At 44.1% G+C, this 72,089-nt stretch overlaps 1 protein-coding gene across 1 annotated transcript; it reads right to left on the reverse strand.

Moving 5' to 3' along the window:
• Window positions 1-564: 564 nt before the first annotated feature.
• LOC115464808 (spectrin beta chain-like) lies at window positions 565-44,745 on the reverse strand. The gene is made up of 5 exons (XM_030195169.1): window positions 44,636-44,745; window positions 38,846-38,907; window positions 11,159-11,248; window positions 4,070-4,168; window positions 565-633 (listed from the first exon to the last, which is right to left on the reverse strand). Exons 1-5 carry the CDS (start codon window positions 44,703-44,705, stop codon window positions 565-567), a joined length of 390 nt encoding a protein of 129 aa, XP_030051029.1. The 5' UTR covers window positions 44,706-44,745.
• Between the last annotated feature and the right edge of the window lie 27,344 nt (window positions 44,746-72,089).

Here is a 72,089-nt window from a genome sequence, read left to right on the forward strand (position 1 = left end):
TCCGCAGGCCCAATGCCGCAAACAGAGCCAACAAAATCTCACTGCCAGCAAAACTTCCTTGGCCGATGCCCTGAGGAGGTCATAAAAAAAGATCGGACAGGTAAGCCAAGCCAGTCTCCAAGGAGAATGAGCTCTTCAGTAGAGGCCGCCTTCTTTAACCAAGAAAGGCATGCTACCTTGAAGGACATCTTATAGAATGACTCCAATTTCCGATCCTGTGGATCCTTAAGAGCCGTGCCACCTTCCACGGGCAATGTGTCTTCATGACCACTATTATTAAGCAGTCCACCTTCGGGAACCGCAAAGAGTCCAGTTCTCACACAGGTAGTGGGTAGAGGCATGAAATAGCCCCTCACCACCCACAGGCTAGCATCCAGAGTCTCCCACTGGGCTGAAATAAGGACCTACATGGCCTCATGAATATGAAAGGTTCGAGGAGGCTGCTTCATCTCGGACATAATAGAAGGAGCAGACGACTCTGCTGCCCTGGAGTCCGGCAATGAAATGTCCAGAACCTCCAGTGCCCGGACAATAAAAGGACGGGAGTTCCTCCTCATGAAAAAGTCATGCCACCATGGGGTCATCACCCTCATCCGGCAGCAGCTCTCCCTCCTTCAAGGGATCAGACATGCCCTGCAAAGAATCAGAGGATAGGTGGCCGTCATCCAAATCTGATGCCACTGAAGCCTCTTCAAGGTCCCCCAGAATATCCAGGCGCACCCACTTAGGCAATAAGGACTAAGGACCCCCCAGAACCCCCCCACCCCAGGAAGGGGAGAAGGGGCCTGTGACCCCCCCCCCCCCCCAGGCTGCTTCAGCAAAAACATCTTGAAAACGGGGTGGCATTACCCCCAGAGGCCGAGGGAACCACCGAACTCAGCTGATCACCCACTTACTGAGCAGCAGAATTGCCACGTGGAGGGAGAGAAAATATGGCTCCCATCGGCACACAAGCAGAGGAGAGGCCCAACGAGCCCACCAAAACCACAACCGGCCGTCTCTGCAAGCTCCCCCCCCGGTTAGAGCGTACCTGAATCTCAGGCTGCTGCGGGTCCCTACACCACAAACAAGCAGGATAGACGCTGGATGCTGCTCCCTCCACCTGCTAGGATAGAGAGAATATTGAGGTTTCTGCTGCTGCACAGGACAAGTATAGCAGACCTCTGAAGTTCTCTCTATCTCCACCTGCTGGGTGAGGGACATAACCCACAAGTCTCTGGATTGATCTGTGGGATGCTATGGAAAGGAGAACTGAAAGAGGTTTCAGCTCCTTTCTCCCAATTTTTTGGTTGGCTCTTAGATTTAATAAAAATTAGAGACCAGCCCTATATGCCCCCCTCCTCCATGCACATCCATCCCCCTCCTGGAAGCCCCCCCCCCCAGAAGAACCCTTCCACCCTGGAGATCATCCACCTCCCTCCCAAAGAACCCCACCACCACTTCCCTGTGGGGGGGGGAGGAAGAAGGTTGGCGGTACCATGGCGAGCGAGTCACACAAGGCACAATTATAGCTTCCCATGGCCCTGGCAATGGTTTTAAGCAATACTATCTGCAGTAGAAGCAGTTAGGGCTGACCTTTACCAGACCCATTGATTCAGGTCTCAAGTAGCTTGAGGCAGACTGCCGAACAGGACTGAGGTCAGATTTATAAAAGGTACTGCCTCCATGGACACACAGTATGGGTCAGGCTCTCAGTAGTTAACAAAATGAATGCCAGAGCCTGAGAATAGCATACTTTGAAAAATTCAAAGGCAAAGCATCTAGGAAATAAAGGAGGTTTAACATGAAAAGAAAAATGCAAAACTATAAATAAATGTCTAAATTAAACAGAAGAACAGTGTGACCAAAGTGAGTGGACTAATTTTGAATCTCTTCTTTCCTAAATACGTTTAGATCAGTATATGCTGTTTGTAGTTCTGCCCAACTTCTCAAAAGGACAAAGAGGTCCTTTTAAAATAACATTTTTTTTGTTATATTTGTACCCCGCGCTTTTCCCACTCATGGCAGGCTCAATGCGGCTTACATGGGGCAATGGAGGGTTAAGTGACTTGCCCAGAGTCACAAGGAGCTGCCTGTGCCTGAAGTGGGAATTGAACTCAGTTCCTCAGTTCCAAAATCCACCACCCAAAGTCCACCACCCTAACCACTAGGCCACTCCTTTTGAACCCACTTGGTAATATGGTCCCCAAAAACTGAGTGTCAGCTTTGTGTCTGAATGGATCTGCCTTTTCCTCAACATGAAAAATAGCACAGAAGAATCAATGTGCATCCAAAAAAGGATTTTTAAATAATATTCTGTTTTGGGGTAATTTTCAAATGCAGCTCTGGGTCCTGCTTTGCGGTTTGCTCTAATTGAGTGGACAGGGTTCATCCAAGTCACTTCCTTATTGGCCTTTAAAACAAACCTGCCACTTTGAGCACATAAATATACACAATACTGGCATTTTTATGGATAAGGGCACAATTACATGCTTAAGTGAGAGCTGGAGACTAAGCAGGTAAGTGGCACAAGCTGCATAAATACAAGGGGAGCATGAGCGGGGCTGCCACTTACCGAATACTGTCAGTTCCACACACCCCTGCAGCATTTAAATGACTACGTTTATGCCAGGTGTGTGGCTGGAGTAACTACGGTCACACACATGTAGGCGTACCAATGCCGGGTTACAACAGTATTCTGGGCGCCAGTTATTCAGCTGGCAGCGCTCAGCATTTTGCTGTCGGCCACCGGCATTATACCCAGAAATTCAACATAGGGCCGTGTCTGGGTTCCAGAATTGAATGTCCAAGTATTTGGACCTGGCCAAACTATAGCCAGTTAAATGCAATATTCACTTCTTAATCGGCTAAAACAACTACATAAAGATAAGACTGCCTTCTATGCGCTCCCATTTATAACCAGTTAAGTGCCAAATATCGTACTTAGGGGTCCTTTTACTAAGGTGTGCTAAGACATTTGGCGCACACTAAATGATAAGACGCCAATAGGAATATAATGGCATCTTATTATTTAGTGCACACTAATCATTAGAGTGCAAAGGGGTCCTGTGCTGGTGTATGCGTGTGTATTGGACGCGAGCAGGGCCATTTTTCAGTACGCCTGCAAAAAAGGCCTTTTGGGGAGGCCAAAAATGGACGTGCGGCAAAATTAAAATTGGTGCACGGCCATTTTGGGCCTGAGACCTTACTGCCACCCACTGACTTAGCGGTAAGGTCTCACGCATTAACCGGGCAGTAATCGTCAGCGCACAGATTACTGCCTGGTTAGCACCATGCGGTAGATAATAAAAAATATTTTCTGACGCGCATATTGCACATGCGTAAAAATTAGAATTAGCGCCCGGGGCACGTGCTAGCTGGGTGGTAGTTCTAATTTTATGCACGTTGTGCGCACGTAGGCGTCTACACGCATTAGTAAAAGGGCCCCTAAATCCATTTTCACACCTTAGTAAAAAAGATCCCTTAACCAGTTAGGTGCTGACTCTACCCCCAGAACGCCTCCCACAGCAGCTAGTTTTGGTGCTAACCAGACATTTTCAGCAGCAAAAATCTGGTTAAGTGCTGCTGAAAATGACTGTTTAGCCCTGGACAGGTGATTTAAATACCCAGGAGTCTCTCCTGGCTTTTTAAAATCAATTTGAATATCGGGCCCTATAATGATATCCACAAGCCCAGTTGGTGTTATAGAACAGGCTGTCACCGCATGGCAGTGGCAACTAAATGGAGGCCCCCCTTGATTCTTTTCAAGAGCACACAATTTCTTTTAAAATAACTTTTTCTATTTTAGTTGGGTGACAGAGAAATATTTCTATATTCATTGCACTATCTCCATTCATTTAGATATGGTGGGAAACCCGAAGAAAGCCATGAGTGCTCACCATTCCTCCCGTGAACACCAGGGATTCCCGGCACAAATGAACAGAAGGCAGGTCTATGATACCTATATCATATTCAACATAATTCTTGACTTGGAAACAAATTCAACTTCTACTAAAATTAAATAACAGTTAAACGTATCAGTCACCAAACACTGCAGAACGTTAGTATGATTACGGGGGTCCACACCTACCCCCTTATCCTCATCCTCCATATCCTCATGCTGTTCATACTCGCATGCTTCTGAGGAACTCACCAACCGTAAGGTCTTCAAAAAATCCCGTTCCCTTGGCTAATGATATACAGACATAAAAGAAAGGACAGCAAAGACACAAGACAGACCACAAATGAAAAGAAGAGCATGAAAAGAACATAATGAAGAGACATACCAAGCAAAGGAAGTCATGCTCACAATAGAGGAAAGATGGCACTTGAGTGTGTTAGATGTATCACGGAGGGGACACAGTTTTTACTTTATTTACAGGAAGGGTGCTTAATGGCATTGCTGATGTTTGTTTTTATTATGATAATGTATTACATATTCTGTTTTTTTGCAAGACAAACAGAGAAAGAGAGCTAAAATGAGAACAGAGCTATTCCAAAATGCACACTAAAATAAGAAAGACAAGACCACATTAGTTGTGTGTGTTTTGCATTTTGGTATGCTATATTAATTTTCAAAAAAAAAAAAAACCCTTGGCCAAAATATTATAAACTGTAACAAAAATGTATATAAAAAATAAAAAGGTATATTTATATTAGCCATATGGGTACTAGTGTGAACACCAATGCTTGGTCAGGTGACTCACCAATTCTAACCATCACACATCAACATTTTTGTATATACAATAATTAGAAAGACTTGTCAACCAGTGGACTTATATTTCAAAAAATACTTGATTGAAAATGGCTGCATCAGGAGAGCTGGACTAATCAAATATTTAAAATTTATAGTACTAAAGTCTATTTATCTTCACTATGGCCTAGAGAACAGCAATATACAAGCCGCTTGAAGTTTGGTGTTTGCCAATTGTACTATTGTGGGTTCAGATGAACAATGTTGCATTGTTATAAGTTTGGATATCTTAAGTTGTCTATTTCAGTATTTAAGGGGTTAAGTCTATAAAGTTGGTGCTAATATTTATGTGCCAATTACATATACATGCCAAAATTCGTGAATACAGGACTATGTTTAATAACGCATATTTGATGGTGGGCATACCCATGGGCGGAGTCTGGGCAGGGCATGGGTGGAACTAACTCTTGCATGCCCATCTTATAAATCACGTTATGTGTGTATTTCCGGAATTTAGGCATGAACACTTGCAACAGCTCTGTGGCTGGTGTACGTGGTGGTTTCTAAATTCTATGGGGTCGATATTCAAAGTGATTTAACCAACCAGAGATGGCTCCTGGCTTGTTAAATCGACTGTTTGGAGCTAACTGCTAAGTTTCAGCGACACTTATCCCATGAGCACCAACATGCAAACCGACTATTTTGGCGGCATTCCAGGGGGCATAATCAGCACTTGGCCGGTTAAATGGTGATATACTGCATAAACAGGACCGCATAAAAGTCAGTTCTATCTTTATACAGTAACCCATAGCCCAATGGTTCCCAAACCTGGTCCTGGAGGCACCCCTGCCAGTCAGGTTTTCAGCATATCCACAATGAATATTCATGACAGAGATCTGCATGCACTCTCTCTACTGTATGCAAATATCCCTCATGAATATTCAGCACCAATAAATGGCTTTTTAGCAAGCAATTATTGGTGCAAATTGAAATCAACTAACATTTATATGTGTAAATTTAGACATATGATCTGCTCCTAAATGTACACAAGTTTACAGAAATGCGAGGGTCATAGGCGTCTCAGGGCAGAGCATGGATTTGAGTTACACACGTAATTATAGAATAAGGGGGGTTCTGTGTGCAAATTTAGGCGGGGGCATTTGCACCACATTTTCGTTGGTGCAAATGGAAGCGCCTAAATTTACGCACGACCCCTATTACTTAAGCGCTATTCTATAAACCATGCCAAACTTTAGACGTGGCTTACAGAACAACTCTTAAGCGGGGGTGGGGGTTGGTGCCATTTACAGCATTTACAGAATTTACCTATGTGTATCTGACCTATTACACTAGTATTCTTTAAAGGAAAGTGGTGTCTACTTGGTGCCACATGGGTGCCCTATTATAGAATCTCTCGCTAAGGAGGCAATTCTATTACTGGGTGCCCCATTTAGGTACCCTGATGCCAAAGAGAGAGAGCCTATTCCATAACAGCATCTGGGTGCCCAGATTCCTTTATAGAACATTAGTGTAGCCAGGCATTGGTACACTTTCCAGCTGATAGTCAGCACAATTTAACTGGCTAGGAACAGCTCCTGGCTGGTTAAATAAAACTTAACTAGCTATCCACGAATATTCAGCAGGAGAGAGCCGGTTATCTCCCACTGAACATTTACAGTAAGCACATACCCCTGGACTTAAGTTGTGTGCACAAATCCATTCGTATTCTGGATTTGTATGTGGAACTTTATTAGTTAACAAACCAATCAGCGCTGACAATTGGATGCTAACAAGACGTTATTGACACTAATTGGCTTTAATTAGAATTTACACACACAACTGTCTAAGCGTATTCTGTAATGTGATGTGTGTAAATTCTAAGTCACATAGTTGAAAAATGGGAATGGCCATGGGCGTGGAATGGGCATGTAGTGGGCGTTCCTACATTCTATGTACATGGTTTTAGAATACACTCAGTCTGTGCCTAATTTAGGCATCGGCATTTACATCAAGTTTTAATTGGTGTAACTGCCTGTGACTAAATTTAGTCGTGCAGACAGGCGCTCAGTGTATTCTATAAACCGTATGGAAATGTAGGCGTTTTCTAAAAAGTACGCCTAAATTTAGGCATACTTTATAGAATACGCCTAGGCGTATTTTTTTTCGGCACCAATTTTTTTAGACGTGATATATTGAACCTAGCCCATAAGCAGCTAACCGGTTATTTTGTGTGATATAACTGGCTATCAGTGAATATTCAGTGCTTCGCCGGCCAAGTTATATGACCAAATTGGGCTGTCAAAATAACATGCCTATCTTTGGCTGCTATTAACTTAACTGGCCAGTGCTGAATACTAACTTAGCTGGTTAAGTTTATAGTGGCCAAAAAAAAACCCTGGATATTGAATGCCAGTCACCAGAAACAGCCCGGCATTGAATATCCCGGCTCAGTGCCGACCGTGGGACTTAGCCGGCCTGCCCCCCTCCTTTGTAGTTAAGACGCCCATCATACTAGCCATAGAGCTAACATAACTGTGTGCACCTAAATACAGCAGGAACATGTGCATAAGTGGGAGACATGCCTATGTCCCATCCATGTGGATGCCCCCCCCTTGCATTCACAAGCCAAGGCCTTGCATATGCCCTTACAGAATAGAGCTTAAGCACTTAATTTGCCATTTACAAATATGGTTGGCTAATGTATAGCTGGTTAAGTAACGATGGACTACATCTTTCTGTGTTGGGAAAAAGGATTCTTGGGGACAAAATCAGAGGCTATGTTTCTAGATATTTAAACAAGACGGTGGGGGTGACAAAAGAAAACAAGGGAATTCACAAAGTCACCCCCAGAATGAACATAATGGCAGAGGGAAAGGTCATCTAAATAAAGAGAAACGACCAAAACTCACTTAGCACACGGAAAGCAATGAGCAGAAATGCTCATTGTGTATTTGAATTGATATACTGATATTGTAAACCATTCTGTTTTGCTACTGCAATAAGTAATGGTATAGTAAATAAATAAACGATAAACGATAGTCTAAGTAAAAAGGTTCAAGATTTGCAAGCCCTGATGTATGAAGAAAACAATAAATATTGTTGCTATTACAGAGATGTGGTTCAATGATTCCCATGAATGGGATATGGCCATATGGGGCCATAATCTTTTTAGGAAGGATAGAGAGGGCTGAAGAGGAGGAAGAAGCTTTATGGATTGTCCTAGAAAGAGACGATGGAACCTGTATCCACACGGGGGTTTATCTACAGGCCTCCGACACAAACGGAGAAGCTGGACAAGGATCTGATAGAAGATATCCGAAAGGTGAGGTGCTACTGTTGGGAGATTTCAACTTGCCTGATGTGGACTGGAACGTTCTGTTGGTAGAATCAGACAGAAGCAGGGAGATCGTGGATGCCTGTCAAAGTGCCTTGCCCCGACAAATGGTGATGGAACCCACTAGGGGAGGGTCGAAGCTGGATCTAGTGCTCACAAATGGAGGAAGTGTTTCCAATATCTGGGTGGGTGCCCACCTACGTAATAGTGATCGTCACATGATATGGTTTGATATAAGGGCAGAGGTGGGGTATGGACGATCAAAACTCAAAGTACTGGGTTTCAGACAAACTGATTTTGGTAAAATGGGAGAGTATCTGAAGAAGGAGCTGATGCCATGGGAAGGTGTAGATGAAGTGGAAAATCAGTGGTCCAAGCTGAAGGGTGCTATAAATATGGCAACTGATCTTTATGTGAGGAAAGTAAACAAAAAAGAGAGAAACAGAAAGCCTATATGGTTCTCCAAACAAGTAGCTGAAAAAATAAGAGCAAAGGAGGCTTCGTACAAAAAATACAGAAGAACGCAACGAGAGGATCACAGAAAATATTATCAGATTAAACTCAAAGAAGCGAAGAAGTAAATAATGCTAGCGAAAGTGCAGGCGGAAGAAAAAATAAATAAAGAGAGGTGATAAGACCTTTTTCAGGTATATTGGAGAAAGGATAAAAGATAGGAATGGAATAGCAAGACTGAAAGATAATGAGAATGGCTTTGTGGAGAGTGATGAGGGTAAAAAGAAAATGCTAAACAATTACTTCTCTTTGGTGTTCATGGAAAAAAATCCTGGAGAAGGACAGTGGTCAGCCTCCAAGGGTATATCTCAGAATGGCATGGATATTGCGCCGTTTACGGAAGAAAGCCTTTATAAACGGCTTGAGAATCTGAATGTGGACAAAGCTATGGGGCCAGATGGGATACATCCCAGGATACTGAGGGAGCTCAAAGAAGTCCTAGCGGGACCTCTTAAAAGATTTATTTAATAAATCTTTAAAGATGGGAGAGGTTTAATGGGATTGGAAACTAGCAGATGTGGCCCCCCTTCACAAAAGCGGAGACAGAGAAGAAGTGGGAAACTACAGACCGGTAAATCTCACGTTGGTGGTAGGAAAAATAATGTAGTTGCTGCTGAAGGAAAGGATAGTTGACTTTCTAGAAGTCAACAGGATCAGAGGCAACATGGCTTTACCAAAGGAAAATCCTGCCAGATGAATCTGATTGACTTCTTTGACTGGGTGACCAAAGAACTGGATGAAGGACATGAGCTAGATATAATCTACTTGGATTTCAGCAAAGCCTTTGATACGGTCCCTCACATAAGATTCGTGAATACACTGAAAGGGATGAACTTAGGACCCAAAGTGGTGAACTGGATAGGAAACTGGTTGACTGACAGGTGGCAGAGAATGGTGGTAAACGGAATCCGATTAGAGGAAAGGAAGGTGAGCAATGCAGTATCTCAGGGGTCGGTGGTGGAGCCGAGTCTGTTTAATATATTTGTGAGAGATATTGCTGAAGGGTTGGAAGGAAAGGTTTGCCAAGAAGTGCAAAGTGATGCACTTGGTGTGCAGAAACCCCATGGAGAATTACCGAATAGGAGGAGAGAGATTAGAAAGCTTAACTCAGGAGAGGGACCTGAGGATCTGATGATGTCTGAGGATCTGAAGGTGAAGAAACAATGCGAAAAGGCAGCGGCCGTGGCCAGAAGGATGATGGGCTGCATTGAGAAGGGCATAACCAGCAGAAAAAAGGAGATGTTTATGACCCTGTACAAGTCACTGTGAGGCCCCACTTGGAGTATTGTGTTCAGTTTTGGAGGCCGTATCTTGTCAAGGATGTAAAAGAGACTTGAGGCGGTGCAAAGGAGAGCTACAAAAATGGTATGGGATTTGCGTTGCAAACTGCACAAGGATACACTTGCCAACCTGAACACATATACCTTGGAGGAAAGGAGAAACAGGGGTAACATGATACAGATGTTCAAATATTTGAATGGTATTAATCCACAAACAAACCTCTTCCGGAGATGAGAAGGTGGTAGAACTAGAGGACATGAATTGAGGTTGAAGGGGGATAGACTCAGGAATAATGTGAGGAAGTATTTTTTCACAGAGAGGGTGGTAGATGCTTGGAATGCCCCCCCCCCCCCCCCCCCCCACGGGAGGTAGTAGAGATGACCATGGTAACGGAATTCAAAAATGCAGGGGACAAGCACAAAGGAATCCTGTTTAGAAGGAATGGATCCACGGAATCTTAATGGAGATTAAGCGGCAACACCGGTAACTTGGAAGCAAACCAAGTGCTGGGCAGGTCAGATCAAGACAGATATACATATGAAGTATCACATACCATAAGTAATGAGTTCATCATGTTGGGCAGACTAGATGGACCAGACAGGTCTTTATCTGCCGTCATAGACTATGTTACTATGTTAAATGTACAACTACCCGAGAAAGGACTGTATTCTGTACATTTATGCACTCAAGTGGTGTGTAAATGGGGGCACCTAGTTACAGGATTGACCTTCAAATGCACAACATGTGACGTGGAGATCATTCAATTGGAGCTCATCGCGCATTTGAACTTCAACTTTTCAGCTAAGCATTTTTTAAATAATTTACAAATTGAATGGTTGGAGGATTTTTCTAATTATGCTACATACAAAAGATATTTTGGTGAAAATTAGAATTGGTGAATCACCTGAACAGGCTCATTTTATTCAGTAAAGTCCATTTGTTTAATATGAGCACACCTTTTTCTCTTTCAATATACAATTCCATTACAATTTACAATATTTAAAGATATTTTTGCTTTTTGGTTATTGAATTGACTTTGGTAGATACTGTAGCATTAATTTTTTGTTTAGATATGCTATATTAGTCAACATGCAATCTGACCCTTGGCTACAGTGTATTCGTATATGAGGATCTCCAAATGACATCAGCGCCCATTCTCTATGAAATCCATAAAAGACAAAATATAAGGTTCTGTCAAATGAAATAATAAAAACATTGTAAAAGATCTTGTGTGCTTCCCTAGAGCTCTCCTTTTCGTAGCTGATACCCTTCTTGTCCTATGGAATTCATCATGCAAAAATAAAATATTTTTTGAACAAAAACTCTATATAAAATCAAAAGAACTATGGAGGACTCACCAAGGTGTCTCCAGATAAGACTTCTAAAAGCGAGATTAAGTTATGTCCATCCCTCAAGTCTTCATAGAGGTCACTTACATGTTTCCGGACCTAGATGTAAAAGAGAGTTTCTGGAATGAGATAGCAGTTTGTAATACGCACTTTCTATTAACTTTCTTATTTTATACAATAAGTAAATTATATTAATTTGGTGATAGGAAAATAGTTATGTCAGTTTTCAGTTTGAAAATCTCGGGGAACTATATTCAAAGGATTTATGCTCCTAACTTTAAGAGTTATGCTCATAAACTGGTCTCTTTGCAAATTTATTGCTGTTAATGCACAGTCAACAATTTTTCTTCATGCTAAACATTTTAAAACATAGACAATTTCTAAAAAAGTGATCAATAAAAATAAATAAAACTGTCACACACAACTAGTGTCTGTTAAATGGAAGAAAAAAATTCTGTAATTGCTTTCTGTACAGTGTTTTGTCTATCTGTGTTGTAGCAAGGTCAAACAGCTCAGAATAATATTCGTAGCTCTGGCACCCGATACCCTCTAGATATGCCATCATAATGTTTATCTGTGTAATGCAGCAGCAAATGTCACAATGGGTCTTGCATCACACTCAGTGCCAACTTCCACCCCCGTTGGCTCATCATCATCAGAGTCTCTAGCATCCTCAACCACAAACTGCAGCATCATTTATAACAGCAGATGTCTGCAGGTTGTTATTAACTGCCACGTGGAGGGGCATAATCAAAAGGGACGCCCAAGTTTTCCTGAGGACGTCCTCGCAGGACGTCCCCGCGAAGGGGCAGGGAAACCTGTATTATCGAAACAAGATGGACGTCTATCTTTCGTTTCGATAATACGGTCAGGGAAACCCAAATCTTGAAACTTAAGTCGTCCTTCGAGATGGTCGTCCCTAGACTTGGTCGTTTCTGATTTTCGGTGATAATGGAAACCAAGGACGCCCATCTCAGAAACGACCAAATGCAAGCCCTTTGGTCATGGGAGGCGCCAGCATTCGTAGTGTACTGGTCCCCCTGACATGCCAGGACACCAACCGGGCACCCTTGGGGGCACTGCAGTGGACTTCCTAAATTGCTCCCAGGTACATAGCTCCCTTACCTTGTGTGCTGAGCCCCCAACCCCCACCCCCAAAACCCACTATCCACAACTGTACAACACTACCATAGCCCTTACGGGTGAAGGGGGTCACCTAGATGTGGGTACAGTGGGTTTGTGGTGGGTTTTGGAGGGCTCACATTTACCACCACAAGTGTAACAGGTAGGGGGGGTGGGCCTGGGTCCGCCTGCCTGAAGTGCACTGCACCCACTAAAACTGCTCCAGGGACCTGCATAGTGCTGTGATGGACCTGAGTATGGCATTTGAGGTTGGCATAGAGGCTGGCACAAAATATTTTTTAAGATTTTTTTTTTAGGGTGGGAGGGGGTTAGTGACCACTGGGGGAGTAAGGGGAGGTCATCCCCAATTCTCTTCGGTGGTCATCTAGTTAGTTCGGGCACCTTTTTGTACCTTGGTCATAAGAAAAACAGGACCAGGTAAAGTTGTCCAAGTGCTCGTCAGGGACACCCTTTTTTTTCCCATTATGGGTCGAGGACGTCTATGTGTTAGGCACACCCAAGTCCCGCCTTCGCTACACCTCTGACACACCCCCGTGAACTTTGGCCATCCCTGCGACGGAAAGCAGTTGGGGACATCCAAAATCAGCTTTCGATTATACCGATTTGGGCGACCCTGTGAGAAGGATGCCCATCTTCCAATCTGTGTCGAAAGATGGGCGTCCTTCTCTTTCAAAAATAAGCCTGATACCCCTCCAAAGGGACACAACCTTGTAGGGGTGGAGGGGCTTGTGTGTTTCAATGACTTAGAGGGTATGCTGAAGGGTTACCCATATCAGACAGGACTCTGAGGAGAAACCAGACAAAGAGTGTCCCAAACTAGGAGAGTGGTAAGATGGTGACCTGAAGTTTGTATGCCCAACGGCCCAGCTGCCCTCTGAAGTTTCGTCTTCTTTACGTAAATTTCCTCTCTGCAATTGCAGTTACCTTAACTGAGAGGAAGGGGACAACCGGCAGTCAGCCACCGATGGCCAGCGTTTTCTCCCCTGAGCAGCAAGTGCGGGACCGCCGTGCAACGAACTGCCCACAGATGAAAGGGTTGGCGAGTCCTTTGATTAGCACCGGCGAAGGAGCGTCGATGCTCTTGGACCTGGAAAAACAACTCCATCGCTCCCGAATTATTCAACCACCATGCCCAAAGGAGTGGAGGAGTGAGTTAGAGGTATATGCTGAAACGGAGGACGTTTACAGCAGAACCCGAATCGGCGGAACCACTCCTAAACACCTATGAGAAATCAACTTGGAGTTTTTGGCTCCCGTGGAGGTTACATTGAATACCATCTGGAAAGCGCTACGAGACCTAACGGTGGCAGTAAATAATTTTGTTTCAGATATAATTTTATTAGAGAGTTACATGGACAATTCAACTGAACCCTTTGAGAGAAAAAAATTGATGTAACAAATGATTCTACATGAGCAAGAAGTGGTTATGATTTTGAAAATGATAATAGACCAGACATTTTGAATAATAAAATGAATATTAATATAGATGATTAATATCGAGATTATTGTTTTTCCCAGAGTTCCGGGTATGACTCCTAAAGTTTTCCTCAGAAATATTTCCTCAATTATTACTTTAAAAGGAGTGAAGCCTGTGAAAACTGGGATTACTTTAATCAGTGGGATTTGAATTAGAGACTTAAGTATATGTATTGTTAAATAACTTCTGGTTTTTAAAAGAGAAAGAATGTAGTCAGATGTATTATTTCTAGCTAATATTGGACAATAAATATGTTTACAATGAAATGATTTGACTATACACCGTATTGGCCTTGAAGAAGCCAACCAGATGATCAATGTGGAATAATGAATTGGACGAGTAATATCTGGGGATAATCAGGTTAATACCACGGGTTTTTTTCTGTTTACTGTTTAATTGATCTCCTTATCTTGTTTCACTCTCCCTATTTAGTGGTCTAAAGAAGAGAATAGAATTACCTGACTGAAATAATTCCTACATATTACTTTCTCTGTATTTCCAGCAAGTTGTTTTATTGCTTGTAAAAATGTAAATGGTTATAAATAAAATAAAAAAAAAAAAAAAAAAAAAGAAAATAAGCCTGATAGTGATCAAACTCCTCAGCCATCACTCCAGCTGGGAGATCCACAGGCAGCTCATCTGTGTTCACCACTGAGGATGCAGGATTTTTCTTTAACAAAGCCAGCCTGTCTAACAGTTGGCAATTGTACTCTGCATAACATGCCGCCAAGCCTCCTTCTGCATATGTAGTGAGTCCAGGAGGCTAAGCTTGGAAGCCATCTCAGCAACTCACGTCAATATTTACATCATTATCCATTGTGCCCATCAGATGGCACAGCACAAGCACCCTGTAATGCTGAAGTTGGATATGGTAGACTATCATATGTTAAGCTTGGGATCCTACTACCCAACACAACTTCTCTTATTCATCTGATGGATCAGGGTAACATCATCGCTGTTTGTTGAACAATTGTCACACAGCATCAGAACTTCACGCTTCTGCCTTCACATTGTGTTGTCCAACATTTTGTAGACATTGTAACCAAATTTGGCCTCATATGCCATTGGAAGTTGTTTAACATTCTAGAAGCAACGTGGCTGTTTACTTTTCTTGACTGCCAATGGCTCTAACTTTTCACTTCCATCCGTGTTGCATGATAGTAGCAGTGTCAGTCTTTCCTTTGGCACTTTTGTTCCAGCCACTTTGGCCCACTTGAATGCCTGTGTCCTGTCTGGAATTGCTCTCCAATAAAAATCTGTTTCCTCTACATTAAAAATGTCACGTGGAGGGGCATAATCGAACGGCGCCGGCCATCTACATGGCCGGCCATCTATGGGGCCGGCTCCACAAGTGGGCAGAGCCAACCATATTTTCGAAAAAGATGGCCGGCCATCTTTCATTTCGATAATACAGCTGGGGCCGGCAAAATCTCAACATTTAGGTCAAATGTTGAGATCGCCAGGTTTAGAGATGGTCAACTTCGGTTTTCGGCCATAATGGAAACCGGGCCTGGCCATCTCAAACCTGGAGAAATGCAAGGTATTTGGTTGTGGGAGGAGCCAGCATTTGTAGTGCACTGGTCCCCCTCACATGCCAGGACACCAACCGGGCAACCTAGGGGGCACTGCAGTGGACTTCAAAAATTGGTCCCAGGTGCATAGCTCCCTTACCTTGGGTGCTGAGCCCCCCAAAACCCACTCCCCACAACTCTACACCACTACCATACTACTACTACTACTTAACATTTCTAGAGCGCTACTAGGGTTACGCAGCGCTGTACAATTTAACAAAGAGAGACAGTCCCTGCTCAAAGAGCTTACAATCTAATAGACAAGTGAACGGTCGGTCCGATAGGGGCAGTCAAATTGGGGCAGTCTGGATTCACTGAACGGTAAGGGTTAGGTGCCGAACGCAGCACTGAAGAGGTGGGCTTTACGCAAAGACTTGAAGACGGGCAGGGAGGGGGCTTGGCGTAAGGGTTCAGGAAGGTTGTTCCAAGCATAGGGTGAGGCGAGGCAGAATGAGCGGAGCCTGGAGTTGGCGGTGGTGGAGAAGGGTACTGAGAGGAGGGATTTATCCTGTGAACGGAGGTTACGGGCGGGAACGTAAGGGGAGATGAGGGTAGAGAGGTAGTGAGGGGCAGCAGACTGAGTGCATTTGTAGGTAAGAAGGAGAAGCTTGAATTGAATGCGGTATCTGATCGGAAGCCAGTGAAGTGACCTGAGGAGAGGGGTGATATGAGTATATCGGTTCTGGCGGAATATGAGACGTGCAGCAGAGTTCTGAACAGACTGAAGGGGGGATAGATGGCTAAGTGGGAGGCCGGTGAGGAGTAAGTTGCAGTAGTCCAGGCGAGAGGTAATGAGAGCGTGGACGAGAGTTCGGGTGGTGTGTTCAGAGAGGAAAGGGCGAATTTTGCTGATGTTAAAGAGGAAGAAGCGACAGGTCTTGGCTATCTGCTGGATATGCGCAGAGAAGGAGAGAGAGGAGTCAAAGATGACTCCGAGGTTGCGGGCAGATGAGACGGGGAGGATGAGGGTGTTATCAACTGAGATAGAAAGTGGAGGAAGAGGAGAAGTGGGTTTTGGTGGAAAGACGATAAGCTCGGTCTTGGACATGTTCAGTTTCAGGTGGCGGTTGGACATCCAGGCAGCAATGTCGGATAAGCAGGCCGATACCTTTGCCTGGGTCTCCGCGGTGATGTCTGGTGTGGAGAGATACAGTTGGGTGTCATCAGCATAGAGATGATACTGGAAACCATGAGATGAGATCAGGGAGCCCAGGGAAGAGGTGTAGATTGAGAAGAGAAGGGGTCCAAGGACCGATCCCTGGGGAACACCAACAGATAAGGGGATGGGGGTGGAGGAAGATCCATGAGAGTGAACTTTGAAGGTGCGGTGGGAGAGATAGGAGGAGAACCAGGAGAGGACAGAGCCCTGGAACCCAAATGAGGACCCTAAGGGGTGAAGGGGGGCACCTATATGAGGGTACAGTGGGTTTGGGGGGGGGGTTGGAGGGCTCACATTTACCACCACAAGTGTAACAGGTAGGGGGGGGATGGGCCTGGGTCCACCTGCCTGAAGTGCACTACACCCACAAAAAACTGCTCCAGGTACCTACATACTGCTGTCAGGGAGCTGGGTATGACATTTCAGGCTGGCAAAAAAATGTTTAAATATTTTTTTTGGGTGGGAGGGGGTTGGTGATCACTGGGAGAGTAAGGGGAGGTCATCCCCGATTCCCTCCGGTGGTCATCTGGTCAATTGGGGCACTTTTTTGAGGCTTGGTCATAAAAATAAATGGACCAAGTGAAGCCGGCAAAATGCTCGTCAGAACTGGCAATCTTTTTTCCATTATCGGGCGAAGCCAGCCATCTCGTAACCACGCCCCTGTCCCGCCCCATCCTGCCTTCTGTACCCTGCCAACACGCCCCCTTGAAGTTTGGCCGGCTCAGCGATGGAAAGCAGTTGGCGCCGGCCAAAATCGGCTTTCGATTATACCGATTTGGCCAGATTCAGGAGATCGCTGGCCATCTCCCGATTTGTGTCAGAAGATGGCCAGCGATCTCTTTCGAAAATAAACTGGACAGTTTGTAATTTTTCATGATGCCAGGTAGAACATGTGTTACCCATCTTTCTCCATCTAACTAGTTTGCATCTTGTTTTCCACCATGCTGATTCTTCAACTTGACGTTGTGTCTCACTTTCCATCACTCCAACCACCCAAGATTTGCACTAAAAGCAACCAATCCAATGTTTTGTGCCAAATGATTGGCTTTCTCCATCAGCAAAGGACCACTGACAGGAAGATGTTGAATTCTTGCCTGTGAAAACCAGCAAAGAAGTGTTTCTTCCACATCTTCTACTTTTCCAGTTCTCTTGTGTTTTCTTTCAGGATTGGTGTTGCTCTGCCAATCCTCGAGAAACTTGTCCTTCTGCTTGTAGATATCTGAGATTTGGCACCCCATACTCTTTTGCAATGAAAGCCTGACCTTCCTTGTTGTCCAGTCTTTTGATAAGTTCCACCCTATCAGCAAATGAAACACCCTTACACGTGCGTGATGACACAGCCATTTCCTATGCCTTGTAAGTGATAAAGAAAGCAAATTTACTATTCCAAATAAGATGTGCACTGTTGCTATGCCTCGCAGGTGATGAGGAAAGAAAACTGAACTGTCCCAAATGAGATGCATGGTTGTTCAACTCTTCAGCCCACCTGGTCTCCTTTCAGTTTGTGAGCCACTCCCACTGTGACTGCTTAAAGGTCTGTGCTATTTAGGTGCATGGTTGTTCAACTTTTGAGCTCATCTGGTCTCCTTTCCGTTTGTATGCCACTTTTTAGTTCCCTGTGTGCAACTGCCACTGCAGCTGCTCATTTGCACAAGCAAAGAAGGAAAGGGTCAGAAACCAGCACCCTCCCTCATTTACTCCAACAGCCCCATGACCCAGGCAGCTGTGCATCGCAACGCTGTGAGCCAATGAGGGAAAAGGAGAGAAGCAGGACCACCCCTTCAACCTCATTGACTCTCAACTTCATAATGTACAACTGCCACACCATGTAGCACTTGTACATCATGAAGCTGGGAGTCAATGAGGTTGGAGGAGCGACCCTCACTCTCTCCTCTCTCTCTCATTGGCTCACAAGATTGTGATGCACAGCTGCCTGGGTCACGTGGCATTTGTACATCACAGGGCTGGGAGTGAATGAGGGAGGGTGCTAGTTCCCTGCCATTTCCTTCGAAGAGTACACCTAAACGGAGTGATGATGTTGAAAAGGCTGATTGAAGCATTGTACTTAAATGGAGCATACGCTTATGGTTGGTGTGCATAACTGGAGTAAGTTGATTTTACAATGAATGGGAAAAATTTGGGACTGTAACTTTCCATTGCAGATAAGCGGAGTGTACGCTTTTCCGACATGCATTTAAGTGGAGTGCACTGTTCATGCCACCCAATCATTCCTTGCTGGAGAAAGCGCCCCTTTCCAATTAAGGGCTAGTATCTTAGTCTTGAAAGAGCTGACACCAAAAGGGTTGACGTAAGAAAGTGCAATAGACTATGCACACAGCTTAGAGCTGCTTGTGCACACAATTATGTGGAAAACCATGCATGCCCTGTGTTAAAATGAGTTTTGCACATGACAAACACTCGTGCTGACATCAGCACCCAGCTCATTTAAATTCCACTGCAATAAAGGTACTAGCTACGAAATCTCAATGCACAAAAATGCACATAATTGAGTGCTGAGCACCAGGTTTTTAAATGGTGGGGCTTTAATGCCAGGTCTGAGGAGACACAGTGTGAAATGGTACAACGAACTCTTGAAGAACTCATGTACAGCAACAGGGAAATTGGACTTTGGGTTACCTCAGCACGTGCCTTCTCAGTGTACAGCATGGAATGAGAAAATGCAGGATACAGGACGAACAAGAACCCAGTCAAGGACCTATGTTTAACTTGCATAGTCAGGAAGATTGTGTAAATGAGAAACCAAAACAGGAATAAGGCTTCAAAGATATAAACGTGTATAAATATGTACGCTCTTATTTGGCACAGCATTTGGGAAGAAATCCAAAGAGCTCTTGCCTACAGCGGTGTATTATAATGTAAACAGCAGATTAAACTTTTGTCTTTGTTATACAGCTTGCTTATGACTAACCAAGAAAATAAAGAACTCACATTGCTAAAAATTGTGATTTGCACCCATGTTTCTTCAGTAGCAGGTTAATTTATTCTTCTGCAGTCAAAATTAGTGGGGATTTTATGTCTGTTTCTTCTATTTACTGCAAGCATGAAGAATCCATAATTTTTTTCTGGCTTGGATAAAGAGGATTGGGGGGAGGGCAACAGCAAAGGATGAGGAACTTCAGACTGGCTTGGTGAGGATCCTTTAAAGACTTCTGCTTGACTTTGCTTGTAAATGGATCCTGTTTGTACTACCTCTTTGTTGTTTTCCGACCATTGATGCAGACAAAACCCACACACAGTCCATGTTGAGTCATCAATAAACCATTTATGATTTATTTTCACTGGTCCTATGGTTCATCCTTCATCTTCATGGCCACCTCCTTGTGTTCTGTGATTGTGACAATTTTTTTTTGTATGTAAAATATTGCTGCTCCTAGTGTGAACCCATGTGCAAACACATCTCCCATGTTAGTGCACAATTTACACAGTTTTTGCAAACTATCCCCCAAATTCTATAAATGGCGCTCAAAATTGTACATGCAAATTTGGGCATGTGCCCAACTGGTGCACACAATTTGATTGAATAACAAGCCAATTAGTGCTGATAATTGGGCACTAACAAATTATCAGCACTAATTGGCAACAAGGGGGGAGGCACTAATAAACAGAGTTGCAATTGAAAGATTAATTGAATTGAACTGTGTAAGGAGCTTTGCTAACGTTGCTGCAGGAGAAACCCGAATTGAGCTGAACGGGGTGGAGAGCTTTGGTGACGTGCATTGCAGTTGCAAACTTACTACTACAACTTAACATTTCTAGAGCGTTACTAGGGTTACGCAGCGCTGTACAAATTAACAAATAAGGACGGTCCCTGCTCAGAAGAGCTTACAATCTAAAGGACGAAATGTAAAGTTGGGGTAGTCTAGATTTCCTGACTAGAGATGTTGTGATTAGGTGCCGAAGGCGACATTGAAGAGGTGGGCTTTGAGCAATAATTTGAAGATGGGTAGGGAGGGGGCCTGGTGTATGGGCTCAGGGAGTTTGTTCTAAGCATGGGGTGAGGCGAGGCAGAAAGGGCAGAGCCTAGAGTTGGCGGTGGTGGAGAAAGGTACTGAAAGGAGGGATTTGTCTTGAGAGCGGAGGTTACGGGTAGGGACGTAAGGGGAGATGAGGGTAGAGAGGTAAGGAGGGGCTGCAGATCGAGTGCATTTGTAGGTTAGTAGGAGAAGCTTGAACTGTATGCGGTATCTGATCGGAAGACAGTGAAGTGACTTGAGGAGAGGGGTGATATGAGTATATCGGTCAAGGCGGAAGATAAGACGTGCGGCAGAGTTCTGGATGGACTGAAGGGGGGATAGATGGCTAAGTAGGAGGCCGGTGAGGAGTAGGTTGCAAACTTAATTGAATTAAACTGTGAGAAGCTTTGCTACCGTAAGCTGCAGGTGAATACCTGATTGAAATGAACTGTATGAGGAATTTTGCTAACCTGAGCTACAGTAAGCAGCTTAATTGGAGCTGTGCTAAAGGAACTGCAGTGGAAACCTAATTTAACTGAACTGTGCAAGTAGGAGGTGGAAAAGGGAATTGCAGTAAAAAGGGGACTATTCTGAAGGGAGTAGGAAAGTCTTATACGGTTTGAACTGTGAGAGAAGTGGGACTTTACCGGACAGAGGGAGAAGTCTGATTGAATCAGAATAAGAATAAATGTTGTAAGGAGATAATAAAGCATTTTTGGAGAATTTCTTGTTTTCCTGAGGTACTATTTGCAGCACTTAAATTCTCAGACTGGATGGTGTGTGGAACTGAGGAAAGAAAGACTGTGAAGTTGCTGGAGCGGTGAAGAAACAGTGGGTGATCCTGACAGTAGTCAATGTATCTACAGTGAGAAAAATGAACACAAGTGGAGGAACACCAGTCCCAACAAAATTTTTCTGAGTATTTTTACTTGTGTTATTTTCTGCCATCAGTACACTAACAGGCATTGAAAGCAAAGCACATAGAACTGGTTTACTCACATACTATCATTCTTGACTAAACATCTCAGAAACCTCGGGCAGGCCTTAAACATTTATATTTTTGTTCATAAGCTTTTTTTTTTTTAATAACAAAAGTTTTTTTTACTGCTGATCCTTGAACCCTGTGGGGGGGGAATAAAAGTGGTAGTCCTTCCACAGTGTGGAAAATTCTGTTCTGCCTGCTTTTAAAACTTCTTACATTGGCTATCCATTATGTTTTATACTGATTGTTTTACAATCGTTGCTTTTTTATATATCTCTTAGGCTGTTTGGAATTTAATTGGTTATTAGGGGAAAGCTTTATAATTCTTCCCCTATAGTTTTGTCTCCTCTTTGGTGTCTTTTTATCTGTTCACATTTGCTTCACACACTCATCTGTGCTTGAGTTCTGTGATTCCACATTTGCTAGCAAAGTTTCACACACATATATATCAGGGGCGTAGCCAGATAACAGATTTTGGGTGGGTCTAGGCAATAATTTTATTTTTGTTTTATTTTTTTGTTACATTTGTACCCTGCGCTTTCCCACTCATGGCAGGCTCAATGCGACTTACATGGGGCAATGGAGGGTTAAGTGACTTGCCCAGAGTCACAAGGAGCTGCCTGTGCCTGAAGTGGGAATCGAACTCAGTTCCGCAGGACCAAAGTCCGCCACCCTAACCACTAGGCCACTTGATTGGGTGGGCATCAAGTGTTCTTTCCCCCCCCCCCCAAAAAAAAAAAATCTCAGCTGTTGGGAAAATGCTTCTTTCCACCTTGGCAGCAGGAATGCACTGAAAACTGAGCATACACAGGTGCTGGTGTTGTGGAGAGTAGCGTTTTCATTACCATCAGGGGGAAATCTTCAGCTGGCAGAGCTTGGGATTCCCACCAGTTACCACTAAAGATGTGCTACTGTTGAGTGGGCCTGAGCCATAAATGGGTAGGCCCTGGCCCACCCAAGCCCACCTGTCGCTACGCCACTGATATATATACCACTCTGCCGGCAATGATTCACTTATATTGTCAATATGAACCTGACTGACTGTGCTCACCAGCCTTCACACCTACACTTTGTTATGGTTTATATCAACACTGTATATATGTTTTATTGGTGGTGTGATTCTTTATGCATGATTTTGTTTCATGCAATTATTTAGACGACATGATGCCAAGTACATCAGTTAGCTGTTTTGTTTTTTATATGTTCCTATTACATTTATATATATTGTGATAAAGTCACCTCCAGGATAGTTGGGTTAAGGCAGCTTCAGTCTGAACTACAAGTCCCAGAAGGCATTGCAGGCAAGGAGCCAGGGGGTGAGATGAAAAACCCGGACTGGACTCCTAGCTGCAAGAAGGGAGGACATGGGTGTAAGCTAATAGGAGGTGTCGATTGGCTGCCACTAGGGGGAAAGAGAGATAGGAAACCCTGTGTGCAGGAGCTCCTCATTAGGCTCATGCTCAACTCAGCAGGTATGGGTGTGTAGAGAAGCTAATGAGTGGAGAATGATTGGTTGTGAAGGCAGAAGCCAGGGATTAATTAGGCAGGTGGGAAGGAGTCTCAGCAGTTCAGTTCAGGGGAGAGAAGCAGAAGGAGAGAAGCAGTTACAGGCTGAAAACCCTTGGGCAAGGAGGTCCCTAAAGTACTGAAGCAGGCTCTGAGATTCCTTGGGTGAGAGGAAGTCCCAAAAGTATTGAATTCACTGGGAAGCTGATGCAGGGGAAAACCCTTGGGTAGAAGGAGTCCCTAAAATATTGAACTCTCCTGAAGGTAAAGAGGATAGAAGGTAGAAAATGCTGCTTAGTGACTGAACTGTGGTGATGAACTGAAAGAACTGTTTGTCTTGGGAATTGAATTACTGTTTACTGTGCACTGGGTAAAGAGCCCAGACTGGAGCCTGTAAGCCTGTATTGAATCCTGGTATGTGCTATGCTGCTGTTGGAACTGTGTATTAGAAACCTGCATAGAATAAAAGTCCTTAAGATTGAAGTTACTGGTGGACATCTATTTCTTCATTGTGCCGGGAGCCTGTGGCTGGAGGAGATTGTTCTATCCTTGGCTGCACCTAGGGACACCTGGTTACAATATATATATTGTAAGGAGTATGAAGGAAGGAAAACGGTGGAGAGGAACCCCAGTTTCCTACAAGGGAAAAGAGAGCGTGAGGGTAGGAGGGAAGACCCTAGGGGGGCTCCTGTTTTGCTTAGGAGGAACATACCAATAAGAAACTACAATTCCCAGAAAGCCCCAGGAGAACCCAGGGTAAGGAGAAATAGGGTGCAGAACCAAGGAGCTCCAGAAGAGGGTTGCCAGAAAAGGGAAAAAGCTGAGTCACCACCCTGGTGGAGGAGGTGGCTGAACCGGGGGAGGGGAAAGGAAGAGCAGCATAGCCCGGTTAATGAGGGGGATAGAGATCAGCTGGGAAAAGGGTGGGGGGAGGAGAAAATGGACTGGGCTCCGGAGAGAGAGGAGGAGGAGGACCAGGAGGCCATGGAGCAAGAGGAGCCAGAGAATGTCTCAGAGGAACCGATGGAACTCTTGGCTCTGAGGCAGTCAGAGCAGGAGGTATAGTGGGAATGCCCGGGTCAGGCGGGAGGAGGTCAGGAGAGTAAGGCTGACCAAGAGGGTGGGACCCGAGGCTTTGAACCCGCGCAAAGCCTGGCTGTATTTGGGATTGTGATTTGAACAGCCTGGCTATATTGAACTGAGTTGAGGAAAGCCTGGCTGTAATTGGGACTGTGATTTGAACAGCCTGGCTATAGTGAACTGAGTTGAGAAAAGCCTGGCGGTAATTGGGACTGTGTTTTGAACAGCCTGGCTATATTGAACTGAGTTGAGAAAAGCCTGGCTGTAATTGGGACTGTGTTTTGCACAGCCTGGCTATAGTGAACTGAGTTGAGAAAAGCCTGGCTGTAATTGGGACTGTGTTTTGCACAGCCTGGCTATAGTGAACTGAGTTGAGAAAAGCCTGGCTGTAATTGGGACTGTGTTTTGAACAGCCTGGCTATATTGAACTGACTGGAGAAAAGCCTGGCTGTAAGTGGGACTGTGTTTTGAACAGCCTGGCTATAGTGAACTGAGTTGAGTAAAACTGAGCAGTAATCATACTGTGTCTGGAACCGCCTGAATATCGAGTGGTGTTTTGTTTGAAAAAACCAAAAAAACCTGCTGGAAGAAAAAAGTAAAGGAGAAAACGAAAGCTCTGGGCCGGTGGTGTCGTAAGGCCTCTCCGAACTGGGACAGCCGGAGACATTTTCTACAAGTGGTGGCAGTGGTGGGATCGTCTGCAGGACCTGTCGCTAGATGAGGCCGCGACCGGCCTAGACGAAAAGCCCCCGAGAGGGCCAACGCGGAGAAAGGCGCAGACCCATCTTGGGTTCCGGTAAGCGGGCCCAACTTGGGGGAGGGGTAGAGGGAGCAGAGAAAGAGTCCAACATAAGTGGGGTAATCGCACTTGGAGGTGGTTCTCTGTTGTTTTTTTTTTCAGGTGACGTTTCCAGTGCCAGGATGGACCCCAAGGAGATCTTCGGGTGGATGACGCTGCAGTTCCAAAAACAGCAGGAGCTGACAGCCAAGATAGTCGAGGACTCCTTGATGGCGGCCAGGGATCAGCAGCAACCAGTGCTAAACATGCTACAAGACTTTTTCCAGAGAGGTGCTAGTGCTCCACGAGAGGGGGACATAGGAACGAATGGACTGGGGTCCGGAGGAAGCGGTGCGGTAGGACAAGTCTCCATGCATTCACTTAACTGGGGAAAGTTGTCCGAACAGGATAATGTGGACGATTTTTTGACTGCATTTGAGAGGGTGGCTGGGGCGGCGGGGTGGCCACAAGAGCAGTGGGCCATGAGATTGGTGCCGTCTTTATCAGGGGAGGCGCTGGCAGCCTTTAGGGATTTGTCTCCTGAGGAGGCTGCCAACTATGGAAGGCTGAAAGAGGCTATTAAGGACAGATATGGGCTCAGTACACAAGCTTACAGGCGTAAGTTTAGAGCCACTAAATGGGAAAAGGGGACCCCCCCTAAAGCGGTGGCAAATAAACTAAGGGATTTAGTGAAAAAATGGTTGGAGCCCGAGCAACACACCCTACACGAGGTACTGCAAGAACTGGTAGTGGAGCAATTCCTCCAGGGTCTGCCAGCCGAGATTAGGGCAGAATTGATAAGGAGGGGATGTAAGACGGTAGAGGGGGTGACCTCGGGGTTGGAGTGTTATCTAGAAGCCCAGCAGTGGGGTGGATCAGAGCGGGAGGGAAGCAAGGCTCGGGTGTTAGAAAAAGGGGAGCAAAAAGGGTCCCTAGTTAAGCCAGAGACACCCGCCAGGAGTAAGAAGACAGGGCTAGACACCGGCCAGAGTAGAAAGGCTACTCCTTTTGGGAGCAAGGTGTGCTTTAAGTGTGGTAAGGTTGGACACTTCAAAAAAGATTGCCAGTGGCGGGAGGGGTGGATCTCTCAGGTGGCCCAAGGGTTTAGGCCCCGATACCTAACTCAGCTTAAGGTGGAGGGAGTACCCATCACAGCCATGTTAGACTCTGGGGCGGACCAGTCCATGATCTCTAGGAGGTTGTGGCAACAAATACGAAAGAGGAGGACCCCGGGTAGGGATACTTATGAGGCAGGGGTAACCATACAATGTATTCATGGGGCCAAGACCCGTTATGCGCTCCAACGGGTCAACTTACAGGGGCCCACCGGGGAGATAGAGCTGGCCATGGCCGTTCTACCCCGATTGCCCCAGGACATGATTTTGGGGAGGGATTGGCCTCCGTTTATAGAGTGTATGGGGGAAAGAAAAGTGTTGGTCACTACCAGAGCTCAGTCTCATCGCGAGGCGGAAGGGGAAGAGGAAGGCATAGGGGCTGTTTTTCCTTTTCGGGGGGAGGTCTTGGGAGAGCCAGGCCGAGAAAAAAAAGGAAAAGCGGTGAAAAAAAAAGAACAGAAAGATCGAAGGGAGGCTTTTCAGCGGGTACAGAGGGAGAGTTACCTGCCGCTGGCCCCGGAAGAATTGAGAGAGCAGTTCCCCCAATTTCATAGGGAGCAGGCCACGGACCCTACTTTAGAGTATGCCTGGGAAAGGGCGCGCCAGGGAGAAGGTCAGGTAGCGCCGGGGTTCCTGATAGAGGGGAACATATTATATCGAAGGGTGCCAAGCTGGGAAAACTCGGGAGGAGGGAGACAGCTAGTGGTCCCCCGGGCTTTTCGTCCTTTGGTGGTCAGGCTGGCCCATGATCATCCTCTGGGCGGACATAAGGGCTCCCACGCTACCCTGACCCAAATATTGGCGAGGTTTTATTGGCCCGGTGTTTATGGGGAACTGGAGAAGTACTGCAAGTCCTGCACCAACTGTCAAAAGGTATCAGACAGATTCCCTCCTAAAGCACCGTTAAAGCCTCTTCCGAGGGTAGAGCAACCGGGGAGGAGGATAGCCATGGATATTGTGGGGCCTGTAACTAGGTCACAGAGAGGGTTCCTCTATGTCTTAGTAGTGATGGACATGGCCACCAGGTATCCATGGGCCCTACCATTAAGGAACATTTCAGCGAAGGGTATTGCCAGGGAACTCATAAAGATTTTTTGTGAGGTAGGTTTTCCCCAAGAAGTCCTGACCGACAGGGGGTCCAATTTTATGTCACATACCTTAAGACAAGTATGGGAGGCGTTTGGGATAAAACATGTACGCACGGCCGCTTACCATCCGCAAACCAATGGGATGGTGGAACGCTTTAACAGGACCTTAAAGGGTATGCTAAAAAAAGCCTTAGGAGAGGATAGGACCGGGTGGGACCAGCTTTTACCATTTGTGCTATATGCATACCGGGAGAAGGTGCAAGACTCTTTCGGAGTGTCACCTTATGAGTTAATGTTTGGTAGGAGACCCAGGGGTATGTTAGATATCGTACAGGAGCATTGGGTACCGCCCGAAACCACCGATCAGTCTGTGGTTGAATATTTACAGGATCTGATGGGCCGATTGGACAGGATACAGGAATATGCCCGGGACCGGCTGGAACAGAGCCAAGAACAACAAAAGGGGTATTACGATAGAGGGACTCGGGAAAGAGAGTTTGCATCCGGGGATAGGGTCCTTATCCTGGTATCGGAAGATCCACATAGGTTCGCCGCTAGGTGGAAAGGACCCTGGGTGGTGAGGAGGAGACTCGGGCCCCTCACGTATGAGGTGGCAAATGAGAGGGGTCGGGTTCAGACTTTTCACGTTAATCTTATGAAGCCTTGGGTAGCTAGGGTAGGGTTTCAAACTCGGGAGGAAGAGCAGGAAGGAGAGGAGTTAGGGCCTCAAATACGCGAGATTTTCAAGCCCGGCGAGCCCGGGGTTAACCCCCGGCTACCCCAGGGGCAGAAAAAGGAGATAAGAAGGCTTTTAGAGCGCTTTAAAGATGTTTTGACGGCATGCCCGGGGAATACCCACCTAGTAGAGCATGATATTGTAACGGACCGGGGTAAGATAGTACAGCAAAGGCCCTATAGACTCTCCCCAATGAAAAGAAGGGAGGTCATTAAACAAGTGCAGGAAATGTTAGATTTTGGGGTAATTGAGGAGTCCCATAGTCCCTGGTCAAGCCCGGTGGTATTATTCCCAAAACCTGAAGGGGAGTGGAGATTTTGTATTGATTTCCGCCAACTTAATACTATCTCTCGGACGGATGCCTATCCTATGCCTTATATTGAGGAGCTGGTGGACCGGTTGGGGTCAGCACAGTATCTTACGACCCTTGATTTAACAAAAGGATACTGGCAGATTCCCCTGTCTCCGGGTGCTCAAGCAAAGACAGCTTTTAGTACCCCCATAGGCTTGTACTAATTCAAAAGGCTCCCCTTTGGCCTTAATTCGGCGGTGGCAAGCTGCCAAAGATTGCTGGACAGGGTTCTCAGACCACATCAAACATATGCTGCGGCATATATGGATGATGTGGTAATACACAGTGAGGACTGGAACACCCATTTGAAACACGTAGGGGCGGTGATGCAATCTTTTAGGGAGGCTGGACTTACCCTGAACCCGAAGAAATGTTACTTTGCCCAGTATAGGGTGAAGTATCTAGGGTATAACGTAGGTCGGGTGAGGTGCGACCCTTACTTAATAAAGTAAAAAGCATCCAAGAATTTCCCAGGCCCAACAGGAAAAAACAATTGCGTAGTTTTCTGGGTATGGTGGGGTATTACAGGAGGTTCATCCCTCACTTTTCCGAAATGGCCACTCCCTTAACGGACATGTTGAAGGGGAAGAGGCCGGATCATCTGAGGTGGGGGGAGGAGGAGTTGGGGGCCTTAGAGCAGATGCAAAAGGCCTTGTGCCAGGAACCGGTGTTGAAAGCCGTAGATTTCGAAAAACCCTTTATTCTGCAAACCGATGCTTCGGGGAGGGGGCTAGGGGCAGTGCTGTCTCAGGAACATGAAGGGGCAGAACATCCGGTACTGTATCTAAGCCGTAAACTTCTACCCCATGAGGAACATTACTCCACCATAGAGAAGGAATGTTTAGCAATAAGATGGGCGGTACAAGAGTGTACGGTCTATCTCGAAGGGAGGCCTTTTAAGCTAGTAACGGACCATGCTCCATTGAAGTGGCTGAATTTAATGAAAAATAATAACGGAAGGCTAATGCGCTGGTACTTGGCATTGCAACCCTTCCAGTACACAGTGGAGCATGTTTAGGAAATGTGGACGCCCTATCCCGGGTAGGAGAGGATAAGGAGGAAAAGGGAAAAGAGGTGGGGAGTGAAATCTTAAGAGGGGGGGTATGTAAGGAGTATGAAGGAAGGAAAACGGTGGAGAGGAACCCCAGTTTCCTACAAGGGAAAAGAGAGCGTGAGGGTAGGAGGGAAGACCCTAGGGGGGCTCCTGTTTTGCTTAGGAGGGACATACCAATAAGAAACTACAATTCCCAGAAAGCCCCAGGAGAACCCAGGGTAAGGAGAAATAGGGTGCAGAACCAAGGAGCTCCAGAAGAGGGCTGCCAGAAAAGGGAAAAAGCTGAGTCACCACCCTGGTGGAGGAGGTGGCTGAACCGGGGGAGGGGAAAGGAAGAGCAGCATAGCCCGGTTAATGAGGGGGATAGAGATCAGCTGGGAAAAGGGTGGGGGGAGGAGAAAATGGACTGGGCTCCGGAGAGAGAGGAGGAGGAGGACCAGGAGGCCATGGAGCAAGAGGAGCCAGAGAATGTCTCAGAGGAACCGATGGAACTCTTGGCTCTGAGGCAGTCAGAGCAGGAGGTACAGTGGGGGAAATAAGTATTTGATCCCTTGCTGATTTTGTAAGTTTGCCCACTGACAAAGACATGAGCAGCCCATAATTGAAGGGTAGGTTATTGGTAACAGTGAGAGATAGCACATCACAAATTAAATCCGGAAAATCACATTGTGGAAAGTATATGAATTTATTTGCATTCTGCAGAGGGAAATAAGTATTTAATCCCTCTGGCAAACAAGACCTAATACTTGGTGGCAAAACCCTTGTTGGCAAGCACAGCGGTCAGACATCTTCTGTAGTTGATGATGAGGTTTGCACACATGTCAGGAGGAATTTTGGTCCACTCCTCTTGCAGATCATCTCTAAATCATTAAGAGTTCTGGGCTGTCGCTTGGCAACTCGCAGCTTCAGCTCCCTCCATAAGTTTTCAATGGGATTAAGGTCTGGTGACTGGCTAGGCCACTCCATGACCCTAATGTGCTTCTTCCTGAGCCACTCCTTTGTTGCCTTGGCTGTATGTTTTGGGTCATTGTCGTGCTGGAAGACCCAGCCACGACCCATTTTTAAGGCCCTGGCGGAGGGAAGGAGGTTGTCACTCAGAATTGTACGGTACATGGCCCCATCCATTCTCCCATTGATGCGGTGAAGTAGTCCTGTGCCCTTAGCAGAGAAACACCCCCAAAACATAACATTTCCACCTCCATGCTTGACAGTGGGGACGGTGTTCTTTGGGTCATAGGCAGCATTTCTCTTCCTCCACACGGCGAGTTGAGTTCATGCCAAAGAGCTCAATTTTTGTCTCATCTGACCACAGCACCTTCTCCCAATCACTCTCGGCATCATCCAGGTGTTCACTGGCAAACTTCAGACGGGCCGTCACATGTGCCTTCCGGAGCAGGGGGACCTTGCGGGCACTGCAGGATTGCAATCCGTTATGTCGTAATGTGTTACCAATGGTTTTCGTGGTGACAGTGGTCCCAGCTGCCTTGAGATCATTGACAAGTTCCCCCCTTGTAGTTGTAGGCTGATTTCTAACCTTCCTCATGATCAAGGATACCCCACGAGGTGAGATTTTGCGTGGAGCCCCAGATCTTTGTCGATTGACAGTCATTTTGTACTTCTTCCATTTTCTTACTATGGCACCAACAGTTGTCTCCTTCTCGCCCAGCGTCTTACTGATGGTTTTGTAGCCCATTCCAGCCTTGTGCAGGTGTATGATCTTGTCCCTGACATCCTTAGACAGCTCCTTGCTCTTGGCCATTTTGTAGAGGTTAGAGTCTGACTGATTCACTGAGTCTGTGGACAGGTGTCTTTCATACAGGTGACCATTGCCAACAGCTGTCTGTCATGCAGGTAACGAGTTGATTTGGAGCATCTACCTGGTCTGTAGGGGCCAGATCTCTTACTGGTTGGTGGGGGATCAAATACTTATTTCCCTCTGCAGAATGCAAATAAATTCATATACTTTCCACAATGTGATTTTCCGGATTTAATTTGTGATGTGCTATCTCTCACTGTTACCAATAACCTACCCTTCAATTATGGGCTGCTCATGTCTTTGTCAGTGGGCAAACTTACAAAATCAGCAAGGGATCAAATACTTATTTCCCCCACTGTATAGTGGGAATGCCCGGGTCAGGCGGGAGGAGGTCAGGAGAGTAAGGCTGACCAAGAGGGTGGGACCCGAGGCTTTGAACCCGCGCAAAGCCTGGCTGTATTTGGGACTGTGATTTGAACAGCCTGGCTATATTGAACTGAGTTGAGAAAAGCCTGGCGGTAATTGGGACTGTGTTTTGAACAGCCTGGCTATATTGAACTGAGTTGAGAAAAGCCTGGCTGTAATTGGGACTGTGTTTTGAACAGCCTGGCTATATTGAACTGAGGTGAGAAAAGCCTGGCTGTAATTGGGACTGTGTTTTGCACAGCCTGGCTATAGTGAACTGAGTTGAGAAAAGCCTGGCTGTAATTGGGACTGTGTTTTGCACAGCCTGGCTATAGTGAACTGAGTTGAGAAAAGCCTGGCTGTAATTGGGACTGTGTTTTGAACAGCCTGGCTATATTGAACTGACTGGAGAAAAGCCTGGCTGTAATTGGGACTGTGTTTTGCACAGCCTGGCTATAGTGAACTGAATTGAGAAAAGCCTGGCTGTAATTGGGACTGTGTTTTGCACAGCCTGGCTATAGTGAACTGAGTTGAGAAAAGCCTGGCTGTAATTGGGACTGTGTTTTGAACAGCCTGGCTATATTGAACTGACTGGAGAAAAGCCTGGCTGTAAGTGGGACTGTGTTTTGAACAGCCTGGCTATAGTGAACTGAGTTGAGTAAAACTGAGCAGTAATCATACTATGTCTGGAACCGCCTGAATATCGAGTGGTGTTTTGTTTGAAAAAAACAAAAAAACCTGCTGGAAGAAAAAAGTAAAGGAGAAAACGAAAGCTCTGGGCCGGTGGTGTCGTAAGGCCTCTCCGAACTGGGACAGCCGGAGACATTTTCTACAATATATATATATATATATGCAATACATATATATATATATGCATTACGTTATTATTTGGATTTGATTTATGTTTTTTATAATTTTAATTTATTTACATATGTTTGTATTGTAGTTTTACCCCTGATGCAGCCCTTGGGCAAAACGTAGCTGTGTTGGTTTCTTGTTTTGATAAACCGCCTTGTTCTTCAGAGTGCTGGTCTGCTGTTTGTTTTGCATCACTGCTGAGTTGCAGATCGTTGCCTCTTTTTGGTTTGCTTTTGTAACCTGTAACGTCATAAATAGCATCCACCAAGTAGGCCAACCCCGCTTCCAGCTGGGTGTTATGGCGCCTGTCTTGTGTTGCTGACTGTTGATGCCACTTCAGGCATGTTCTTGTCACAAACGAGATGAACAATGTCGCTTTAAGGCCCAAAGAGGCCACTTCAAATGCTCTTTCAGCGAGCCTTCTAGCTTCCTATCTTGTAGGTCTTTAAGGGCAAGGATCCCTTCCACTGGCAAGGTGGTCTTCTTAGTGTCAACTTCCTAGTGGTGATGTTACTATAGCCACAGTTAGATGTTATAATGGTTTCCCCTTCAATCCACATCAACACAGAGGTTTAACATTTTAAAATAATTACTTATTTTTTATGATAATATAAGGATAATTAAAACAGAATCAACATGTTCAAATTCAACAATTATTAGTTTTATTATGATGTTGCAACAATTCAGATGGAAATCAGTTGAATTTTTAACTTTAGAATAACAAATTAAAATGATTATTCAAGAGTAATCAAATTTATATTCTTTACTCAGAGATATGTACCAAACATCGGCTTTCATATGTACCAGATGTCAGTTTTCAAATATTTTAAATTTTCAGCTTGAAGCCAAATTTCAAACTACCAACAGTAACAGCTTCTGAACATTCTTTCACCACAGAATCAGATAAATACTTCAAAAAATACTTTTACCAAAAATTTCAAATATCACACATTAGTGGAACTGATTCTTTCCTAAAACTATGTTCTTTTCACAGATTTCAAGTAACCAGGATTCCCAAGTTCAAAGGTACATATTTTAACCAAGTGACTACTAAACCTCAGTATCACTGTTCACTTCAAATAAAAAAAAAATAAAGTTTATGCAAATAAATGTAAAATATGTGTGAAATATGTATGCACAAAACAAAAATATAGAATTTGCAAAAATAAAACCTGTTCATCACCGGTGTTGTCACTACTTTCTTGCATTGGATACCACTGAAGTGTAATTCTGCTCTCAGTCATGAACCAGAAACCTTTTTGATGAATTCACGGTTAGCAATCTTAAACAAAAAGAAAGAGAGCAAAACCCTATTCTTCTTGTGTATGTAAACTAGATCAGTGCCTTCTTAGGCTAAGGCCATTATTTATTTATGTATTTTGGTACATTTATATCCCACAAGAGCGGGCTTAATGTGGCTTACAATATTACACAAGGATACAATTCAGGGTGGGTACAGTTTCAAGAAATCAAAGGGAGGGGTAAGAACATGAGGATAAGACAAGGGTGTATGACGAGGTTGGTACAAGGGTGCAAGACGAGGTTAGTACAATCGGCGGGCAGGTGGGTTCAGTCGATATGAGGAAGGTTAGGACTTAGTATTGGCAGTGGGGTAAGCTTTTTGGAATAAAAATGTCTTTAAGGATTTCTTGAAGAGCTGGTGGTCATCAGTTTCATCCAGCTGCTGTGGTAGAACATTACAGGATTTCGTGCTGACATAGGCGAAGGTGGATGCAAAGACTAATTTATATTTAACATTCTTACAACTTGGATAGTGTAAATTGAGGAAGGATTGAGCAGTCACTGAAGCATTTCTGGATGGTAGATGAATCAAATCTTGCATATAGTCAGGGGCTTCCCCATATATTATCTTGTGTGTCAATGAACAGATTTTGAAGGTAAGACGTTCTTTGATGGGAAGCCAGTGTAGAATATAGCGAAGAGGGTGAGCATGGTCAAAGCGTGATTTGCCCAATGTTAGCCATACCACAGTATTTTGTGCGGTCTGGAGTTTTTTTAAGGATGAAATCACGGCAACCAGCATAAATTCCACTGCAATAGTCAATATGCGATAGAACCAACCAATGAATAAGGGTATGAAATAGCTCTTTCGCGAGGAATTGCCTGATACGCTTCAACCTCCACATTGCGTTGAACATTCTTTTGGTAATGAGATTAGCTTGGCTATGCAGGATCAAGTGATTGTAAAACAGCACTCCAAGGACTTTCAGACATTTAGAGATCGGAAGAGTGTTATTCTTAATGATGAGTGTGGACGGGATAACTTTATTATGTTGGGACGAAAGGATTAAACATTGCGTTTTGTCTTTATTGAGTTTAAAATGAAACGCATTTGCCCAGGAATCCATTATGGAAAAACTAGCAACTATTGAGTCATGGACTTCAGCTATTGTAGATTTGTAAGGAATATAGATGGTCACATCATTCGCATAGATGAATGGGTTGAGGCCAAACTTAGATAAGGCATTCGCAAGAGGAATCAACATGATGTTGAAAAGGGTAGGAGAAAGAGGTGAGCCTTGAGGTATTCCACAATAGGCTTTACAAAGACGCGCTAGCATTCGTTAGTGTGCACTGTGTAGGCGCCCACAATGTTCCTATTGATGCCTTCACACTGCACGCTAATTTTTAGTGTGTTAACAAACGCTAGCGTGCCTTTATAAACAGGGACCTAATTTTCAAAAGAAACAGATAAGCAATTATCCCTAAGCTAGACCTCCTATTTACAAATAATTACAGAAAATGTTTTCTGTTAAAGTATCAACTCAGAAATTCCAAATGCACTCTCCCTCAAATTGAGCACTCAGCTTTTCCACTCAAAGCTTATGAAAATTCTAATGCTGCTAATATTAGAACATTAGTAGTGATAACGTTTGGAACATTCAGTGAAACAGCGGCTGATTTGAACTAAGATAAGTTCACGCCTGTTGGCTCCTGTATATTCCAGTACTTTTTGTATAGTGTATAAATATATTTTTGGAGATAGGCTTTTTGCTTACGGATTAGAGGGTCCTTTTTTGTATACGGATGCCTATTGAATATTTTTACACTTGGACATAATACATTAAAGGGTACATACAGAGAGAGTATTTATGATGTAGAGAGCTTTCAAGTGAGCCGCTTTGTGGCTAGACTCAATGAAACTTAAGCTCGGCTGTAGGTTCAGCCTATACTGAACTCTCTTTTGTTCCCCTTTTTGGCAAAGTGCCACATGAGTGTGTCTTCTCTAGGCCTCAAATATACTTTTCTCTGGGACTGACTTTTTTTGACTTTGTATATTTTTCATCTCTCCCTTGGGATTTTGCATAGTTGTTAGTGATTTACCTTTATGTAATCATCAAAGTCCTTCTTATGGTATTTTTAGAAAGAGTTTGAAAACTTGTTTTTTTTAGGATACTGTTCATTAGATTATGTGAGTATATTTATATTATGCTGTGTATTTTTCTTTAAACATTGTGACTCGCTCTGAACCTGTAATTACCTGTAATTACAGGGATTTTGTGGGATATAAGATTCTAACAGCATAATAACATTGTTAAGACAATGTTATTTATTAAACATGTAATCTCTGATTAGTGGAGTCGAAGATTGACATGGAGGGGCATAATCGAACGGGGCGCCCAAGTTTTCCTGAGGACGTCCTCGCAGGATGTCCCTACAAAGGGGCGGGGAAACCCGTATTATCGAAACAAGATGGGCGGCCATCTTTTGTTTCGATAATACGGTCGCGGACTCCCAAATTTCAACATTTAGGTCAACCTTAGAGATGGTCGTCCTTAGAGATGGTCATCCCCGATTTTCGGCGATAATGGAAACCGAAGACGCCCATCTCAGAAATGACCAAAATCCAAGCTATTTGGTCGTGGGAGGAGCCAGCATTCATAGTGCACTGGTCCCCCTGACATGCCAGGACACCAACTGGGCACCCTAGGGGGCACTGCAGTGGACTTCAGAAAAAGCTCCCTGGTGCAAAACTCCCTTACCTTGTGTGCTGAGCCCCCCAACCCCCCCCCCCCCAAAACCCACTCCCCACAACTGTACACCACTACCATAGCCCTTACGGATGAAGGGGGCACCTAAATGTGGGTACAGTGGGTTTGTAGTTGGTTTTGGAGGGCTCACATTTACCACCACAAGTGTAACAGGTAGGGGGGGATGGACCTGGGTCCGCCTGCCTGAAGTGCACTGCAGTACCCACTAAAACTGCTTCAGGGACCTGCATACTGCTGTCATGGAGCTGGGTATGATATTTGAGGCTGGCAAAAAATATTTAAACATTTTTTTTGGGGTGGGAGGGGGTTAGTGACCACTGGGAGAGTAAGGGGAGGTCATCCCCGATTCCCTCCGGTGGTCATCTGGTCATTTAGGGCACATTGTTGTGGCTTGGTTGTAAAAAAAATAAAAGGACCAAGTAAAGTCGCCCAAGTGCTCGTCAGGGACGCCCTTCTTTTTTCCATTATTGGCCAAGGACGCCCATTTGTTAGGCACACCCCAGTCCCGCCTTCGCTATGCTTCCAGCAAACCCCTGTGAGCTTTGGTCGTCCCTGTGACGGAAAGCAGTTGAGGACGCCCAAAATCGGCTTTCGATTATGCCGATTTGGGCAACCCTGGGAGAAGGACGCCCTTCTCACGATTTGTGTCGAAAGATGGGCGCCCTTCTCTTTCGAAAATAAGCCTGTTTGTCTACCTAAGATTAGTCTATTACTGTTTAGGTTTTAAGTCTGATGTGCTTTTTCGTATGCTCCCAGAATTGTGTTTCTGGTTTCTTTATATGGAATCCACTTTGAACTTAACGGTACAGATGGAATACAAGAAATTGGAAATATAAAGTAAAGAGAAAGCCAGAAGGATGCTAGGGAGAGGAATGGCCAGCAGGGAAAAGAAGGCAACAGTACCTCTGTATAAGTCTCTGGTGAGACCCAATTTACGGGTCCTTTTACAAAGTTGTACTAGTGTTTTTAGCGCACGCTAATGATTAGCGTGCACTAATCATTAGAGACGCCCATAGAAATATATGAGCGTCTCTAATGTTTAGCACATGCTTATTTTTAGCACACGCTAAATACGCTAGTGCACCTTTGTAAAAGGACTCCTTAGAGTACTATGTGCAATTCTGGAGACCATAAGTTCAGAAAGATAGAAACAGGATAGAAACAGTTTTTTTGTCGTAAAGTGTACGGGGACCAACTTAAAGACCTCAATATGTATACTTTGGAAGAAAGACAGGAGAGAGGAGATACCTTGCTTAGATACCTTGCTTCCAAAAACGCACAGGAGGGAAGTCTTTTTCAAGTGAAAGAACGCTCTCAAATGAGGGACATAGGATGAAGGTGACAGGAATGGCTGAGTGGCCAAGGTGGTGGGCTTTAGTTCCCATTGACACATGCCTGCATGGGTTCAAGCCCCCCTCCTGTTTATAGAATAGCACACAGCACCGGGATCTGCACCCAACTTTAGGCACAAGGATTTACACCAATTGAAACATGGTGTAAATTATCTTGCGTAAATTAGGCACGGATCCCCCAAATTCTATAATACTGCACACATCTTTAGTGAACCCCCCTCCCCGACCCACCCATGACCCTGCCCCTCCCATGGCCACACCCACTTTTCAGTTACACACTAAAATCTTTATAGAATAGCACTTAGCAAGATGTGGATGGAAATCCAAATTGTTGTCAGTTAATGCCAATAATTGATTGTTAGTACCCAATTATTGGTACTAATTGGCTCGTTATTCAGTTAAATTGCATACACTACTTTGAGCACCATTTACAGTATCCAGGGGAGTATGCATAAAGTTATGTGTACACAGTCTATACACATGTAACTCTATCCAGATTGTGTGGGGCATTCCTAGAGCTGGGGCTGGGAGGGGTTTGCATTTTTGCCCATAGCAAGGAACATGCACAGAACATTTTTTTGCTTGCTTCTGGGTCATTTTCAGACTTTTCCCTTGATTTTGGGCCATTGTATTGGTTTGTTTCACACATTTCAGTTTAATGTGTGCACTGAGCATGCATGAAGAGTGCTGATGTCGGTGGATGGAAACGAGACTGCCCATTTCTTCGCTGCTGAGGCAGCATGGGAGCAGTTCAGGCAGCAGATCTCATTGGCTGGCAGTGATTAGGCATCCCTTCTACCCCAGCAAAGGTAAGATTATTAACACAGCAGAGGTTGGGGAGAGAGAGAGAGAGAGAGAGAGAGGGGAGAAATGTATTTTCCTCCAGTCCACCCCTGGGCCTCCCTCTAAAAAATCGAATGCTGGAAATGCCCGTGCTCAGTACAGCAGACCAGTGACTCCCCCGGTAAATATAAATTTGCATTGCTGTAGCCGGGAACATCATACATTCCTAGCCACAGCAATGGTTAAAAGAGTAGGTTTCAAGTCAGATCTGGAATGTCTTAAAGGTGCCATTTCAAAAAGCGGGGCAAATAAACCCCGCCTGCTGACTCTTTCCCTCTCCCAATCAATCGTGCCCTGTTAAGTGTCAGGTTCAAAATGGTACCTGTCAACCCCTAGTGGTAGTAACAGAACAACCTGTTCTCCACAGATCCCCACTCCCATTCATTTTCAATCACACATTATTTTTAAGTGCACAGCCTAAGCTAAGAGTTTCAGTGGCAATAGCAGTACCGACCTTCATAAGGTGCTGATTTATCCATTTTGTAAAGGTCTTCTTCTGTACTCTGTCCCGCTCATCTGAAATGTAAAAACAAACAAAACAGTCAAGTAAAGAATGGAAATTTTTGATCTCCTAACAATGCCAATAAATTCTGTAAAAAGGGCACAGTTACACTGTATCGAGCAACAGTAATCTTCAGAACAAAATGCTGATGCAACTTCTTCTAGCATGGCACAGCGAGATTACAGTAGAGTTGAAGGTTGGGTGACTGTTCATCCTAAAAGACAGGCTTCTCATCCTTTTGAAACAACTGAATCTTCTTTGCTTCAGTTTCTCTGACTTGTCAGCACTGAATACCATTTCTGGCACTGGTATCTCTCCCAAATCTTCCTCAGTGAAGACAGAAGCAAAGAATTCATTTAATCTCTCTGCTATGGCCTTGTCTTCCCTGAGTGCCCCTTTTACCCTTCAGTCATTTAGTGGTCCAACCTATTCTTTTGTCAGCTTCTCCTACTCCCCTCATCCCTGCATTTCTACATTCTTATTTCTTTTATTACTCCGATAATACTCAACTTCTTTCTCTCCACCAATACTTTGTAATCCCAATTACTATGTAAGCCGCACTGAACCTACTTTGAGTGGGAAAGCGCGGGGTACAAATGTAATAAATAAATAATGCTGACATTATCCCAAGCCCAGACGTTCTGCACATCCACAAAAATGTGGTGCAAACGCCCACGCCTAAATTTACGCACGAAGCACCATTATTCTGTAATTACGTATGTAACTCAAAACCATGCCACTGATCCACCCATATCTGCACCCCCTTTTTGGGACTGTGTCTAAATTTACATGCATTAGTCCCAATTACATCTAATTAGTGCCAATAATTGCTTGATAAAAACCCAATTATTGGAACTAATTGGCTCATTACTCTATTAAATTGCACACGCAAATCGGGAACATACCTAAATTTGTGTGCTCAATTTTCGGCGACCTTTATAGAATAAGGGGGCAAATGGATTTCATTAAGCATGCTCTAAGACAGGAATGGGCAACCACAGTCCTTGAGGGCCACAATCCAGTCGGGTTTTCAAGACTTCCACAAAGAATATGCATGAGATTGATTTGCATGCACTGCTTCCATTGTATACAAATAGATCTCATGCATATTCATTGTGGAAATCTTAAAAAACCTGACTGGGTTGTGGCCCTGGAGGACTGTGGTTCCCCACCCCTGCTCTAAGTGCAAGACACCAGTTTTAGCTCATTTGGAGAGGTCCCTAGCAGTTTGAATGGCTCAAGTTACGTCGCTACTCTGCTGTATAGTTTCCTAAGTCACAGAAGGAGGACTATGATTGGGAAACTGGTTAAGTCAGGTGTGAGACACTGAATATACATAATACCAGGCTCTTTCATTATCATAAAGCAGAGATATCCTGAAAACCCCAACTGGCTGGGTGTGCCCCAAGGACTGGGTTGAAAACCCCTGTCATACAATCTCTAAAGCCTTTACCACAGTACAGGTTGCAGATCTCAATCACAACGAGTCAACATTTAGGTTCAACAGCCAAGCCAATTGCAAAGGGTTTTCCTTGGCACCATCTCACAACAACAGATCACTGCATGCAAGCAAACCAGTAACTGCATTCAGGCTGCACACTAAATGATTCAGAAAGTCCAGTACTTAAAATTACTTTTTCCACTTTCAAACTGTAATTTTCTAATTTCAACAGACATCAAGTAATGTCTGTTACAACACTTTTTGTTGTGAACACAGCTTCCATGGTAACCCCTCAAAAAAGATAAAAACTAACTCTCTAATTCTGAGTGGAAAACTAACTCAGCAGGTTAATGAGTAGTCAACATTTTTAAAGACAATCTGGTTGCTTTAAGCTGAATAGTTGAGAGCCAATGGGCTGCAATTTTAAAAGCAATTTCAGTGTGTGGAGCAGTTGTGTACATGTGCAAGCAGATACTACTTAAACTGTTCAGGAATGCATACGCTCAGAAGCAGGGCTCAAAAAAAAAAGCACCTACTTTTATGAGAGTACAGACACAGGCATTCCCAGGACCAGCCCTAGGATATCAGACGCCCTAGGTGAATCTTCAGCCATGATGCCCCACCCACCACCCATAGCCAAACCTTCAGCCATTTTGCCCCCCCCCCCCCCCCCCCCGCGTCAGCCATCTCCCTTCCCCTCTATGTTTACCTAGCAGCAAGTTGCCAGCATCTCCCTTCCCCCAAACCCCCTCCATTGGCCAGCTTCTCATCTTCCCTTCCCCACCCCATGTCCAGCATCTCCCTCTTTCCCTTCTTGCTCCCAGGCCTACAACTGCTGCCCCCTTCCTCCTCCTGTGCTAGCCTGAAAATTAAATAAACATGGGCACTGCACAAGCCCTGTAAGCACAGGCCTTCATTGAAGTGCTGCTTTGTTGTTCCCCTCCCCCTCCCAGGATACTTCCTGTTGGAGGGGGCAAGACAAAGTGGTGCTTCAGCACGGGCCTGAGTCTACAGGGCCTGGGCTACGCCGATGCTTCTCTAATCTTCTGGCTGGCCCAGGAGAAGGTACAGGTGGCATCAGGGGTGGGCCCGGCAGCAAGAAGGAAAGTGGGGAAAATCTCTGACATGTGTCAGAACCACTCCATAGCCCTCCAAATCCTGCCACCCTAGATGGCCAGCAAGTCTGCCTAGTGACCTGCTGGCCCTGGGCACTCCTGACAGTAGAAAATGGGCTGGCCTGGGGCAAAATCATTTACGCATATATGCATGCATGGAAGAGCAGCCTAATGCTGTGCGTTGCAGACATGTGGAATCGGGTTTAATTACCACTGCTGCTTAACGGTCAGCAGTGGATTCAGATCTTGGGGAATGGGAGTCAATTCCTTCTACAGCTCCATGTGACCCTGGGCAAGTCACTTAGGGGCCCCTTTACTAAGCTGCATAAGCATCTACGTGTGCCCCACACACGCCAAAATGAAGTTACTGCACGGCTACCGTGTGGCTCTTGCAGCAATTTCAGTTTTGGCGTGCGTCCAATACGCGCAGTCGAAAAATCATTTTTATTTTCTGCCACACGTATAGGACGCATGCCAAGTGGCATTTGGCGCGTGTAGGTCATTACCGCCCGGTTACCGCGTGAGACTTTACCATTAGGTCAATGGCTGGCAGTAAAGTCTCAGACCCAAAATGGACGCGTGGCAATTTTGATTTTACCACACGTCCATTTTCGGCAAAAAAAAATTTTAAAGGCCTTTTTTACAAATATTTTGAAAAAAGGACCCCTTAGCCCTCCATTGCCCCAGGTACAATATACTTAGATTGTAGACTGTGAGCCCAACAGGGATAGTACTAATACCTGTATAGAAAATTGCACTTTGGGTCTTATTCTATAAATTTATACTTCTAAATTAGGAACATACTCTATGCTCCAAAACAGATTATGCTCGTAATTTAGAAGCATAAATTATGTTCATAAATTAGGGCATAAGTTTAGGGGCATAACCTTAATAGAATAAGGCCCTTTCCCCTGGATTCTATATAGTCCGTCTATTCTATAACAATGTGTGTAACAAGTTTATGAGCGCTGATAATAGCACTTAACAAGCAATCATGAGCACTAATTGGCACTGATAAGAATTTAGGTGCACAACTGTATTCTGTAACGATGTGCACCGAACTAACGAGCGCAGACAAAAAGGGACATGGTTATGGGCAGGGAAACGGGTGTTTCGTGGGCGTTCCAAAATTTACACATCTAGCTATACACCATAGCCCAGTGCACCTAAATCTACACGACTGGATTTATGCCATATTTTCACTGGTGTAAATGGATGAGCGTAGATTTAGGCGCTGAAATATCAAGTAAGTGAATTCTATAATCATAGAACACGCTTAGTCAGCACTGATTTCAGCACCAGTTTTCTACATATCAAATGCACTTAAATAAATAACATTTTATAAAATATAGGGGATATTCCACGAGATTTAACTAGGTTGGAAGGCTCCTAATTTGAGCACCAGCATTTGCTGGAAGTTACCCAGCTCTGTTACTACATATCAGCATAGATCACTATCTGGGTAGTGCCAAGGCAGGCTAGGAGTGGAGCTGGGACTTATCTAGTTAACACTGTCTGCGAACTGGGTAAGTGCTCAGATACGGCAAGGACAGCACAAAATGCTGTCCTAACTTTATTCATGCAGTTATCCAGGCATCAATCTGAATATCAGCTGGAACCCAGCAAACTTCCACCTGCTATCAAAGACTCAGATATTCAATGCCAGTGCTTGGATTAGGTGCAGCACTGAATATCCCAGGTCAGATTCAGCCTGCGGCAATCAGTGCTGTTAAATTCATTGACTATTGTGGCAAAATATCAGGGGGGAAAAGGAGGTGGAGGGTAAATCCTGAGTTGTGTGGAACGAGTAGAAGTTAATCGATTTTTTTACTCTTCCAAAAAGTACAAAGACCAGGGGACACTCAATGAAGTTACACTGAAATACTTTTAAAACAAATAGGAGGAAATATTTTTTCACTTAATGAATAGTTAAGCTCTGGAACTTGTTGCCGGAGGATGTGGTTACAGCAGTTAGTGTATCTGGGTTTAAAAAAGGTTTGGACAAGTTCCTGGAAGAAAAGTCCATAGTCTGTTATTGAGACAGACACAGGGGAAGCCGCTGCTTACCCTAGGTAGCATGGAATGCTGGGTTTCTGCCAGGTACTTGTGACCTGGGATTGGCCACTGTTGGAAGCAGGATACTGCGCTAGATGGATCATTGGTCTGACCCAGTATGGTTATTCTTATGCTCTTAAGTTTTTATAATTTCCACTGGCACACAGAAGCAGGAGCTTGCAGCTACCTTGAAGCGGGAGAATTTAAGAAAGTAGCATCACATAGCTATGTCACATGACAAAGCCGGTCAGCGCTGTTATTCAACAGCAGGCCAGTTAAGTTTGGTGGCCAAATCAGACCGCATCAATAGCAGGCCTACCTTCGGTTGCTATAACTTAGCTGGTTAGCCAAAGAATATTGGCTTAACTAGCTATGTTCATAGTGGCGAAAACCCCCGGAAATTCTATGCTGGTCGCCAGATACAGCCTAGCATTCAATTTCCAGGTTCTCTTCCGACTGCAGGAGTTAGCCAGGCTGCCTCCTGCGGTCTGAATATTGGCCCCTATACCCGCATCTATATGCCTTCTCCTGTTATAAAACTACCCTCTAGGTGTACACAGATCAACAGAGCTAATACATAAATGGGGTTTTTTTTAATTAGGAAAGGGCACTAAAAATTCTTTGGATACTCATATAATTTCACACAAATTCAAAGTCGATGCACTACTTAATCCTGCAGAATTTCAAACAGCAACAATTCACAATGAGCACAAATGCAATGATTTACCACAGAACAGGGCAACTATCCAGACCAGCTAATGTCAACAGGGTACTTGAAAGTGTTAATGAGCAACTGTTTTAGACAAAACAAAGCATTCATCTAGATTGGAACAATGTCCTGCTTGCTCTCAAAGTCACCACAGATACTGCCACTCCACACAGCAACCATAATATCACGGAATGCTAGAATATTCAAACCACAGTTTTTGTCTTTTCTTTCAAAAGCACTTTGGTAGCCTGGAAAAAAACAGAATAAGATAAACAGAGGCGATTATGAGGAAGTGGTGCTAGGAGTGACAGTGCTTGTTTTCACACAGGCAGTAGGAACTATGCCATGCTGACAGCATTCCTCTTTTGGGCAAATGCAAAAGGAAGCGACTATTCAGAGAGGGGAAGAGGGCACATACTGACCCATGCAGCACATCAGTTCCACCAGCTTGGAGTTCAGCTCCTGCCCTGTGTTAAGCAGGTGCCCCATCATTCCTCAGGAAGGGATTCAGGTACTGTTCCCCCAGTTCTCTGCTTTCCAGACCTAAGCGAGTCAGAGTGTGTGCAGGGCAGGAAGGAGAAAGTGGTGACTGCACAAACTCCTCCCGTTAGAAACTCCCAGTTTCAATTAAACATGAGCAAGTTCTTGCTACTTAGCACTTTCCTCAGGCATATGACTTAACTTTTGGTGTAGGGAAAGGCACATACATCTCAGCATTACAGTATGAACAAAAAAAAACTTCAGGAGTCAACTGTCAGCTGGGAACACACCAGCAAAACCAAATTTCAGATGTAGGAAAATTACCACACAAGCTCTAGGAAATAATGAAAGGGATGTTAAGATTGTAATGATTTTGGTCCTTTTGACTCACTGCATGAAGAGTGGACACATTTGAATGACATTATTGCGTCAGGAGAGGAAAGGGACTAAAGGAGGAGTTAAGAACTGGTATTCCTCAAAGAAACCACAGTGGGCACCAGTAGTTCATGGGTTATGGGTGGGGGGGTCAGGCCCGCCGAGAGACTGGGCCGGGCCAGGGACAAGGCCCCCGCCCCCGAGCCCCGCCCCCACTGCCACCCTCCCAGGTTATCGCTGCCCCCCCTGAGGGGGGCCCGGCGCCACAGTCTCACCCACCTCCGCCACCGGGCCGGGCCCCTTCCACCCGAACCCCCGCCAGCAGAAGTGCTATTTTCTGACTCCGGCGTGCGCGGCCCACACAGGACGTCAGACGCACAGAAGCCCTGCAGAGTACAGCGAAGATCAGCTGAGAGGAGCGCGTCTGTGTGGGCCGCGCACGCCGGAGTCAGAAGACAGCACTTCTGCTGGCGGGGGTTCGGGTGGAAGGGGCCCGGTGGTGGTGGCGGGTGGGCCTGTGGCGCCGAGCCCCCCTGGAGGTCCGGGCCCCGGGAATTTTGTCCCCCCTGTCCCCCCCTCTCGGCGGCCCTGGGGGGGTATCAGAGGTGAGATGGTAAACGTGTCTTCCTTTAGGAGCAATGTTCTTTCTTTTTTTTTAATGTTTTGGATGGCTTCAGATTGTTGGCATTTTTCCTTTTAGGGTTGTAACCTTTTTTATATAAAAAAGTTGAATAAAAATTGAATGATACAAAAAAAAAGAAGGTAATGAATTGAAGAGTCTACTGAGATCAATTAGGTGCTAATATGCACCTAACAAGGCTAAAAATGGAGTACCAAAGGATGCAGTCAGGCATCCTGCACTAAAAAAATACTTTGATTTTTTTGAGGGGGCACAACATAAAATTCAAGAAACAGCATGGTAAACAACAAGATGCTGATGACTTTGGTACTGAAAATTGGGTTGTTTCAGTTCTTCCTACCATCTTGAACGAGTTTGCACCTCGTGACATTTTCAATGCTGACGAAAATGGTCTCTACTGATGAGCGATTCCTGATGGAACACTTGAATTCAAACAAGCCGAAACTACAGGAAGTAAAACGTTGAAGGACCGACTGACGATCCTCCTTTGCTGCAATATGGATGGGAGTGAAAAGTTGGAACCACTCGTCACTGGAATGCGCAAACAGCCCCGTTGCTTCAAGAATGTTAAGCAACTTCCTGTGTCATACGAGGCTAACGCAAATTCATGGATGACTGGGGAAATTTGGAAGCAGTGGCAAAAGAAGTTAGACACTAGAATGCGGGCACAAAAGCGTCAGATTTTGTTGCTTTGTGATAACTGTGCTGTACACAGGAATGATGTCAGGTTATCTAATGTCAAGGTGGTCTTCCTGCCACCAAACACTACCTCTCTGATCCAACCTATGGATCAGGGCATAATAGCCAATTTCAAACAACATTATTGGGCTCTTGTGCTACGTCTTCTGATGAGCGTTATGGATGACCAGACTGGCTCATAATCTATCACTGTTGGATTCCCTACATATGCAGAAAGAAGTCTGGAATCATGTTACACAGGCAACCATTGTGAACTGCTATAAGCGGGCAAGCTTCGTTAGGGATGTGGAGAGGGACAAAACAGATGCAGCTGTTGCAAACGCGTCAGATGAACAGGCTATTGACATCCCAGCCGGTGTTACTGAAGAGGAGTTTCATCACTATGTAGCTGTTGATTACGATCTACAAACAGCTGAAGACAGCACTGATGTCCAGATATACGCCTACATGCAGGCAACGGCTGATGATGAAACAGATGATGAAATGAGCAGCGAGGCACATGCTGACGAAATTCAACAACCTCCTGTCACTTTTGCAAGAGCACTGGAGAGTCTCAACACCGTGCAGGCCTATCTGGAGGCCACTGGATGTCGGTGCTATGACAGTTTTTACCATCTGGCAGACGTAATCTATGGAACTCACAGACACAAGAGTGTATAGAGCAGGGGCGTATCTGAACTGCGGCGGTAGGGGGGGCCAGGGCCAGAGAGGGGGGGCACATTATAGCCCCCCCCCCCCGCCGCCGCCGCCATTGCCGATCCCCCTCCCCCCAGCCGCTGCCATTGCTAACCCTCCCCCTCCGTTGCTCGCCTACCTTCGCTGGCGGGGGACCCCAACCCCCGCCAGCCGAGGTCCGCGTCCTCCTGCCGCTGCCGGCTGCCTTTGGTCCTTTCATTCTTCCATTGAAGCTGGCGCCGACGAAAAAGTTTCTTTTGAATCTGACGTCGCTGCACGTTGCACGTTGTACGTGCAGGACGTCAGACTCAGAAACAATTTCTGAGTCTGACGTCCTGCACGTACAACGTGCAGCGACGTCAGACTCAAAAGAAACTTTCGTCGGCGCCAGCTTCAATGGAAGAATTAAAGGACCAAAGGCAGCCGGCAGCGGCAGGAGGACGCGGACCTCGGCTGGCGGGGGTTGGGGTCCCCCGCCAGCGAAGGTAGGCGAGCAACGGAGGGGGAGGGTTGGCAGCGGTAGGGGGGTCCAGGGCGAAATCTGCGGGGGCCCAGGCCCCTGAGGCCCCACGCAGATACGCCCCTGGTATAGAGGACTATGATTACTTCAAGTAAGCCTAACGTCAGTTAACTGAGACTGTATACTGTACGTATAATAAACAGTACTGTACATATGTTTATCAGATGTCAAGCTTCTTTGGGTCACAACGGTTAAGTGCACGCTCCAGTTAACTGCATGTATTTCTATGGTCCCAGACCCTTGCACTTAAGCGGATTGCACTACATATTATATATATATATATATATATATATATATATAATGCCCAACAAGGTCTAACCACATTAATTAGTTGTACTAAATTATATAAAATTACATCTGACAACCGTTAGAAAATGCAAAAAATTCCTTTATTATTTCAATATACTAAAATGCTAAAATATAAATATAAATTTAAACTAACCCATAATACTCCATGCATACATTACACTCAAAACCATTCAATCTCCAAAACACCATACATCCAGACTCCTAATGTTACAGCACCCAATACTTTGACACATATCTGATGGCAGATATATAATCTCAATCCGTTATTTTACATACTTATAATGCAAATATATAATTCCTTCTGCAGTCCATATTCAGCAGTCACTTAACATCCTCTAGAGTGATGAGGTGAAAGTTCTTCATCAAATCAGAATTGCCACTCTCTTCATTATACAGCCATTATAAGTATTTTGCAAGTTATTACGGCTCAGTCTGTGTACTCTGTGTAGTAATGACTACAATCATCCAGGACTTGAAATTACAAGTTGAGAACCTCAACATGCCTGAATGCATGCCATTCCTGGTATAGTCATTTGATGCTGTAGGCGTCTATTATACAATTATGCGTCAGCAATACTTTACTTTAATGTAGTCGCTCCCCAAAACACCAGGATTACACCAGTTTATATATGTATATATTATACATATATAAACTGAGACAAGGAATTTGCCTCAATGTTAGTACTGCTAGATTTCTCAGCAGCTGTTGACACTGTGGATCATGATATCATGCTAGCACGACTGACAGAAACAGGTATCAATGGAACAGTACTGCGGGGTACCACAAGGATCGATACTGTCACCTATTATGTTCAATATCTACCTCAAGCCACTAGACGAGCTGATCCGGTCAATGTACACTCAGTTCTACATCTATGCGGATAATGTGCAGCTACTCATACCCATTGAACCTGACTTACCCACAGCCTTGAATAAACCGATTAACTAACATCAATTCAAGAATGGACTAAACATAACAAACTTTGCCTGAACCCAAGTAAAACCGAGCTTCTCTGGGTACCTAACACAAGTGGCTACATACCGGCCATCGAAATCCCTTTTGGGAAGTACGAACTCCCCCTCAAATCACAAGTCAGGAACCTTGGAATACAGTTAGACTCAACAGTTATTCTGACTCCCCAAATCCAAGCAACCTTCAAGAGCTGCTTCTACTATTTGCGCCAGCTACGCCACCTCTCTACATACGTCGAGAAGGGAAATCTTATCCCAGTTGTGTATTCCATGATAACACCAAGACTGGATTACTGCAATGCACTGTACAATGGTCTGACTACAAAGGGCCTGCACCAGCTCCAGTTGATTCAGAATGCAGCAGCAAGACTCATAGAAGGTTGCAAGCAACGTGCCCACATCACACCATTTTTGCAAAAACTTCAATGGCTACCAGTACAATACAGGGCTAAATTTAAAACTATATGTCTGATCTTCTAGGTCCTGAAAGGAAATGGCCCTGAGTACCTGAAGGATAGGATGATCCTCCACACACCGCCAAGAACACTAAGATCGTCTCAAGGACTATCACTACCAACACCCTCTCCAAAAGACATTACACGATGTGATACCCACAAGCGAGCCTTCTCTAAAGTAGTCCCCACACTCTGGAATGCTCTCCCTGAAAGGCTCCACATAACACAATACTATCTCTATTTCAGGAAGCAGGTGAAAGCTTGGCTGTTCAACCAGGCCTTTAATGGAAGAACTAAAGTGTTAGTCTCACTCGCACACACAAGGAGTGACTCGGGCTGCACATACTGCAGCAGGACATGTTTATCCACTCCTACCCTAGCTGAGATAATATTTAACCATCTCTCTCATCTCATGTGCAACTTTCTTTAAATTCGTCACCTTACATTCTAACTCTTCTTACTCTCATACCTATTTATATGTTTCATCTTTGCTTTACCCTTCACTATCAATTATAATTCCTATTTCATATTGTGCTGACATTGTAAGTAGTATACTATCAGGTTTATTTTCTAAAGAGAAGGGCGCCCATCTTTTGACACAAATCGGAAGATGGGCGTCCTTCTCCCAGGGTCGCCCAAATTGGCATAATCGAAAGCTGATTTTGGGCGTCCTCAACTGCTTTCCGTCGCGGGGATGACCAAAATTCCCGGGGGCGTGTCAGAAGCATAGCGAAGGCGGGACTGGGGCGTGCTTAACACATGGGCATCTTCGGCCGATAATGGAAAAAAGAAGGGCGTCCCTGAAGAGCACGTGGCCGACTTTACTTGGTCCATTTTTTCTTGCAACCAAGCCTCAAAAAGGTGCCCGAACTGACCAGATGAACACCGGAGAGAATCAGGGATGACCTCCCCTTACTCCCCCAGTGGTCACCAACCCCCTCTCCCCGTTAAAAAAATTATTTAAAAATATTTTTTGCCAGCCTCTATGCCAGCCTCAAATGTCATACCCAGCTCCCTGACAGCAGTATGCAGGTCCCTGGACCAGTTTTAGTGGGTGCAGTGCACTTCAGGCAGGCGGACCCAGGCCCATCCCCCCCTACCTGTTACACTTGTGGTGGTAAATGTGAGCCCTCCAAAACCCACCAGAAACCCACTGTACCCACATCTAGGTGCCCCCCTTCACCCCTTAGGGCTATGGTAGTGTTGTACAGTTGTGGGGAGTGGGTTTTGGGGGGCTCAGCACCCAAGGTAAGGGAGCTATACACCTGGAAGCAATTTGTGAAGTCCACTGCAGTGCCCCCTAGGGTGCCCGGTTGGTGTCCTGCTATGTCAGGGGACCAGCGCACTACGAATGCTGGCTCCTCCCATGACCAAAGGGCTTGGATTTGGTCATTTCTGAGATGGGCGTCCTCGGTTTCCATTATCGCCGAAAATCGGGGACGACTATCTCTAAGGACGACCATCTCTAAGGTCTACCTAAATGTTGAGATTTGGCCATCCCCGACCGTATTATCAAAACGAAAAATGGTTGCCCATCTTGTTTTGATAATATGGGTTTCCCCACCCCTTCGCGAGGACGTCCTCAGGAAAACTTGGGCGCCCCGTTTGATTATGCCCCTCCACGTAATCAAACAAACTGATCATTGAGTGCAGAGCGAGAAAACAAAATTTATGTCCAAGTAGTACGATGAAAAATGAATTAAAGAAGTTAAGAAACAAAAAATATCACAGAATAAAGGCAGTCAAATGTAAAACATAAAAAAAAAAGAGAGAGAGTGCAAAAGAAGGGGGCCTAGCATGATGAAGGAAACTAGCTCTCTGTGACAGTCGCAGTGTGCTGGCTATGAAAAGGGCCTGGGCCAAACTTAGACTCAGTTTATTTTAGTGCAGACTTGCAGATTATTTAGTGTGGTGCCGTACTGGGCATCTAGCAACAAGAAAAGATAAGAGCACTCTGCTAACAGTAACCTTGTATGTGTGTGTGGTAGACAATGCCAGCATTAACAGTAAAGTCTACGAGCATGCAGTGTATGCACAAAACAAGGACAACAAAAGATGGAAGGTTAACAATGGATACACAGCAGATGCAGCCCAGTATACAAGGAATGAGTGGTGAGGCCTTGTGTTTGGGGAGGGGGCAGGCTTAGGTTTGACAGGTCCAGGAGAAAATCCCAGACCTGTCAAACCTCTTCTGTGGATCTCCCCCATTCCTCCCTTGCTAGCAAACCCTAACGCCAATTCCGAGCTGCTGTAGGGTTTGCAGCAGGAGCAACGCCCTTGTTTGGCGCGCTGCCCACTGATCACAAGGGAGAAATGTGGGAGTCCCTCGACTGCATTTGCATGCAATTAGCGATCAGAGCCAGGAGCAGACACTAGTCCAGTGCTAATGGCCTCTAAGCCTGTGTTTACTTTTGATCATCTGGGTCTCAGTGTCTTTTTGATGTTCCTCCTTTTTTGTATAGATATAATAGCCATGAAAGTAGAGCAAATCACACAGGATAAGCTTTTTCAGCACTCTGTGGATAAAAGAAGAAAAACTATAACTAGACTATAAGACAAGTGATGGAAACCCAACTAATTACACCACCCAAAAACCCTGAGGAAACTAGACAGTCATTTGATAGGAGGCAGTGTCCCACTATGGATTAAGAACTGGTTAAAAGATAGAAAAACAGTACAGTTAAATGGTCAATATTTTGAATGGAGAAGGGGTCTGTGCTGGGATTGCTGCTTTTTAACATATTTATAAATCATCCAGAAATGGGAATAACGAGTTGTTCAATCTCAAGTGGATTGTGAATAATTGCAAGAGGACCTTATGAGACTGGGAGGCTGGGCATCCAAATGGCAGATGAAATTTAATGACACCAAGTGCAAAGTGATGCATGTGGGAAACAGGAACCCAAACTATAGCTACATGATGCAAGGTTCCACACTAGGAGTCACTGCCCAGTAATAAGACCTAGGTGTCATTGTTGATGATACTTTGAAACTCTCTGCTCAGTGTGCAGTGGCAGCTAAGAAAGCAAATGGTATGTTAGATATTATTAGGAAAGAAATGGAGAACAAAACTGGTGCCTAAATATAGGTGCCAACAGTATGTCAAATTTATATATTACTAAGTGCAACGCAAATGATTAGCACCTCTAATTGGCATTCTATAAGCAGTACACATAATTTGCATAGTACGCAACTGTATGAAGGGCTTTACCATGGGTATCTCACCAAGTGACCTGCACAACTTCAGATTATTATCAGTTGCATGTGTTGACTGGTGCCCTTAGGTGTGGCAACTTTATTTTTTTTATTTACATTTTGCTCACACCTTTTTCAGTATTAGCTCAAGGTGAGTTACATTCAGGTACACTGGATATTTCTCTGTCCCAGGAGGGCCCACAATCTAAGTTTGTACCTGAGGCAATGGAGTTAGTGAGTTGCCCAAGATCACAAGGAGCAGCAGTGTGATTTGAGCTGGCCATCTCTGGATTGCAAAACCGGTGCTCCTCCATAGACTAGCCATTGACCTAAGTTGGCATGCCTAATTTTTATATCCCGAAGTGGCTTTGCATTTGTGTTCTGTAACAGCTTAGGTGTGACTTTAAGCCGTTACAGAACTGGCGCTAACCGCGTCCATTTGTGGTGTCTAAACTAAGGTGGAGATTTCTAGAACTGCCCCCTTTGTTTACAGCTTAGGGTGGTTTTTATGAATAAATAAATGCACTTAAGCAGGAGTGTGACGGTCCACTGAGACTGGAGTCACTGGCAGAGACTGATTCAGCAGTACTGGGAGGCATTAAGGGAATGAGAAGGGGAACTAGAGACAGAGGGCCCAATATTCATTTCTACTACTGATCATTTCTATAGCGCTACTAGACATATGCAGCACTGTACACAATATATGCAGGTACTTTCCCTGTCCCTAGAGGGCTCACAATCTAAGTTTTTGTACCTAAGACAATGGAGAATTAAGTGACAGGAGCTACACTGGGAACTGAACCCAGGTTGCCAGGATCAAAGTGTTCTGCACTAATCATTAGGCTACTCCTCCACTCTAATCTCCCCCACTATTCATCTCGTGGCAATCAGTGTTTTACTGACTGCCACCGGCATTAAACCTGGAAATTCAATGCCAGGCTATATCCGGACACCTGCATTGAATTTCTGGGTTTCCAGAGTCAACTAGTGCACAGCGGGTTAAAGTGCATTATTCAACACTTAACCGGCTATGGGTTACCACAAAAACAGGACTGACATTTATGTGGTTAACCTGGCCAGTTATGTGCTGAACATCAGCACTTAACCTGCCAAGTGCCAACTCCGCCTCCCGGAACGCTCCCAAAAGAGCCGGTTTTCATTTCGGCACTATTTATTTTCAGTGGCACTAACTGGTTAAGTGCTGCTAAAAATTAACGGTTAACCCGGAACAAGTGATTTAGCAGCCAGGAGCCATTTCTGACTGGTTAAATCATGTTGAATATTGATCCCATGGTGTGTTATGAGGGACTAAACAGGGCACATGTTGGGATCAATGGGTTGAGAGTAAGACAGAAATTGAGGGAGAAAGAGAAGAAATAAGAGAGAAAGAAAAAAAGGGAGAGGCAAGGTTAGAGGCAGAAAGGAGATGGAACGGAATAAGATTAAGACAAAAGAGGAGCAAGCAGGAGAGACATGATGAGGCAGGGTAAAAGCACAGAAGAATAAAGGTGGATATATTTGGCTCCACACTGGAAAAAAGGTAAAAATGATATGTTGTTACATAGCAGATGCACAGATGGAAAAACTGTGTACTGGCGGGTTAATATTTGTGTTATATGCTTGACAGTGAATTTTAAAAGTCTAAAACAAAATCATCTGATTCTATGTCCTGTTGTTAGGAAAGGGGTAAGGGAACTCAACATAGTAACATAGTAGATGACGGCAGAAAAAGACCTGCATGGTCCATCCAGTCTGCCCAACAAGATAAACTCATATGTGCTACTTTCCCTGTCCCTAGAGGGCTCACAATCTAAGTTTTTGTACCTAAGGCAATGGAGAATTAAGTGACAGGAGCTTCATGACACTTTCTAGAAAAATAAAAGGGAAGGGACCAGAGATGTGGCCTTCTCTCTAGCATTATCGCCAATTGTTTTTTGGGTTTTTTTTAAAGTATTTCGCCTAGTTTTCAAAACAAACTTGGTAAATTTTTGTTTTCTTATGCCTGTGCACCTTCTGCATTTTACCACATGCAAATTACATTTCCATGGCATTTAAGAGGCAATGCTGCCACCTGCTGTACCGGCATCCAACTGCGTGTTCTATTTGACCTACTCTTTTGAATATGTTTTCAAGATCTGTGAAGAGTGTTCTCTTTGGATCTTCTCCGATATACAGACATTGGCAAATGAATAAGACTTCACTGACCAAGCAGACAATCTGTCTGGATCACCATAAAGCTTGCATCAATTGTTCCCACGTAACTCAGTCCAGATGTAAGCACTAGTCATTTCAAGTGTATGAATACAGAGAACAAAAGGTTTCATTGACATGTATCAATGTCTCCAAATGGTTACTTTTGTGCATACCATGACAGTAATGGACCTCATTCCTGAGCCAGAATATATGGAGTATGATCTCAGTCTCTCAAATGTACTGCAAATGCTGGCCGCAGTACTGGATCAATTCAAAGACAGCTTCCTTCTGGAGCTCATAAAGGACCCAGATTCTATATATGGTGCCTGAAAATTCCATGCAGAAAAAAGCTCATACCTAGGCGTATTCTCTAAAGTATGCCCAAATTTTATAGAATAGGCTTAAATTTCTGCGTGATATATAGAATACGATGAGCGCTGGTCCACACAACTACATTTAGTTGTGCTCAATTACGCCAACTAAAACTTGGTGTGAATCCCAACACCTAAATTAGGCACAGAGCGGGTATATTCTATAACAACATGCACAGATTTTAGTAACACCCATGACCCGTCCATTCCATGCCCATAACCACGCCCACTTTTCAACTATGTGCCTTAGAATTTAGGTGCACCATGTTACAGAATACACGTACAGTACTGCATGTAAATTCTAATTAAAGCCAATTAGTGCTGATAATTGCTTGTTAACATCCAATGATCAGCGCCGAAAAGCTTATTAACTAATTATGTCATGTCCATTGTCATGGAATACACTTTGATTTCTGCATGGAAATCTCGGTGATCTATCTAGGTGTGCTTGAAAATTGCTTTTCATCACGCCTGTGGCTCCCCATAAAAGAAGAAATATTTCTGTATCTTCAGAGTCTCTGACATTTCGTGGTAATTGCGGATCCTTGCTCTCTCCATACCTGTAAGGGTCACTTAAGAGTTGTTTCCCTTGAAATACACTCTTTTTTACTAAGTTGATTATTTTATAACAATCAGCGGTGATGCCAAAACATGACCACATTGGGGTTTATCCCTCTATAATCGCATTTTAATCTTGTAACATTAACAGCCGATGATGTAGTATTTATTTTCTAATAAATTATTATTTTGTGAGTCTGTTTTGTACTTTTATGCTCTCAGTCTTTTATGTGTATTTCCCTCTTAATGATAGATTGTATTTTCAAGATTTTATGTAAAGGTTTACTAAGCGGTACAATGAACGTGCATACAGGCATTTTGCTTAACAGGAATGATGTACGTCATGTCTAACTTTATATAAGCTGACTTTAATAGCACAATTTAACTTCCTTTTTACTGCAGTACATATCTGGTGTTTTTTAAATGGATTAACAATATAAGGAAGCAAATAAAAAAATGTTGCTACTTCAGGGACTTTTATGGGAGTGATAATAAGCGTGGAAACTATTTACTTTTTAGGTGCTTGGATTGGCTACTGTTGGAGGCAAGATGCTGTGCTTGATGTACCTTTCGTCTGACTCAGTTTAGTAAGCAGCTCATATGTTCTTATGAGCAAGACGGCAGACGTGTGGTAGTTTGTTTCCTTATACCAATTTTATTTTATTGCATTGACAAGTACCACATGCATACAGTATACTGTATATAGCAGAGTTAGTCCTTCTAGGGCACAGAAGTTGAATGTAGAAAGTCTGTGGGTGCAACGAATATGTGGAAGGTCCATTAGATCCATTTGAAACAGCTTCCATGCAATTTGGACTTTGCGAGTATGGTACAAATACCTGTTTTACTACAAGTTAATGACCCCTGATACAGGCACAGTGCTGAAACACAGCCGTGTCGTGTCAACTAATAAAGGATTTCTAATTGGACCTGTGATTTCACCTCTGGTTTTGGCCACCTCCGCTCCTTTTTGGGTTCCTTGTATAGTCTGCAGAGTTTCCTCTTCTCTGTGTTTGTGTGCCCAAAGTTAAGTGCTGTAAAGGTCTGCGCTAAACGCAAATTCTATAAAGGTCGTTTAGCGCTAAGCAACCTTAATAGAATAGTGCTTAGCACATATTCCATGGCCAATTTGGGTGTGAGGACTTAGGCCTGCTGAAACCTGATGTAAATCCTCGCATTCAACTCATGGCAGTTGGGCGCGTAAATCTATAACATTGCACCTAATTTCTGGGACTGCCCCTGATCGACCCATGCCCCTCCCATAACCATACCCTCTTCTGAGTTGCACGCTATGAAATTTAAGCACGCATGTTACAGAACAGAGTGTAGGGCAGAAGTGCATGTAACTCCTAATTACTGCCAATCAAATCCAATTACCTCCAATAACTGTTAGCGCCTAATTGACTAATTAGTTTACGCAGGCATCTGGATTCCGCACCCAAATTTGGGCAACGTATATAGAATCCAGGGACTACTTTCCATTATAGAATCTTATGTAGGGCAAATACATGCATATATTTCAGACATGACAGTATATTCAAAACCTTGAGTTCAAGAATGAAAAATAAAATTTTATTGTCAAACTTCACAACTTAATGGTAAAGACCTCAGCGGTGCCACTTAGAGATCAAACAATATAGCTCTAAGATTTACGCCCTCACCTCCTCATTGGTCATACCAGAAATTGCATAATTAAGCATTATTTTAACAAGTTTTAAAATAATTAGTAGTTTTCAAAGGCTTCAAATACTTAGCCGCTAGCCCCATGATTCTATATAGCGCTCCTAGAGACCATCATCGAAATCCAAGTGTATTCAATAACAGTACACATAACTTAATTGGCTTAACAAGCTAATCAAAGTTGATAACAGCACTTAAGCAATAATAGGCACTAATTGGTAATAATTAGCGTATTCTGTAATGAACTGTGCCTAAGTTCATGGATCTCGGTGCTAAGCACTATTCTGTAAATGGTGCCCAACTGGGAGCACCACTACTTAGTGCGCATTTTTTCAGTGCCCAAATTTGGTGAAGTTTACTGAATTTAGTTCAATATCACTATTAAATAAGACATGCCTGCTGATGTCTGATGGACTGAGTAACAACCTTCGATATCAAAATCAGAAAAGAAATGGGATACAACTATAATCTGATTACACAATGAGATTGATTCTATATATGGTGCCTTAAAATTCTGTGCCAAAAAAAAATACATCTAGGCGTATTCTATAAACTACACCTAAAGCAGTTTACAGAATATGCCTAGCGTCCGTCTGCGCGATTAAATTCAGTCGCGAGCGTTTATGGCAAGTAAAACTTGGTGTAAATGTCTACGCGTAACTTAGGCCATGCCCCCTATCTAATCTGCATCTTAGAATTTACGCATATCACTTACAGAATGCGCTTAAAAAATTGTGCGTGTAAATTCTGATTTATGCCAATTAGTGCCAATAATTGCTGTTCAGTGGCAATTACTGGCGCTGATTGGCTTGTTAAGATAATTGAGCTGATCTTGCTAATCAGAATACGACCTGATTTGCACGTGTAACTCAAGTCTCTATATAGAATCTGGGGGAATATGGGTGTCATTCTCTTATACTATATATATGATTAATCTAGTTAGAAGGTAACTACTGTTTATATTAGTATACTTTTATAAGAAATTTGAGTATGCAGAAAAGTATTTTATGCACTCAAAAAGGTGCTTATAAAAATGCTTCTTAAGGGCGCATATGCATAAAACTAGGCACACAGAAAACATAGGGCCTGATATTCATTGAGGCACATTTTCAAAGCACGTAGACTTACAAAGTTCTATAGTAACCTGTGGAACTTTGTAAGTCTAAATGCTTTGAAAATGAGCCCCAAAGTGATTTAGCTGGCCGCTGACCAGTCAAATCGCTTGGTCGGGCTACCTGCTAATATTCAGTGGCACTTAACCGGCTAAGTGCCGCTGAATATCGCGGTTAGCACTGAACACAAAGCCGGCTATGTTGAGGGCATTTCAAGGGCAGAGTCAGCCCTTAAGCGCCAGGTTTACTACATAAATGGGATCGCACGTCTGTCCTGTTTTTTTGCGGTAACCCACAGCCGCCTGAGTGAAGAATATTCAAAGTTGAAGCCTGCACAGTTCCTGGTTTTGAGTATCTAGGAATAGCACCTTCAGCGGTGAGCAAAACACACTGACAGCTGAATATTGACTCCAAAGTGCCTATCTTTATGTGATATACCCATAGATGTTCTTAGGGCAAAGAATGGCCAGAGTGGGGGTGGTATGGAAAGAATGCTGCTATAAATGTTAGGGGCCCTTTTACTAGGCTGCATAGGCGCCTATGTGCACTCAATGCATGCCAATTTGGAACTACCGCCTAGCTACCGCATGGCCCACGTGATAATTTCATTTTTTACATGCATCCACTACATGTGCTGGAAAATTTCTGGCACAAGGCGCTAACCGGGCGATAATCGATACTGTACGCGTGCTGACAATTACCACCCGATTAACATGTGAGACTTTACCACTAAGTCAATGGGTGGCAGTAAGGTCTCAGGCACAAAATGGACGTACACCAATTTCATAGCATGTAATATATAACCGAGGGTCAAACCAGCTGACAGAAGGAATTTTACTTCTAAGTGTGTGCTTGTCACTGGACTAAACCATCAATAGCAGAGTCAGATGCAGCTGTAACACCTCAAGATCACCTGGCAGAAATGTGAGTGGATCTGAATTGACAATGTGTTCCACTGTATGGTTGACCCCCACAGAGACAGTGCAAATCACCTCTTAAATCAAACATCCATTCACCCGATGAGTACTGGCCACAGCTCCACTGAAATCAGTTTAGCCATGACTACAATCAACTAGGTTGTCAACTTGTTGGATCTTGTATAAATCCAGAATTGCACATGTTTGTGGTCAACTATCTCTTGCACCACAAACTGTCTATGGTCAGGTCTGGGTCTGGAAAGTGAGCCCAGAATGGATTTCTCAACAGCAAGCATCTTGGAGAAGGTGGGGGGTCACACATGACATAATGAAATGGAAGCTTCGGGATTTTTTGGATAAGAAAACAGACTTGCTGTGGCGTACCAACAGCAAGGGTCTGATGCAACAATATTATTCAACACTGGTAATTACTGTATGTCGGGTGATCTTAGAATGCCACTAACAACCCACATTGTAGAATTTAACTGTATGTCCACCATATATGTGCTGCAAATACACCCGAGTTCATTTGGGCACGGGACTATGTGTTTGAGTTGAGAAAAGTCCTAATTAGAATTCATGGTAAAGCATTCTAAGCAAATCAGACATGCTAAGATATAACTTTATTATCTGTTGGAAATGTATCTTAGATAAAGTTGTGCAAAAGAGCTGTGGGATACAAATGCAATAAATGCAATATGTTGTTTGAGAAAATTATGTCAAGAGACTGAAGTCTGTACTGTAGTGAATTATACCAACCAAGAGTTGTGGTCAGCTAGATAGTACATTAAAGGCCATAAATTAATCTGTACTACAAGTCAAAACAGCTTGAAAGTGGGAACTGTTTTCCCTGGTTAAGTATGCAGTAGTCAGCAGCTGGGAAGCAAAAAAACGAGAACATCCTTTTTTGTTTTTTTTGGTCACCTCCACTGTTTGGTTTAGACGATGGTAAAGCTATACAGGCTTGTAGCCTGTTCTATGGAAGGTTAAATCATCTAAAAGAATAAGCTTAAGTGAATTCCTTCAAAAAGGTGGTAAATAAATCCTAATAAATAAATAAAATTTTAACTACCTACTGGAAACACACTTTGGATTAACCCATCCAGCACTCTTACAAACAGTGCCAGTAACTGGAAGACTAATTGATGAAAGGCATCTAAAAATGAACGTCCTTGTTTTCTGTAAAATAATAATAATAATAATAAATTTTCCTCTTAGAATTCATTGTTCTATCTAGTACCAGTCAAAAACAGTTTGACATGTCAAAAACTGAAATTCCAAGTTCCTCAAGCTTTACAGTTTCATAATTAGAGAAGCCTCACAATGACACTTCCAGTCCACACACCAAAACAACAGCCACAGATTGCACACAAAAGCTTCCCCTTTGCTGCCATGGAAGTCTCACCACAGTAATTAATTTTTTCCCCTTTGGAGCCTACAAATTGCATTCTCTGGTAGCTAATGCTTGTGGTCCTTCTTTAACCAAGATCAGAAGACTGGACATGGAATTTTGGAGGTGTGACAAAACAAGAAATGTAACTTATCATTTGAAACTGTGGGTCTCAATTATGCCATATGGTGGCAGCAACCCAGGATAAGACTGTTCAGGGATTGTAGCAGAATACTGCATTGATAGTTTCAATCGTAAAATGAACACATTCATTACAAACAAACACAATTCATCAGTATGTGACTTCTGCAGTGCAGACTTCACAACAGCAGTTTATTTCCATATAAAAAGATCTATAAAGCAGCTCATAATTTGTACTTCCTTGTATGTGGCCATAACTTGTTGTGTTATTGTTAGACAGAAGAGTTTGACGTGTGAAAGGTATGCACCGAGCTGTAAGTTTACAATACACTGTCGACTTACTCAACTTCCAGTAAGTTCTTCAACGTTGCATACAAAAACTAACTTGATAAATTCAAAAGGCTTGGACATACTCCCAAACCCCAACCTGACTTGTGTAGTTCCAAATGTTAGGAGAAGAACCGAACTGTGAGAATCTGTAACAAGTTGACACAGATGAAGAAGAGTCATAAAATCTTGGCAATGGTCCGTTTTAATGTTATTATAGAGCTAATCTGTCAGGTCAACCCAGCAGGCTGCGGATCAGATTGTAATGGTACCCTGGAAGAGATGAAAGGGCCTACAGGAGGATTTTGGCACAATAATGACAAGCATGGTCCTTATAAGAAACAGAGCAAGCCATAAACTGAGCCTTACCTCATTACTCCCCCTAAGTCATTTCACTCTTCTCCAGTGGAACAAATGACTGTAAAAACCTCAGTCATCAGTGAGAAGAAATAAATGGAAAACATTTTTTTATATTATTTTGCATATTCATGACACACAGCATATATATTTTGACACTATCATCCTTTGCTCATATCCAATGTGAAGAAGAAACTTCTGCCTTTGAAAACATGAAAAAAATCTATTTATTCTAATAAAAAAGATATTACCTTATTTTCTTTTCCTTTATTTGTTTTATTTCTACGTATTACAGAGCAGAGCAGAACGGTGCTTATGGGTAGAAAGGATGTGCATTCTGTACTTTTCTCTGCTCGCATTATTTATAGAATGAGGTCAGTTGCACACTGTTAAACTGTTTGTGAACCCTTGTGCCTAGGCCGAGGCTTAGGAAGGATCTTGGCCAAGGCAAAGGGTAGACCGACCAGGCACAAAGCAGTACCACGGCCTCAAAGCCCCGCACACTCAGCACAATCCACTAGTACCACCAGAAAAGGGAGATAGACCACTCAGACAGGCCAAATGGCCAAACGGGAACCCACTCATACAGAGTCCAAGCGTACGGGCCTCACAGCCGATCTGGAACGGAGTCATATATGAGGGAAGGGAGAAAGAACAACAAGGGGTCCCAAAAGGGCCTGAAGCGCATGCAACGCACACAGTGTTAAACAATGCCACAAGGGAAGGATGACAGACAAAAGCTGGCAGGTACAGGCTACTACCAGAGAAAGAGAATGCAAACAAAGGCTAGGCAGAAACACAGATAGCGGAGGCAAAACCCACAGAGAAAAAGGGAAAGCCGAGGACAGAATGGGACACAGACTTTATAAGAGCGAAGCTCCACAGGAACACTTTAGGCTGTACCATAAAGCACACAAATACACTAGGCTGTCCCAAACAGCACTCAAGGAAAAAGGGAAGCCACTCACAGGAACACTCTAGACTGTACCACACAGCACTCAAGGGTAAAGGGAAGCCACCTATAGGAATACACAAGGCAGAGCCACAGAGTCAAATAACAGACACTAGAGACAAAGGGAAAAGCAAGCAAACAGGAAAGCCTGCCTTTACATACACCAAAAGATAAGGGCAATGTTCACAAGAATCAGGAGACAAGCACAGCAGACAAAGCGTAAAAGCATGGTAAAGGTAAGGGCTGCTAAACACAAGTCAGGAAGAAGCAGGGCTTACACTGCAGTCAAAGGATAAAGCTAACAAAAGGGGAAAAACAAACAATGTTCTTACCAGAACTCAGTCAGCACACAGAAACAGAGCAACAGAGCACCCACAGGTGCAGGGAAGTAAGATAATCAGGGAAAGCAGCTTAGCTAGGGAAACAAACAAGCATAGGCTGGGAACAACCAGCATACAGAGTCAGAGCAGCAGAGCACCCATAGGTGCAGGGAAGCAAGGAAATCAGGGAAAGCAGCTTGGCTAGGGAAACAAACAAGCACATTCTGGGAACAACCAGAATACAGAGAAGCTACGAGCAATGAGAGGAGTAAACAGACTCCCATGAAAGCATGGGGTGCTACAAGCACAGATAGAGAAAGGGTAACAGGCTTCAGTAGACAGAGATCAACACTAAAGCAAGGACTGTAGGGAAAGGTAGGTTTAAATAGATCTAACTACTGACGTCCGCTGCCTCAGACGTCAGCTCAATCCCTAACAGGCCAATCAGAAGCGAGTCCCAGTCATTCCCCTGCCTGTCTAGCAGCATCATAACTTAACTCAATAACTGGCTATTAATTGGAGTTAACAGTTAATTATTGGCTATAACTGGCCTTAATTTATGTTTTATGCTTATTGCAATACTTCCATACTGTCTTTCAAAGGAAAGTCAAAGCGGTTTACAATATAATTGGAAAAAGGAAAGGAACTATAAAATCAACAGTATAGAGAAACAGTAGAGCAAAACCAAAGAAGAGCAAAACAATAAATAAACAACATATAACATACAGCCATCACCAGAACAAGCCTGGGTCTAACCCCCTCCCCTGGTCAAAAGTGGTTAACTAAATGGGCCTTCATAAGTTCCCGAAAGCGGAGATAAAAAAGTTCTGGCCAAACACCAAGGGGCAAAGAATTCCAGAGAGCGGGTGCCAGAGCAACTTCCTTTAGCTCCTATTCTACAAGTTGCACACTCAAAGAAAGCATTTCCAAAATATTTTTTGTATACATATTCTTCTGGTTTTCATTTTTGTTTTTAGCATAATGTGCCCAAGAACAATAATTAGCCTTTGTTCTCATTCACGTACATTCCATACAGATAGCATTTTATTCATATCTACCGTCTTTTCGTTACTAAACCACTTTAAGGGGCCCATCAAAATGATAGGCAGTAAAATAACATCTGTTTCAGTCTCATGTACACACTCCCACTTTCTCTCACACACTATCACCCATTTTCCTTGGTCTCTCACTTGCTCACTATCTCACATCCTCTGCCTCCTACACATTCACTCTCTTTCTGAGACACTTTCTCTCCATCTCACACATTCACACCTAGTCAGACACACACACACACACACCCTTTCTGGCTAGGTTAACTAGATAGAGAGGACTGTGGCTCTATTGGCTGATTCTGTTCCTTTTCCACTCAATGCTGGATACCGACAACATTTCCAAAGCCAAACTTTGTTTTTCTGAAAGAGGATCTTGATCACATACTCCACTGACTTGTAGATAAAGGGGTTGAAAGAGACAGGATTTAGCTTTTGCCTCTTCCAGCAATAGCTCAAGGCAGGTTGCATTACGTACTTCCCTGTCTTCAGACAGCCTACAATCTAAGTTTGCAAATAAAGCAATGAAGGGCTGAGGGACTTGCCCGAGATCACAAGGGATTTGAACATTGGCTTCCTTGGTTCACAGCAGTGGCCTAGCCATGGGGGGAACCTTGAGGGCCTGCCCCTTCCCCCCCCCCCCACCCCACTTTGGACTCAGGTCCCCTCCAGATCTGCAGAAGCACTTTACCTTTGCTGAGGGATGCCAAAGCAACACCAGCCAAATAAATACAGTGCCACTGTTACTTCTTTAAGGCAGAAGTCAGTGGCATGCCTTCAGCCGCCGACGCTGGGACTTCTCGCATATGCCAGTAACAATTAACAGTATTGGATAAATATATAAAACACACAGAAGAAAGCTGCAGTGTAGAAGCTTAAAGCTCTACAGGGTCCAGTACGATTCTGTTTTCTCTGTCCTATGTTGCCTTATCACACCAACCAGTTGGGCAGAAGGAACCTGGCATCCAAATCCAAACTGACTTCCAGCTGTAACTGAGAGCCAGCCAGACTTCTCCCCTTCAGCCTTCTGAAAATCAACTTCCCATTGAATCTATACATTATGCCCTAAATCTTATAACAGATCGCTTAAATGTAAGTGACATTTGCTCACCTAAATTTATAGAATACTGCCATTCACGCAGGTAAGTGGACAATTACACAAATAAATGGCAGCCTCATGCTTAGTCTATTCTATAATACATGCACCCACATGACTTAGTGTGTAAATGTAAGAGGGCATTCATAGGAGAGGGCATGAATACAGCCCAAGTTTATGCGCTAAATTTAGAGAATACTGTGATTGACGCATGTAAATGCTGTATTTAGGCACTTGCATTTTCATGAGCCACAGACCTGTCATAAATGCACACGCCTAAATGTAAGCGCCCTAGTGAGGGTTTACACTTGTATTCTATACAAACATTTATGCATGAAAGTGTTCTTATTAGAATAGGCTCACCACCTGCAGAAAGTTGGCGCCTACATTTTGGCAAACTCTTATAAAATCGCCTGCTATAAGTGGAGCTGCAAGAAGCTTCCAACAACTGCAGCACTTCTCAAACGGAGCACTTCGACAGGCATTTCAAGTTGTCTGAAGAGCATTCACTTTGAAACACATTGGAACCTTTCTTTCAGACTCACAGGGCAAGTTGTTATATCAGAGAACTGAATCTAGGTCAAAAATTCCATTTCCGTTTGTACCTTTGTGAACCTTCTCAAAACAAGGAGAGGCGTTTTTATTGTACCTGACCTATCTGCAAGACATTTCTGCTACTTAAGGCTGGATTCATCCATTTTATCACCTCAGAGATAGGAAGGATTCTTGTTTTATTATGTTTCTCTACTTTATATGGGCCTCAAATCATCTACTATACTTAAAAGAACCTTGGAGCTCATTTATGGACTGTTTGAACAATTCCAAGTGCCAACTCTTAATAGGTTTTGCTTGTGTCCCACACAGCTCTGTTGTTTGGTCCATGTTCTCCTCTATATATAAACTTCCATTTGCAGGAGTTATACCATGTTATGATCCTGAATGTCACTGTTATGCAGATAATTTATAGGTTTATGCTGAGCTGATGTTTCCATCTCTTATGGTGCATCAGTTCCCCAAGAATGGTTTGCCTGACAATGAACAGTAGAACATTTTCAACTGAATGTTACATTCCATGACCTGAAAAAGACGTCAGGGTGGATTCCCAGCTTGGCTTGAAATACAACCATGCTTTCCGTTTGACTTGCAGACATTTCTATCCAGCTGTATGAACAATTTAAGCCAAGCTCACACAGCATCACTTTTCATTACACCGTCAAACTGGAGGACAAACTGATCGAAATGGTCTGGTACCTGGACATCTCGCTCGCTGGTCATATATGGACACCAAGTGATAGGCATAGGAAATATAGGCCCATTTCCAAAGAGAATACATTCAACTCAATAAATATGCTTCTGTTTACAAGTGGTAGAACCATTTCCTATAACTGAAATGTAATATGTATACAATAAAATCTGCAAATGCAGAGAACTGAAAGGTCCCATGGGAAAGCCCAAAAGAGAAGAAGAAGTGGGAGATTGACCACAGCTAGCAGAGACTGGAGGGACACAATCTTGAGTGAAAAACGTTTATTAATAAAGGACTTGACACAACATTGTGTTTCGGCCACTAGGTCTGCATCAGGAGTCTGTGTGGATAGAGGGATGGATAAACCTCAATTATCTTGATGAGGAGAGATACAAAATGGTCTTTAAAAAGACATTTGGTTGTAAACAATTGTATCTGTTGAAATGAAGCTAAACGAGTACTAAAAAAAATACTGTTTTAGCTTCATTTAGCCGAGCTAGACGCGCTGTGATTAGCTCAGAGACTTCCTGGTCTCTCAGCTGAGTTAGCACTGCCAAAAAAGACGTTTTTATTATTGCAAGGGGGGAAATGATGGCCAAAATTGACTTTTTTTTGTATGGGCAGCCTCAACTGCACTGTCCTCTGGATCGAGCCGCATCGGAGGGGGTGAGCAGCGCGGCATCTTCGGGGGGGGGGGGGGGGGGGGATGATGGCCAAAATGGAAGTTTTTTTTTTTTTCAGACGGCACAGGGAGGCGTATTTGGCATGCGCAGAGCAACCAGCATAACGCTTGGCTCTGCGCATGCTCGACCGGCCGATTGGCCAACTGATTAACGATGGAATACAGAATGCAAGTGAGCTACAACGAGCACCTCATTTGCATTCTCTTTCCTTAATGCATGCCTGTTCCTTATCGATTCGCTAAGGAAATCGGTAAGGGAAGGGCTCTAACGATTGTTTAGTGCATCTGGCCCCTGGCCTTGAAACCCTTGCCCATATTCCTGTTTGTCCAGCGACTGACCTGGATATGCCCCAGCTGCCAGTCACAAAGAATGCCACAGCCTGTTAGATATCAATCCTTACCTCGGACAGTTTTCTTTTTTTTCACCTTGGTAATCCACCATCTTGGGTAGGCTACCATACGGAATCCCCTATTTAATTTACAGCCAGTGTCCCTCCCTTCCTATGTCAAAAACCATCTTGCCTCTCACAACACTTGGGCAGATACAGAGGAGACTAGTAGGAAATTAGGTACATGCCCAGACCAGGACAGGAGAGGCAAAGGGGAGAAGTAACAAAGAGCAAAAGAACGGGCAATCCTGGACTATGGAGCAAGGGGATAGAAAATGGGTGGAAGGTTAATGTAATAACATTCAATAACAACTAAAAGAATTGGTATTGTTTGAAATCATACCTTCCTTCTATAGCTTTAATAGTGTGCATCTGTGAACAGATTCAAACTGTTAAACCAGGAAGAGAGGCTCCACCCCCACTGCTGCTTTATTCTAAGGACCCATTTAACAACAGATGGCAAGTTAGTTCATGCCAGACGTTGTTTACATCTTGCAACTAGTTTGAGAACAAAAAGAGTATTAATGGGGGGGGGGGGGGGGGGGGAAGCATTCCTAGATATAGAAGGAGCTGAAGACTGTTGCCCTCATTCACATACATATATCATTTGTGATACATTTCTGTTTCTAAGTGGAAACTAACACACATGCCTATACCAGACATGTGGCAGCACACTAAAAAATGACCGAATTAACATAAGTTGGAAGCTGTCATGCCAATCATCATCGTAACACATCTTTCATACACATTCAGAATTTGGTTGCCTTCTGGAAAAATTCACAGTTATATTGCATTTATTTATTTAGATTTTGCTCATGCCTCTTTCAGTAGTAGCTCAAGGTAAGTTACATTCAGGTACACTGGATATTTCTTTGTCCCAGGAGGGCTCACAATCTAACTTTGTACCTGAAGCAATGGAGGGTTAAGTGACTTGACCAAGATCACAAGGAGCAGCAGTGGGATTTGAACTGGCCACCTCTGGATTACAAGACTGGTGCTCTAACCACAAGGCCACTGGGCTGATGATCAAAACCTAATGCTGGAGCTAATGTGCGCAGATGACTCTAGCACAGGAAACAACATGAGCACTAAAGATTAGCACAAATTGCATTTAAATGTAGGCAAATGAGTGTAACTGAAGTCCTCTGCTATTTCCTCCCAATGCTCAGAGAAACAGAGCACAAAAATCTCTGCCCTAATGCTGGAAATCTATTGCCAGCTCTGAGGTGTTAGAAGAGAGGATTTCTCATGATTTTCCTTTTAAAATCTGCCAATTTTGATTTTATTTGAAAGTCGAAAGAAGCCCCTGCAAGCCTCTAAGTACCAGTGATGAGGAACAAGTGTGTATGAGTCCGACAAAAACCGAAAGTGGAAGCACACATTGGCGCCTGATTTCTGTGCTTAAATATAAGCTTTGCAAGTGAAAAAAAATATTTTAAGCTTATATTTAAGGAGCAGAAGAATGGCACTGATGTGTGCCTACACTTCCGGGTTTGAATGGTCATGCACACAAGAGCTTTGCTTACCACAAAACTCTTGTGCGAATGCACCAGACACATTCCTCCCCTTGCACAGCGTGCATATAATTTCCATGCTGTTAACATTGAGCATTAGGAAGTTATTTTATGTAATGTAACACAGTAACATAGTAACATAGTAGATGACGGCAGAAAAAGACCTGCATGGTCCATCCAGTCTGCCCAACAAGCTAAATTTATATCTGCTACTTTTTATTTGTACCTGTCCTCTTCAGGGCACAGACCGTATAAGTCTGGCCAGCACTATCCCCGCCTCCCAACCACCAGCCCCGCCTCCCACCACTAGCTCTGGCACAGACCGTATAAGTCTGCCCAGCACTATCCCCGCCTCCCAACTAATGGTTCCATGGTATTTTCCAGCACTGCTCCATATTTCACCAGAGTTCTGAACATCGGCCCTCTGGTGCTCAAAGCCAGGACAGAGATCAAAAATGGAACGCAAGGTTCGCAAATGGCGCAGACTCTGTTCCAAGCTGGCTATTTCAGTTTCAGTAGCAGTTAACACATTATGGGGAAGGGAAGGGAGCCTGAGCTATGATGGTGGTTGGAAACATAATGCTATGGAAAGAAGCCCCCCCCCCCCCTCGATATTCAGGCGATGTCGGGCTGCCCAGTGACTGCCCAATGCCAGCACTCAGACCAGATATTCAATGCTGGGAAATATCCGGCGACTGGCACTGATATCAGGTTTCACTTTGGACCATGGCAACTTAACCAGTTAAGCTGATATTCAGCGCGAACTGGTTAAGTGCTTAGTGGTTAAAGATAGGCCTGCTATTTATGCGGCCTATTTTAACTGCTAAACTTAGCCAAATATCTGTGCCTAACCATTTATGTCATGCGATATAGCCTGATAGCAGCTAGCTGCTAACCGCGAATATTCAGCGAAGATAACCGCTTACCTCCCCCCAAATATCTGCAGTTAGGCGCTAAAATGTTATTTAACAGACCAGGAGCCTCTCCTAGCTGGTTAAATAGTTTTGAATATCGGCCAGAAGGTGCTTCTGCCTTGAAAGAGACGCTGAAAATACATTTGAAAATCATAAACTGCAACAGACTCTATCCTCTGCCCCTGAGTGTTTTACTCCCTTCACTTTTCGAAGTGCAAAAGTCCAAATCAAGGGAGAGCACTCTTTGTACAGTCCATAAATAAGAAGATATGTATGATGGCTCAAAAAAACTAAGGAAGTGTAGAGATTTACTAAACTTAGAAAACTAGTGGATATTTATACTAGGGTTTTGCAATGATATTGACTCGTTCCCGTTAAATTTTTATTGAATGTTTATAAAAAGAAAACATTACAAACTTCAAATGATATACACCAATAATAAACACAGTAGTAACTTCCAATTGTAGACACCATTATGTTGCTTTTGTTGATGTTGTCAAATTTTTATTCCTGTTTTTATAAAAAATCAATAAAAATACCTGACAGATACTGGCTTTCTCACCCATTATCAGACATGGAGGGGCATAATTGAAAGGGACGCCCAAGTTTTGCTGAGGACGTCCTCACAAAACGTCCCGGTGGAGGGGTGGGTTATTGAAACAAGATGGACGTCCATCTTTTGTTTCAATAATACGATCGAGGACGCCCAAATCTTGACATTTAGGTCGTCCTTAGCAATGGTCGTCCCTAGACTTGGTCGTTTATAATTTTCGGCGATAATGGAAACCAAGGACACCCATCTCAGAAATGACCAAATGCAAGCCCTTTGGTCGTGGGAGGAGCCAGCATTCGTAGCGCACCGGTCCCCCTCACATGCCAGGACACCAACCGGGCACCCTAGAGGGCACCTAGATGTTGGTACAGTGGGTTTGTGGTGGGTTTTGGATGGCTCACATTTACCATCACCCCTTACTCCCCCAGTGGTCACTAACCCCCTCCCACCCTCAAAAAATATCTTTTAAATATTCTGTGCCAGCCTCTATGCCAGCCTCAAATGTCATACTCAGGTTTATCACAGCAGTATGCACGTCCCTGGAGCAGTTTTAGTGGGTGCAGTGCATGTCAGGCAGGCAGACCCAGGCCCATCCCCCCCCCCTACCTGTTACACTTGTGGTGGTAAATGTGAGCCCTTCAAAACCCACCACAAACCCACTGTACCCACATGTATTTATTTTTATTTATTTGTTACATTTGTGCCCCACATTTTCCCACCTATTTGCAGGCTCAATGTGGCTTACATAGTACCATACAGGCGTTCGCCCGTCGGTTGATAACAAATACAGGTTATATTGTGGTCAAAGTGAGGTAGGTGTGTATCAGGCACCATGAGGATGGAAGGGATGAAGATTGTATATTGTCCAGTACAATCATTGGTTGTGTTGTGTTGCTGGGTGTGGGGATTTATGTTGGATCGGTAGGGTAATTCTTTTTGAAGAGGGTGGTTTTTAGTGATTTCCTGAAGTTTAGATGGTCATGGATTATTTTCACAGCTTTTGGGAGTCCATTCCATAGTTGTGCGCGTAAGTAGGAGAAGCTGGATGCATAAATTGTTTTGTATTCCAGTCCTTTGCAATTTGGGTAATGTAGGTTTAGGTATGATCGTGATGATTCGAATCTGTTTCTGGTTGGTAGATCTATGAGGTCTGTCATGTATCCTGGGACTACGCCATAGATAATTTTGTGGACCAAGGTGCAGATTTTGAAGATGATCCGTGCTTTGATTGGGAGCCAGTGTAGCTTTTCTCGGAGAGGTTTAGCGCTTTCGAAGTGTGTTTTGCCAAATATCAACCTGGCAGCTGTGTTTTGGGCGGTCTGGAGTTTTTTTGCGAGTTGTTCTTTACATCCCGCATAGATTCCGTTGCAGTAGTCTGTATGGCTTAGGACCATTGATTGTATTAGGCTTTGAAAAATTTTCCTCAAGTGGGAAGAAAGGTTTTATTCATTTGAGTTTCCACATTGAGTAAAACATTTTCTTTATTACGGAGTTTACTTGGCTCTCAAGGGTAAGGTTGCGGTCGATTATGACGCCGAGTAGCTTTAGGCTGTCTGAGGTAGGGAGGGTGTGTTCTGGGGTGTTTATGGATGTGGGTTTGTACTTGTTATGTTGAGATGAGAGGATGAGGCAGTGTGTTTTTTCAGTGTTCAGTTTCAGTTGGAATGAGTTTGCCCAGGAGTCCATGATGTTCAGGCCATCATTGATTTCATCGGTTATTTCTGTTAAGTCATGACTGAATGGAATGTAGATTGTGATGTCATCTGCGTAGATGAACGGGTTGAGGCCTCGGTTG

The sequence above is a fragment of the Microcaecilia unicolor genome, chromosome 3, assembly GCF_901765095.1.
Source record: "Microcaecilia unicolor chromosome 3, aMicUni1.1, whole genome shotgun sequence".
NCBI classification, from domain to species: domain Eukaryota; kingdom Metazoa; phylum Chordata; class Amphibia; order Gymnophiona; family Siphonopidae; genus Microcaecilia; species Microcaecilia unicolor.

Excerpts from the sequence above, each read along its gene's own strand:
- LOC115464808 (XM_030195169.1), bottom strand. The coding sequence starts at position 44,705 with ATGATGGGGCACCTGCTTAACACAGGGCAGGAGCTGAACTCCAAGCTG. Across the intron at positions 38,908-44,635 it reads GGAACTGATGTGCTGCATGG|ATGAGCGGGACAGAGTACAG; the intron begins GTCAGTATGTGC and ends TTTACATTTCAG. Across the intron at positions 634-4,069 it reads TGGAGGATGAGGATAAGGGG|GGCATGTCTGATCCCTTGAA; the intron begins GTAGGTGTGGAC and ends GATTCTTTGCAG.